At 43.9% G+C, this 72089-nt stretch overlaps 1 protein-coding gene across 5 annotated transcripts; it reads right to left on the bottom strand.

Annotated features, from left to right (window-relative positions):
- Nucleotides 1-14447: 14447 nt before the first annotated feature.
- On the bottom strand, nt 14448-45961 carry MYB (MYB proto-oncogene, transcription factor). Of its 5 annotated transcripts, none has more exons than XM_070557255.1 (16): nt 45799-45961; nt 41446-41563; nt 39321-39392; nt 37786-37878; nt 37315-37535; nt 35388-35622; nt 34018-34086; nt 33486-33590; nt 31944-32198; nt 30656-31018; nt 29015-29157; nt 27605-27719; nt 27388-27513; nt 26427-26537; nt 24661-24768; nt 14448-15729 (listed from the first exon to the last, which is right to left on the bottom strand). In XM_070557255.1, the coding sequence occupies exons 1-16, from the start codon at nt 45819-45821 to the stop codon at nt 15613-15615; spliced, it is 2274 nt and encodes a 757-aa protein (XP_070413356.1). In that variant the 5' UTR covers nt 45822-45961; the 3' UTR covers nt 14448-15612. The 5 variants fall into 5 exon arrangements, with proteins under 5 accessions (XP_070413356.1, XP_070413357.1, XP_008526696.2 ...); XM_070557256.1 differs by lacking the exon at nt 45799-45961 and adding an exon at nt 44392-44798; XM_008528474.2 differs by lacking the exon at nt 45799-45961 and adding an exon at nt 44105-44262.
- Between the last annotated feature and the right edge of the window lie 26128 nt (nt 45962-72089).

The following is a 72089-nucleotide window of genomic DNA, read 5'->3' as shown; positions in this document are numbered from 1 at the left end:
TGATGATTTAAGCTCCACAATTCCCTACCTGGTTTTGTGTGTTTTTGTCAGTTCTCTCACGTGTCCAAATGAAAGAGCCATTTCCTTCAGGACAGTTGGATGAGCTCCTGTCCTCTTGATGCCCTGCATCCCTCGGCAGCCCTGTCCCCACCCCCCACTGTGCATTGTGTCGGAAACTTTAAGTGGCCTAACACCAGGGGCGCATGGAGGCAGCGCCGTGCACAGGACCCACGTGTCTCTTTCAGTCCTGCATCCGTGCTCAGGTGCACCTCACGCTCTTGTCTCTGGGCCCTCTGACATCCGTCTGTCATCAAGGAACCCCTGTGGGCGCGGACCTCAGGCCAGCCTGGAGCTGGGCCCGCTGAGGGTGCCCTTGGGATTTTGGCCTTCACATCCCTTCAACTCACAGCAAACACTCAAGAATGTTCTGGGCTTGTTCTGCATCGGTTTCTTGTCCCTGTAAGCTGGCAGGACAGCAGGGTTTCCACCGTGTCAGGCAGGAGAGGGAGCCAGGAGGGGACTCAGGGCTTCCTCAGACCGGGCAGAGTCCTTGCTGTAAGGTGGCAGGATCTTTTACAGTGGGAGCTATAGGTCTGTTTGGAGAACTTTTTGCGACCTGGGAAGGTTTACCCGCCTCTGACGGTGCTATTTTCTGCTTTATAAAAAGCCATGTAATATTCACATAGCCCTCGATTTTACAAAAGAAAGAAAAGAAAGCCAGCCAAACCCTACATTCGGTAACGGTATTGGTCAGCCTCTGTCTGTTCCTCACACCATCTTTTCTCTGTGACAGGCATGTGTTAACCCTGAGCGTGGCCTCCACCTCTGGGCCGGAGCTGAAACTTGGTTTTGCCTGGTGAGAGTTTTCCTTATGACCAGTTCTCAAGAACAGACTGCTCATGGTCCCTCCCCTCTTTAGACTTCACACCTTCAACCGACATAGTCAAATGTCGCCGTGTAACAAATGACCACAAGCCTAGCAACTTCGAACAATGCCCGCTGATTAGCTTACCATCGCGGGGCCTGGGGTCCAGGAGGGCCCAGCTGGTTCTCCACTCAGGGCCTCACAGGCTGAAGTCAAGGTGTTGGCGGAACTGGGCTCTTACCTGGAAGTTCAGGGGAGGTGTCTGCTTCCAAGCTCATCCAGGCTGTTGGCAGAACTCAATTCCTTGTGGTTGGTTAGAGCTGAGGTCCTCATTTCCTTGCTGGCTGTCGGATGGGGGCAACTCTTAGCTTCTAGAGGCTTCTTTCTGGTACCTAAATGAGGCCCCCCTACATCTTCAAAGCCAGCAGTGGGCGTGAATCCCCTTCACACTATGAATCTGACTCCCTTTCCAGCTACTCTCTGGAGAAAATTCTCTGCTTTCACAGGGCTGACGTGTCTGGGTCAAACCCACCTATCAAATCGCCATTAAGGTCAACTGAGTTGGGAGTTTAATCTCACCAGCGAAATCCTCTCACAGCAGCCCCTAGTTGGCTTTGATTCAATCACAGGGGCCCAGGCCTCCCGGGGGAGGGCATCTTTAGAGTTCTGCCTCCTCTGGCTATGGCCTGCGGGGCTCAGTCCCCTGGGAGGGTGTGGGGCTGGTGTGCAGGCCTCCATGTTGCAGCTGGGCGGAGCCTTTCTCCTGGGGCCGCCTCAGCCTCTGGAGTTGCTCGCTGCTTGCTGTGTGGATGTTGTCCGCTCTGCTGCTTCATCGTCTTGTTCTTCATCGTCTCTGAGTCGGCCTGGGAGCTTAAAGATTCCTCTACTTTCTTGTGGGGCTAAAAAGTTCTTTAAATATGTTTGCTGAAATTTATATAGGATCTAATTATGTGGTAATAGGAGGGCATTTTGGAGTATATAATCCCCTATAAGGATGGATTCCATATTCAGTAAGACGTTATTAATTCAATGACTTTGTGTGTGTGTGCGTGTGTGTGTGTGTGTTTACCAATGGTGCAGCATCGCTACTGAGAATCAGAGTGGACACCAGCCATCAATGTCCAGTGCAGCTAAACAGCAGCTCTGCTGCAATCGAGGGTTCTAGGAGATGCGTAACAGAATGCAACGGGAGATAAAAGTCTCGTGAGGAAGATGAGTTATGTATGTAAAAGACAATGGAGAAATCTATGTGTTGAAAGAGAGATACAAATACAGTGTTTTCTGAGGTCAGAGGAGAGAAAGGTTATGTCCAGTTAGGAAATCCGGAAGATTCCGTGGGAATATGGCTCATGAGGTGAGGCCTGTGGAGGCCGGGCATCCCAGGCCTGTCACAATTTCACTTAGAGAAAAGCCATTTGTCAAGATCCTGCTGGTGTGCCCTCTGTAACAGGCGTGTTAACGTACTGGCAAATCATAAAACATACTTTCATGTCTAATGCAGGAGTAACTCTGTTTTCTGAGTTAGATCTAATTTTGATAATTTAAAGATAAACCGTGACATCATGATGTCAATTTATGACATCAAGAGACTCAGAGACTAGCCAAAGAATGATCAAATGCTATTTTATTCCCTGTCCAAAGTAACATGGTAAAATACTCAGATTTATCACTTTGGTTCTCCTAGCTCACAAAATAGCTCTGTTTCAGCCTCTCTGCTGTTGATGGGCAATCCCAAAACAGAGGATGGTCCCCAGTTGCACATCCACTTTAAAGAGGAAGATGTGCTGACCTGTGGAGTAGCATCTTCCAGACTGAAAGTGATGGATGTGGTGATCACTTTGGTAGACTGTTTGCAAACATGGCCACAACTATCCAGCTCCCTTTGCAAGGTGACATGGACACTCTTCCCATCGGGGTTGGAGCCTATTTCCCCTGCCCTTGACCCTCGGCTGCCCTTGTGACTTGCTTTGACCAAAACAACGCAAATGAGGGGACATCGTACTTGTTCCGAGCGCTGGTCTTCAGAGACCGTCCCCGCCTGCCTGATCTTCTGGAATGCTGCTGAGCCACGTGGGAACCAGCCCAGCACCCCATGCAGCCAAATCCAGAAACAGAGCTGGATTTCAGGTGCTTGAGGAAACCTAGCTGAGAGCAGCAGAAGTGTGGGTTCACCAGAAATAATTAATGCTGTCATTTTAAGATGCTAAGTTTGGGGCTGCTTTGTTGTACTCTCATAGCTCTATTTCTCTTCTGAAGTGAGTTGAAAGGGCAAGTGCCACTCTCGTCTTTAGTAGCAACATTAAATAGTGACCTGCGACAAAGATTTCTCATAGGAACTTTGCAAGCACGATTTATTTCATTTGTTTCAATAATGTGCGAATTATCTTTCTGTGATAGGTACACACAGATTTTGTGTAACTTACTTAAGAAGTATGGTTAAAAGTGACTATTTTATTTCCTTTTTTTTTTCCTTAAGAGTGAAGAAAAATCATTAAATATATGATGAGTTTCAGGTGCTTCAGAAGAAAAAAGGTGAGTTGAATTGAGTTTCCCAGACCTCCAACCTTTCAAAATGGTCCAGTGATGGATGCTATTCGCATAGCATTGGCCAAATTTGGGGGAGGAGTGTCTGAAACATCTGGATAACATAAAAATAATTTTATTCTTTTTAATTCTTATAGTTGATTTATTTCTGTAAGTGACATTTATAAGGCACTTTATCCTTTACAGAGAATTTAATCTTTTATAGAACATCTAAACTTTATAAATTAAAGATGTGGGTATTATTCCTCACCCTCCCCCACCATCCGTTTTACACATGAGAAAACCAAGGCCAAGAGAGATTAAGTGACTTGGCCTAATGGAAAAAGTCTCCATATTTTCCTGCTCCCGTCCAACGCCAAAGCCACGCTCTCTCCATGTGTGAATAGTGGTCAGTGGTTTGGAATGTGGTAGTATGTTTCATTTAAGGTCTTCAAAATGTTAATCACTTCTCTTCTTGCATAACATCTATATCTTTAATTTGGAAAATATCAAATAGGGAAATAATTAACTACAGCAATAAGTCATTTAATTTTTTTTAAAAAAGGGGCCAGCCCGGTGGCATAGTGGTTAAGTTTGCACTCTCTGCTTTGGCGGCCCAGGGTTCACAGGTTTGGATCCTAGGCACAGACACACACACCACTCATCAAGCCATGCTGTGGTGGTGTCCCACACATAAAGTAGAGCAAGATTGTCGCAGATGCTAGCTCAGCAACAATCTTCCTCACCAAAACAAAATGAAAACAAACCTCTACAATGCTACTTGCATGCTCAGCTGTCAAGTCTTTATAATCTGCTGCTAACCTCACTGCTGACATTGTGTTCATCTTTCTCCCCATTTTATTTGCAAGAATTTCAAACACCCAGAAAAGCTGAAAGAATTGTAAAGCAATCACCCATACACTCACTGCCTGGACTCCATCATCAGCATTTTATACTACTTGCTCTCTTGTATCCTCTACCCATCTACCCATTCCTATCCATCTACCAGTCGGTCCTTTTGTATTCACCTTTAATCAGATAATTCAGTGGCCCAGGACAAAACACTGCTAAGAATATTGCTTTGTGAACAAAGGTTTGTCCCCTCAGGTTGGCACAGGATCTGTAAACAAAACCATTGACGATCTGAAAGCCACCTTCCAAGGAAGGATGCCACCAGAAGCGCCAACTGAAGTCAGTTTCAAAATGACTTCTGAGTCTGAATGGAGGCGTCGGCCGCCTGCCAATCCCCAGGGCTGGTGAGAAGGCCCCTCCTGCCTGCTGGCCCGGAGAGGGTTCCTTCGCTGCAGCTCTAAGTCTGAGTTACCTTTGGGGCCTTTTTTCTTGTACTCCTGAGACTTCCCTCTCAGGAGAGACACAAACAAAGCTAAAAGGCATGGAAGGGAATTGTGGAATTACAGGACACAGAAGGACAGGAGACCACCTGGGGAGTCTGCACAGGGGTCTAGTGTCCAGATTAAGGGCAAAGTCCACTGAGCACAAAAAACCAAAAAGCATGGGCAGTACTGGAAAGAAGGGCAAGTTGATCCAGATGATCCAGCTGGACGTTGGAAGGAGGAGTGGTCAGGGTGTTGGGGGCCTGGAAGAGGGACCCTGGAAATACTCCATGGGCTTCTAAAGCAGGATGCCCACAGAGCCCGATGACAGACTCTCTGCCTCTGGAACGTGCTCCTTTGTGCCGCATTCCGCTCACTTAATACAAGTACTGAACCAGAGGGAACAAGTCTTACAAATGGATTTGAAACTTACAGCTTTGGGAGCACTGCAAATTCCAATGTATGTTGACGGTTTTTATAAATTGGGTGGGGTAACCTATCCTCTATCTATCTATCATCTATCTATCCATCATCTATCTATATCTATTTATCCATCATCAATCTATCTATCTATCTCTCCATTATCTATCATCTATCTACCTATCTATCCATTATCTATCTATATATCTCTATATATCATCTATCATAGATAGATCTATCATCTATCTATATCTATCTATCTATCATCTATATATCCACCATCTATCTACTATCTGTCTATCTATCTATCTATCTGTATCTTCCCCATGAGAGCTCTGCTCTTGTATTCCATTTCGCCTGATGATGACAGAATTTGGCAATGTGGAGTTGAAAAGGGGCTCTTCAGGGGGCTGGGAACCACTAGGCAGGGGTTCTATGCTCTAGTACCCATGTGTCTCTTTCTCAGGATTCATATTCACCTGGAAGTTTTGTATTTCTCCCTGAGCATAGGCTCCATGAGGACAGAGGTGGTTTGTCTTGTCATGGCAACGTCCCCAGCATCCAGCACAGAGAAACCACCAGCTTTCCTTCTGCCACAGTTATCCAATTTATCTTTCCAACAAACATTCGTGAAAGACCTACTATGAGGTAGGCACGTAGCCCATGGAAGACAGTAACAGTGCAGTGGTTCTCAAAGTGTGGATCCTGAACCAGCAGCATCAGCATCACCTGGGACCTTGTTAGAAATGCAGATTCTCGGGTGCCATTCCAGACACTCTGGGGGTCGGGCCCAGCCATCTATGAGTTCATAAGCCTCAGGGTTGCCGCAGCGATTCCCCAATCTTTCATCACAGTTGGCCACATCTTTCAACCAGGTGGAAGGAATCCATGACACAGAACTGGGTGCTGCCAAAAGCTCTGAGTAGCTCTGTGTGCTCCAGCCTGACCCCACATTAGACTACCAGGGTGTGTCCCAAACCTGCCGAATACTGGGCTCCTCCTCCAGAGTCTGGTCCTGCGTGTGGCCCGGGCGTTCAGTTTTCAAAAGCTCTCCAGGTGATTCTACCATGTGGCCAAGACTGAGAACCACTGAGGCAGTTGGAAGTCCACAAAGGGAATGAGGAATTGAAACCGAGCTCACTGAGGGAGGCCAGAGTATTAGGTTGAGTCACATGAAGTTGCCACAGTTGCAAGTTAAAATCTGTCAAGTGTTGGCAATTATATTTGGTTTAACCTACTAGTTGCTCTCTGAGACAAAAGCAGTCATGGCACGTGACCAAGAAAAGGGCCCAGGAAATGGAGGAAGCATAAGCTCATTTAGTCTGTATAACTGAAGCAGAATCTATTATCTTCACCACTAAAAATAGAACCACTATTGTGATTTTTGATTATTTTTCCTCAAGGGCTGAGCTCACAAACTTTTTCTACAAAAATAAACAATAGTTTATTTTGTATTTATTTTATTTATATTTTATTTTATTTATATTTATTTTATTTTATTATTTATAAAAATAAATAATAAATATTTTAGACTTTGCAGGCCACATGGTCTCTCTCGCAACTATTCAACTCTGCCATTGCGGTGGGGAACTGGCCATGGACAATAGGTGAATGAAAGGACGTGGCTGTGTTCCAATCAAACTGTATTTGCTGAGCTAGATTTGATGGGGAGCCGTAAGGTGCCAACCTCTGTTCTGTGGTGCAGATTTTCCATAAGAGAGCTAGAGAGCGGCTAGAAGTTGTCTAAGACTTTGCATGATGAAACAGTTGGCTGGTTGACCTAAGTTCTACAAATCAGCTATAAGATACACAGAGAGCGTCCATATGTCAAGTAAGTTGTAAGTGATCCGCAGAGTTTGTTGAGTTCCTTGGAATAGAAGGACTCCCATTTAAGCAGCTATAGTGAGGCTAGGGGACAGAGACAGGAGGAGCCCAAGGTGTGGACACTCCTCTTCCCTGCTTAGACAGTTGGTGTTTAGCAGATGTTCTCGTATTCGTTTGCTAGGGATGGCATAACAAAGTACCACAGAGGGGGTGTCTTAAATAAGAGAACTTTATTTTCTCACAGTTCTGGAGGCTGGAAGTCTGAGATCCAGGTGTTGGTGATTTGGTTTCTTCAAAGACCTCTTTCCTTGACCTGTAGATGGCCATCTCCTGCCTGCGTCCTCACGTGGTCTCTGCATGTGTGTCTATATCTTAATCTCTTATTATAAGGACACCAGTCATATTGGAGTAGGACCTACCCATATGACTTCATTTTACCTTAATTCTCCCTTTAAAGGCCCTATTTCCAGATACAGTCACATTCTCAGGTACTGGAGGTCAGGACTGCAACATAGGAATTTGGGAGAGGATGTAATTCAGCCTATAGCAGTTATCAAATGCGTTACCTTCGTGAGCAATACACACGTCAAACAAACCCTCCAAAAGCCCTGTTGTTTCCCACATGCAGCGTCGTAATGACCTCCCCTCCTCAGAGATGGTTAGAGCTAGGCAGTCTACAGCTGAGCTTATCCAAACTCATTTTACGGCTGAGCAAACAAAGACCCAGAGAGATGAAGTGGGTGATCACAGTCACACAGAGAGGGCGGAGGTGAGACCCCGCGTGGGTACTAATTCACGTTCTTTCATGGATTTTCCAAAGCACCTACTACATGTTCGCATTGGGTTAGACACTGGAGATAAAAGGGGGCCATCTGGACATGCACCGACCCATGAGCCACAGTGAAGCCTGTGGCTCTGATGGGCCTGGGGAAAGTGAACAAAGTTTGTGGGAGGCTGGACACTATTGGGTTAATTACTAATAAGAAGCTAGGGAGGCCTTCCTGAAATTCTGCTAACTTCCAAGCTCTTCCTTTACTCTATGGTATCACCAGTTATAAGGCTCTGCGGATTTAAGAAGAATTTTCAAAGAAAGAAAATCAGACTATGTAAAAGACACAGCCTGATGTCAGAAATGTTAAAACATGAAAAAGGACATATTAGATTTAAAGAAATATGGTTATTGAAATAGCAAGTCTGAAACAGGCCATTTTCTTAGTACTGTTGTGGGTATCCAAGACAATAATGCTCTGCCGGTCATTTTAAAATTGTATATATCAGATTATATAAAGTTTTGAATTCTGTCTTGCATAGAAAGTGCTCCATAAATATTTGTTAAATAGGTGAACGAGTTAGATTCTGGACAAATAATCTCTTAGCTGTTGTTTTCTAGTCTCTTTGACTTGTATATTTATGCTCCTTATTTCCCTTCATTGCCATTTAGTATAATTTCCTGGTGGAGTGGCATTAATTCATGTCTTCAATGCATGAGGTTTAAGCAGAATACAAGTTTCTAATGTCTTTTCATTTTGGCACGTTTGAAATTGGGGAGGGAAATGGATTTGGGATAATTTGAGTAAAGTGAGCAGCTACTATCCAGTGAATTGGCCATTGTTCCAGTGCCTCAGGCTGCACACTGGCCACTGCGGGCACTGACTCAGAGGCTAACCAGGAAAGGGAAGGTGGGAGAGTCTGTCCATTGTCAGATATTTAGGAACATTAAGACTAGGTGGATGGATTTACATTCCTTAGAAAAGTGACTAAATAAAAGAAATCCTAGCTCTGTCCTTAACATCTGCCCCTGAACACAGGCAAGGGTGATGTGTTAACTTATGAGTTCATTTCAGAGGATGTTTTCCAGCAGGAAAACCTCACAACTCTAAGTATTCCAATGTCTTGGGGCGACTGCAGCTTTCTTTGAACTTTATTTGTCTTTGATCTGAGGACCTCCGTGCTTTGTAACTGTATAACAGGATCAAAAACTTCCTCCATTTAAACAGAAATCCCCAAGCACAGAGGTGGAAAATGACTTGAACAAGGGTTTTCGGCAAGTGGATTAGAGACTGGTTTAGAACTAGAACTTCTGGATGAAATTGGTGTTTTTGTTTTGTTTTGCTTATGTGCTAAATTTCTTGAGAGATAAATTCCCTTCTGATAGATTATGTGCAATAAAACCATATTATAAAAGGGATTCAGATATACCATGTGTAAAGTTATGCTTCCCCACATATTGTAAAAACCAAACAAAAGATGGATCTGAAGGCCAAGGTTAGCCTTAATTACCAACATCAGTAACAGAGTGATGCTCTGGATTTAAGAAATTCTACTTAGAGTCATGGGCTCAATATCTTCCTAATATTCTATAGACCAACAGGCATGTTCATGAAGGCACTATGGGCTCTAAAGGAACTGAAAGCTATATTAGAAGTTTTTCCTAAGGTGGCGTTTTTAGTGCCGTCCCTTAGACCACCTGCTTTAGAAACACCCGGAAGTTTGTTGAAACATTTGTAGGTCCACGCCTGACTCATGAATCAGAATCCTTGAGGGTGAGGTTAAGCATTTCTATTCTAAATAAGTTCCCAGTGTGTTTCTGATGCCCCAAAAGTCTGAAAACCACTGGACTCAAAGAGTAAAATAGAATAAACACAGAAGTAAGCTGAAGACATCTTCAAGCACAGATATTGGTGGGGTCCCTTAGTGGGCAAAATTTCAAGCAAATCGAGATTATAAAGTATTTACAAAGTCATTGGAAAATTTGATCAGTGAAAACAACAGGGAAGGTTTTAGGTAAATTGTTGGTTATTGGTTAAAAATATTCTCTTCTTAAAGGAGAAAAGCGTTTTATACAAATGATTCTTCCTGTACTGATTACTTTATATACTATAAAGTGTAAAAACCGCCTTTATGAACTTCAGATCAAAAGGTATTTTTCATTGAGATTTTCTGGGATTACAACATTCTTTTGAAATTTAGAAGCAGTAAGAAATGTACTATATAAAACCCAATGAACAGGGTATAAAATTCCAATTGTGCAGTCATTTGGCTTTGCTAACCTGAGGTTTACTTTTATACTATCCGTGAGAAAGGGATTTGAACAGAATTGTTTGTATCAATTAATCGCTTTATTTCCTTGTCTAAAACCATTCAATGACTGCCCATATCTCTAAGGACGAAGTTCAAACTCTTGAAGAACGTTTCCACAACTTCCCTCTCCAGCCACAGCTCTTCCCCACCCTCCTGCTTTCCCTTTCAGTTTCTCCTCGCCCCAGCCTCTCAGACATCACTCACCACTGCCAGGAGACTTCCCCGCTCTTCCTCTCCCTTCTTCCCGAGCACATAGTGAGCACTTCACACATACTGTGTCGTTACTAACAATAGCATTATACGATGGAGAAAAGTGGACACCTTTAAGGCACGTTCTGGAAGTAGAGTGCTCAGGTCTTTCTGAGGACTTGTGCATAAGGGGGTGATGAGATAAAGGGAGAAATCAAGGTTGGCTTGAGAAATGAAGACATTAATTAGGAAATTACTGCTAATTACTACAAATGAGAAAAATAGAAGCACTGAGTGATTACGAGTTTTATTTTGTTCACACTATTTTAAGATGCTCATGTGGGGAAGATGTTAACACAGAATAGGATACAAGAGTGTGGAATTCCAGAAGGGGGTCAGAGCCAAAGATGGAGACAGTTTTTAAAGCCACAGCAGTAACGACATCCCTTAGGAAGAATAATGAAGAGAGAAGAGTCATTTCGAGGCCAAGGGGAAGAAGAGTACCAGACAGAGGATGCAGCCAGGAAGGAGGGGGACCAGGAGAGTGGAGTCCTGAAGCCAAGAGAGGAAAAGTGGCTCAAGAAAGCAGGAGTGCAGAGGCTGTGAAGGCTGCCAATAGGTGAAGTAAAACGAGGACTAAGACGTGACCACAGGATTTGACAACATGGAGGCCATTGGTGACAATGACATGGTGGAGTAGGGGCAATGAAAGTTCATGTGGTGTGGGTTGCGGGAGGAGGCAACTTGAGGAAGTGGTGATCACAACCATAGAAGATCCCGTAAGCAGTTCTGCAGAGAAGAGACGCAGATAATTGGGGCTGTATGATGGGGATATGGGATAAAGGGGTATTATTAATTACTGCTGGGAGATGTAGACCATGTTAATGTGATAAGGATGACTCAGGAGCGAGGAAGACACTATGATACAGGAGGAAGATACCATCTGCAGGATGAGGCCCTGCAGGATAAGAGGGGACGGCTTGCAGAGGCCAAATGGAAGGGCTGGCCCGTGACTGCAGTTGGCAATGTTCATCCATGCCGGCAGGAGCGGGGCAGGGACTCTGGTGCACGTGCAGCTCGGTGATGGCTTTGGTGTGGGAATACCCCCGTTTTCTCATTGACAGATGAGTCAAAGTCATCAGCTGGGAGTTGGGTGGAGATAAGGTGGAGAGACTGAGATGAAGAGGTGAAATTTTTGTCCGGAGCATGGGAGAAAGAATATGCCAGAGAATATCCTCAGGCAGCAGTATTGCCGGAGCGTCCACTTGCAATTTATCATCACAGATTTAGAGTGAGACAAGTCATTATATTTGGGTGTATTTCTCCAGCAAATTTCAGATGCTTCCGTCACTCTGCTGTCCCCCCAATTCCGGCGTTCACTTTAGCTGGGCTTTCTCTGTCAGTCCCGAAGATCCCAAGTCTGCGGGACACCTGTCTGCCCTCCAAGTCTAGCTCTGGGGCTCTCCCGCGGTCTCTGTTACCCCTGTCATGACCCTACCGTGATTATCCACTTACTCATCTGTATCTCCCACGAGAACATGACCACACAGAAGGCAGAGAGTTTTGATCCATGTTGTTCTGAGTTCTATCCCAACTTCAAAGGCAGCACTGCACACAGGTGCCGAACACGCAGCAGTTGAATAAAATAAATATGGCCCATAAGGCACACAGCAACCTCTCCAATTCCACAGTAGCATCAAGAACGTTTGCATTGAATGTTAATTACAAAGAATTCTTACCTATTACCAAAACACCAACAAATTCCCTAAGACTTGTAGTTCAGCTTCCTCTTGCTGCGGCTCCCAAAGTTACGTCTAATTGTACACAAGTCAACTTCATTTTTAAAAAGAGGTTTGCATTTTAGCTGACTTCCTTTCCTCCACTCTATCCTCTTCAAGTGGTGAAGAAGGAAGGCTTGATTTATCACAGCAATGGTTAGAGGAGAAGAATAAGTACCAAACTTGTGAGTGTTTTCAGTGCAGTGGAACAGCCCTGCACATGGCACTTCATCTACCAACAGATTTCTTCTTTGGATCAGAAACCAACAAGTTTAAGGAAGAAGATGCCCATATTTCCCACATTTGCACAAGAAGGAGAATCATAGATTTAACTACATGTTAGAATGATTAGGAATATTTTGAGAAGATGTCATTTGGATTGGAAGTTAGCTTTAATGCATAGAGTAGATTGAACACACAATCAGGGATGTGGGGATCCGTGTATTCACTTCCCCATTGCTGGGCAATGGATGTGTTTTCCTTTCAATCACGAGTCATTACCGTGGCTTACCTCATCAACAGGCACTACAACATTTTACAAAGATGCAACAACTCATTCACCATCTCACAGAATCTTCGCAACACTCAACACCCAGGAGATGCATTTTATTTCCAATATAAGTGAAGTGGAGCTTAGAAAGACTAAGTCAAACTCATACAAGGTCACAGAGCTGATAAAGGGCGGAGTCTGAATTTAAACCAAGACTGGTCAGGCTCCAAAACTGATTTTCTTTTAATAAAGCAATATGGCAAGACCCTTATTGGAAGCCCCTAATAACGTCTAAGGCCCCTTCCAGGTCTAATATTGTGTAATTTCTGCAGAAACAAAGACGCACCTCCCTGCACATCTTTCTCATCTTGGATCATCAGTGCCATTAGCGGCTGGGAGACCATTCTGAGTCTTCTCAGTGTCTCTCCTTCTCTCTGGATGTGCCCATGTGGACGCAAGCTTCACACACGGGAACTCGAAAGGAGGACCTTCCTCTGAGTAGTTGGCAACACTCTTCCCATGCATTTTACTACTCGAATCTGTGCTGTAGAGAGGAGGATTAACAAAAATGACCAGGACAAATAAACGTTTTTGAGATGCTTGTGAATGGGAGTTATAGGAGTGTGAATATTTGTACATAAAACCTAAATTTACACGGCTTTTCATTAATTTAAGTTTGCAGTTTCTAGTTTATTGGGTTAGGTACTTGTTGGAAAAGTAAATGTTTATTTCAGTTCTGTATAATGCTGAGTTCACTCTTGCCATTCATTTATTTTAATAGTTATAACATGACCCCCAAGCTTCATGCTCATCGCCAATGCACACTCCCGGCCAGATGGACATGTGCCACCCACCCAGCAGGCGTCACTTAATCGTGGAACCCACACGTGACGGCAAACATTTGTATGGTGCGTTATTAACAGAGTTCATTGTAGGAATGAACTCATTTCACAGACGAAGAAAAAACTTGTCCAACTGCAACCGACTAGTAAGCGGCAGCGTCGGCCCCTGGAAAATGCTCTGGCAGTGCATGAACATACAAAGTGTCCCAACACTGGGATGACACATTGTTATCGATCAGAAATACAAAGAATACTGAACAGTCTTAATGACTAGCAATAAGGGGTAACAAATCCTTGGCTCGAGGAACAGCAAGTGTATCATGCACATGAGAATTCCAAGTCTGAGCTGGAAAAGAAGGAGTACAGGAATTATAAGGAGGCCGTGTGGACGGGATATTGCAGCAGAGCCAACAGGACGCTGAGCCGAGAGGTGGAAGCCAGTGGAAGTTCATCTGTAAAACAGGGAGTCCGACCAGATGAGTCAGCTGGGACGCCCTGTCCGGGCACCTAGCCTCCTCTGGCTCTGCCCTAGGAGGCTAATCGGCTGCCTTCCATCCTGATGCAGCCTTGCCCTCTAGCTCCTGGTTGGTTTTGCCAACGAGGACCCTGGCAGAGATGAGAGGGAGGGGAGGGAAAGTTAGGGATTACCCTTGGCTCTCTCCCTGTGGGGTCTCCAAAGGTCACAGCTCCTCTCCAGGCACCTGCTTTCCACGACTCTCCCCCTCCACGTGGCAGCGTCCTTCAGGCCTGCACCCACCAGCATGCACTGCCTCGGTGATCCTCCACCCCTGCCCAAGTCTGTGGGCTCAGCACCCTTCTAAATGAACTCTCCTCGCAGGATCCCAGTTGGGATGCTGCTGGAACCCGGACTGATACATTGTGGAAGATTCCTCCCAGCTGTCATCCTGCACATGATTATTTTGTGAACTACTGCACTTGGTTTGCTTGTTCTTCTTTCTCCACAATAAGGATTCTCGGCTTCTTCACGTGAAGTTCAGATGGTGTGCAAATTATTAACAGAAGAAAGCGCTCTGAGTTTGCTCCATTTTTTTAAAAAGTGTAACCATCATCCATGGTCACAAGTAAGAGAGAAGTCAAAAGTAAGTAAAATAAGGGCACAGCTTTATTTCACTACAAGGCAGTAAGTACACTGTCATATCAAAAGTTTGGTGCCGGCTGTCGTGCACCGAATGTTCTTAAGGCAGCGACCGGCTATTGACCCCAGTCTCGAGCCCCCAGCTGCAGACACAGGTTCTGCGCTGCAGTTCCGAGGACAGACACGTAGAAACCACGGGGGATGCTAATCCAACATAACCCCTAAATTATAGAACAGGCTGAACTCAAAACAAAACACAGGACGTTGACAACATAGATCTCCCAAAAAAAGAAGTGCAACGCATGCTCTTATAAACCAACAATAACAAAAAAAAAAAAACCAACAACAATGAATGCAAAATCTCCCAAACAAGTTTTCCAATGTGTTACAAAAGGAAAAAAGTATATATATATATAAAAAATAAAAAAAGTCTTAAGTACTAGTGCATAGTCAATCACCTAACACCAAGTCCCTCTGCTTCCATCGAAAGCTCTACTGCCCCTGTTACTAGCAGCACGGCTACAGGCTAAGACCATAGCAGCAAAACACAGTTTTCATTTGGCATTTACAAAATTAAATTACTGAATAAAAATATAATTTTTTATAAAACTATTTCATACAGTAATAATTTTTAAAGCAAGCTAACAAAAAAACTCATAAAATGGTTTAGTACAATAAATGTACTTCCAACATTACTAACCATAAATGAGCATCGACAGATCTTGATTCATTATCCCAGAGTATTAAGCCAACCTCTCTAGTAATGCATTGTGTTTAGTGATTGAGAAAAGTGAAATATTGGAGTACCTTTTTATGTGTAAAATTTCAAAAACCTCAGCACAGGAAAAAATACTGGTCTGTTGGATCTTCTGAAATACAGATAAATCATTTTACGTTTAAACAAATCTGCATTAAGATATTAACAACTGACTACAATTCATTACCTAATAATTTAGGTAAGACTGTTATTTATTTTTTTAAAAAAATCCTTTTAGTTGGGTGAAGTCTGATAAGACTTCATCCATCTAAATGCACTTGGTGCTGCTCTTGACTGTTGTACCACAACAAAAATAGGCTCTTCTCCCATTCATGAAAAGTCTCATGTAGAGGATGATAAATCCCAAGTCAACTTGAAGTGTTCTGAAAATCATAATGCTTGTCGCAAACGTCTCACATGACCAGAGTCCGGGTCGAGAAGGCGTTCACGTATTTCCGGGCTGGACCCGAGGCCGTCACCTGCTCTTCCGTCTTCCCACAGGACGCGGCTTCCCAGGCACCACTGCAGGGCTGATGGGGAAAGAAGACGATGTGTGGTCAGCCAAGACACCTGTGTGAGCCCACAAACGGATTCCCAATCCTGGCAGAGCTGCCACAGCTCAGCGGGTTCAGACCTCCAGACGGCAGGAGGCAGACACCAGGGAGCCTTCGTCATCTAAAATCTGAACCCTCTGACCCCCTGGAATCCAGCATCTCAAGTGATATTAAGAATCAGAAACTGTTTATCGCTCAGAGAGAAACCCACTCCAAACAGTATGGTAAGACAGCAACACTTCTTCATCCTCAGGGCCTTTGACTATGTGGCGACTTTGCAAAGCTGGAGACAGGTACCCAAGGGGAGCCCAGGGCAGTGACTCATTAAGCCACCTGGTGAGTGGTTGAGCCCCCTGAGCAAAGAGGCACCTGCAGGTGCTGGAATTGATCGACACCCACTAACCACAGTGCATATATTTTGTATCAATTACATATTGGTTGATTTAGAAACATTTGTGTACTAGGGTAGCTGACTTTTTGAAGTAGTGGAGAGGCTGTGCACCCGGGTCTGTCTGCTGCATAGCCTGGCTCCTGCCTCCCTCGGGGCTGCCTCCCACTGAAATATGCACTATTAGTGCCCTAGTTAGTTCCCAAAAGGATTTAAGATGCTTACGAAATAAATACCAGATAACGAGGTTTAAAAAGTGGACAAGGCAGGATCATAGGGAAATGTGGGAAAAAGAAATAATATGAAGATGCGATGAGATCCGTCCACAAAACACTTGCCAAGAAGTACCAGCCATATGCTAACCTCAGGCTTTGCTCTGAGCTGTCTAGCAGTCAATGCAAAGAGGGAAATAAACACAGGCAGATAGAAGATTTGGTGCCCGAAGCTCAAAACTAAACGAGTGGTTTAGTAAAAGCACAACTATTCCCTGTATGGACACCAAAGAGGGATTTTTTTTTCCCATGGGACAAAAGAGAAAGAGAAAAGAAAGGCCTCTGCTCTCTAGAGCTTCAGTGTCCTTTAGGAGACAAGATGAACCCATGTGGAACAGGTGGAGGAACAAGAGGCTGAGGAAAGTTTCTTGGTACCGTGCCTGGGGGAACGGGGATGGGACACCGAGGACTTGCCAGGGCAGGGCTCCAGAGAAAGGGCAGGAACAGGCAGGATTCAGAGACAGGTGACAAAGGAGGAGTGCAAACCGGTGGACAAATAGCATGAGAGAGTCAGGAAGCTGCAATTTGTGCCTTGCCTGTGGGAGGACTGTACGAGAGAGGGGAGGAGATGCAGTGGATTAAAGGATAACATTGAACAAGCACTTACAATACACCGCCCACGCTCCCAAGGGTCTGACATGTATCATCTCATTTAATTCCCACACAAAATGCCTGGGGCGTAGGTATGACTCACTGTGCCCCTTCTACGGACCAGGCACTTAAGGAAGAGAGAATTTAGGCAACATCTTCCAGGTCACTCAGTTGAGAGAAGAGGAAGCAAGAATGTGAATCCAGGCCCGACTTCCACTAGAGTTCTCATCTGTGGAAAAGTGTGCGGTCAGGTCAGTAGGGCCTTGGGATGCAGAAAGAAGCGTGTAGATGGGGTGTGGACATCATCAGACTCTTTAGCAAAGAAGTATGATAATTCTGAATGAACGTGGAATTTGTACGGTGATGGAGTTTCCTTGCCTAGTGGCCGGGACAAAGTTTCAGGGACATACGGCTTATGGTGCCATGTTTCTAACTTGGAAACTTTCACAGGACACAAACTGGGCTCCCGGTTTCTACTCAGTCTGCTGTGCCATCCCACTGCCAACGTAAAAGGCACCGTCCAAGTTTACACATGTTTGTTCTGAAGCCTCACAGGCTCAACATGTAACTTGAAATACTACATAGGCAGATGGATTATTATGACAGTTTCTTGGAACTGTGCATCACCAAGATGACAGGACAAAGGTGATGGGAGTTCATGGCTGACTTCTGTCACTGAGTCACATTTAATGTTTTCCTAACAAAATCACCAGGCCAGTTATAGCATTCTCTGAAACAGTTCTGAAAACATGATGACTATCTAGGTGCAAGCAAGTGGATCAAAGAAACATAGTTCTCTGGTGTGTATCTGTCCGCACAAATTCCATTTTTCAGTTTAGCTGATTGCTTACAGGTTGTTACTAAAATTTTTCACAGCACTGAAACACCAAATGGATACAAGAAACCCAATTAAAAGAAATAAAGGTTATTGTTGCAATCATTGAGATGGCATTTGAAGACACTGTAGCAAGGTGACAGAATAACTACCATCTGAGAGTGGATGGGCGACTATGGCGGGCACCTGCCATGAGGTGCTCTGCAGCGCTTAAAATCGATGGCGGGCCTGGAACAAAGCATGTGGGTCTTAAAAGCAAGTGACTAACAAGGCAGACGAACAAAATATCTTAGTATACTAATATCTTATGTGTAAATTCAAAATTACATAAAGATACGTGCCAAAAACAAAAATATATACTTTGAAAGAAGATGTACAAACTCATGGAAAAGAAAGAGGAACGAGAGAGAATGGAGACAAAAGGGAGGAGAGCGAAGGAGGTTTCCGTTTCTCTCTGGTTAAGAAGTTTTCAACATAGCTGTGCTTTAGTTAATATAGAATTAATTTCCTAAATGTGTTACTTAAGGATCTTAAAATACTATGTTAAAAGAATCTTAGGCTTGCTTTTACTGCGCCTCCTGGTAAAGTCAGGTTCTGATTCTCGGCCATACAGTACTTGAGTTAATTCAGAATTCTGAAAGTCGGCTCAGGAGAATCTAATGCAATTATCAGCTGAATGTATTTTCAGCTTGAAATTTGACCGTGTTCTTGTTGGGTCTCCCAGATGGCTTATCACTCTATTCATGTTTGGCTTCTTCCCCCAGGATCAGATCTTTAAAACAAGGTCAATATGAAGAAGGTACCATACAGCTTTAATGATTATTTTGAGAAAACTTTTCAAACAATCAGCTTCTCCTAACTCAAAATGGAACCTACCAAGAAACAAATCAAGTTGACTGAAATATCTGAATTGCAGGAAGCAGAGCATCTCAGGGGCACATAAACCCTGAAGCTCAGAGCCCAGGGAGGCAACTTAGACACCTGACTCCCCCAGCGAGGACACCACCAGGACACAGCAGCCACTGCGTACAGGAAGCACTGTGTGCAGGAAGCAGTGTGTGCAGGAAGCACTGTGTTCAAGAAGCAGTGTGTGCAAGAAGCAGTGTGTGCAAGAAGCACTGTGTGCAAGAAGCAGTGTTGGGGAACAGCAGGTGGGTGGGCGGCCGTGGGAGCCACAGCAAGCCCTGCTTACACCCATGAATGAAAACCTGGCCCGACCTAGGGCGTGGGCGGGAAAGCAAAGGAGGAGCAGAAGGTTGAGGACTGAGACAAGAAGAGGAAGACTCAGGCCCAGCAGCCGAGATGGCAGCTGCCTTCGCCTGTGCTATCTCCTGCTCCCTCTTTACCTTGAAACCCTGGGGCCCTCAGCCAACTTTTCAAGCAGACAGAATAGTTTTGACAAAGGAGGATTAAGTCTTTGTGCTGGAAGAACACTTTTTAATACTGTCACATAGATTGTTGTGCATCCTCCTTATTCCCTCTCCTGAAATTTTAGTTTCATTTACACTAAACAATTGATAAGAATTACAGATTGCCGCACACGGATTCTTGTTCAATTCCTGACCGTGGTGCTATTGCAGACGTGTCGCTCTACCCTAATTCATTTCAACATTCATCATCCTGCCGCACATCCTCCTCCTCTTGCCTGTGAGTCACCCTGCAATGTGCCTTTGATTGCCCCCGGGCAGAAATGAACTGTAAACAGACCGTCAGCTTTAACTGGGACATCCTGCTAAGGCACTTAAATAAATAATCCGACTCTTTGTAGAAAATAGAAGAAATAAAACGAGACAAGACCATGTCCACAGGGGGTTGTCTGTCAGAATTAGATGGTCTTCACATTTCCATTGAGAATATGAATGGTTTTTTCATCACGCAGAACAACTACCATTATCATTATATCCACGCAGCAACTTCACACAAGAGCTGCTGGTACCAAAAGCCTTGGTAAGCATGTGCCTACTAAGAAATTTGCATAAATCATTAAAAAATGACTTTGCAAAACCAAAGCAACTTGTGAGATGGTATTATGTTTTCCTTTTGTTTTGTTTTTAAATAATAAGCAGATGTGAATGGTGTCCAAAAGAGAATAAGAATTATCTGATTATTCTCTTTAACCCATTTGAAGAAAATATCTACTCTGGACTAAAATTCTAAAAGTCAGAATTTCTTCCTAAAGGGGCATCTTTTAAAAATGTATCAGTTATAAGAGATGCTATAGAAATTTTTCGTTGTATCCTGAGAGCCAGGGATGAACCTGAGACAGAATGTCGCTAAGGCAAGATGGATGCTTGTCAGACTCTCACAAATGCTCTGCTATGTCTGTACAAAACAATTAAAGGCCCCAGCTTCAGGGTTTCTAACTTTTCACAGAAAAGAGAGCCCTAAAAGTTAGGGAACTACAGGCCCAGACGGCGACTGGAAGGTGCCCATCCACCAGTGCCTGCACTTGCCACCACGCCTACGTTAGCCATCCCCCGTGTGGATGGACTTTTCCCAAATTTGGCATTTGTCCCAGATGTCTCTTCATCTTACAGGTGTATAGACTTTACAAACAGTTTATATCACATAGCCTAGGGTTCACAATTTTTTGGAAGAATAGCTCCTTCCTGAGTCACATATTAGTTCCAGACTATTAAGATTAAGACAGGGGCCAAATGGCTCTAAAGCAATTCTCTCCCTGCTGGCCTGAGGAATATTCGCTATCATAGAGTTTACTAAACCAAACCAAACAAAAAAAATCCGTATCTTGGAACGTCTGGGACAGGGCACTCTGCATCTGAGCTTGACAGGCCTTCCTCACTCATTTAGACTTTCTCAGTCCAACCCAAAGCTGTACATGGCAAACTTGCTTAATTTATAACATATATTGAAAGGAAGTTGCTCAAGTGCTACTGACGGCCATGTGAATTCTTTCCAGGGCAGGTAGGAAAAAGTGACCCGGAGGGAGGACCAAGTACGGACAGAGGTATCCAGGGCAGCAGGTCAGCAACAGCACACAATGGTATGAAGTGCCTGGAAAGATCCATGTCACATGGAGACAGTCTGTTTCCATGTCTGGTGACGTGTCAACACAAGCAGCAGAAAAAATAGAGAAAACCAGTAAATCAGTTGTTTCATCTCCATAACACCAAACAGATCTGACTGCCTTTATTTCAGGAGTCAGCTGAATCAGCTTTTGGTGACCCACTGACACAGTTCTGCAAGAGTGGAAAAGGGAATGAGAAACAGCCTGCCGGAGGAAGTACACTCACAGTGCAAGAAGACCTGGCCGGTGTGGAGGCCTCCTTGCTGGTGTTTCTAAGGAAAGAGAAACACCGCATAGCCTTTGCCTAATAATAGACACCACCAATGTACATTGGCAAGTGTGCTGCCATTTTGAAAGCAATCTTAGATCCATTTGATCCCCATAGCGACCTTGTACAATGAGGAGAGGATATACTCTTCTCCCCAATTTATAGACGAGAGCTTCTTGGTCTGAAAGGTTAATGAATTAAAGACAGGCAATCAGGAAATGGTGGAGTTGAGACTAGAACCCAGGCTCCTGTGGCCTGCATACTAGTTTATTACACTTCTCAGCACGCAAAAAGCATTTGCCTCATTTTTTGAAAAATTCATAAACAATTCATATAAAGATAGGAGCAATCCCAAATACATGGAACTGAAAAAATAAGTTTCGATTGCTTGCAATATTTTAAGGTCCTTTGATGCTGTGCAAATGTGTTTAAACAATAATGGCTTGAGAAATTTACTTAAATTAAACTCACTGCTTCAAAAAACTATGACAAGCCAAGTCAGGAAATTAAAACTGAAGGCTGTCATTCTGTGGTTACAGAAAGAGGAAAGTGAGTGAGCGAAAAGTATATGAACACATCTTTTACACTTGGGTTTTAAATAGGAATAAAAGGAAATTATAATTTAAGAGAAAAATACAGAAGTTCAGAAGGCTTATAACTTAAGTACAGTTTCGGATCTAGTAATAAAATGTCTACGTTAAGAAACGTTTATTAGCATAGTGTATTTCTTGCAAAATGGAAAGCAAATTGAAAGCACATAGAGGAAAACAGGCAGCTCTTTCTCCTTGCTGAGGAATGTGTGTATGTATTTGTGTGTGTGTACGTGTGTGTGTGTGTGTACGTCTGTGTGTGTGTGTGTGTGTGTGTCTGCCTCGGGCTCTCTCTTGGTAACTTCCAAACAGCAGAATCCAGTAGCGTTCTATAGTGAATCTGCCTTTCCTGCCCCAAACTGCATGCTTTCTAGGCTGAATGTTTATTTCCTCATTTGCGATCATTTTATAAGCTTTTAGACTCCATCCTCTACCACAGAGTGGGGAAAAAATGGTACAATGGTCCAACATGAAAATCTCACATATTCTGAGCCACGTAAAAGACACAAATATCAAAAATGTCTGAGAACAGATTTACTCTGAGTCCCTGTTTGCTTTTACAATCTAAAATTAAAGCACCTTGGAAAAAAAAAAAAAGGAAATCCAATAATTATAAGATTATGCAGCTGTCACAAATTCCTTTCAGAAAAAAATCAAGCATAAATAATTTTAAAAACAAATATAACATTATTTGTGCATCATGGCTTATAATAGCCTCTATTTAAGCATTATAGTTTACGTACTAGGGGATATATGGAGAGTTCCGAGTTATTAAAATTCATTGCTTCTCAGTGACAACCCACATAACAAATGGACATACTTAGGACATTAAAGGACATTGCCTTCCCTGTGATGTACAGAGATGGCTTAATCTCAGCATACAGATATTAGAATCTGTAGTGTCATATATGACTCGTTGATATGATAGAAAATACAAATTAATAAAATAGAGCTAATACTTAGTTTTGAGTTCAAAGATAGCTAATATTTCCATTAAATAAAATATAAATATGTTGATAAAGTTCCATACTGATCATTTTTAAAAGGATGCAATATCATTAAACACTTTAAGGTACAAATTGGACAACCTATTTTTCTATAAATACTGACAACTTGCCAACTTTATACAATATATATTTTATATCAGTTCCATGTTCAGCTCCAATGATTTTGGTAAGCACTATTTTGTTAGGTCAAAAGCTTTTAGGATCTGATTTTAGGAAAATAAGCAGGGGTTTTCAACGTATGTAATGATAACTGTTCCCAAATATATTTACATGTTTGCTCTTTGAGATTTAGAATGCCGTTTTTCTATACTATATAAATTCAGGTTAAGTTCCAGGCTAAGTTACAAAATATACATAAAACTTAATCTAGGTTAATGTACTAACAGCACTAGTCACATTCTATGCTCCGGAAACCAAGGGCCCAGTGATTTAGGAGGCGGGAGGGAAAGGACGCAGGAAGCGCTTCCCTTCTGGGGCAGCAGCCGGGGCCAACACGGGAATAGCTGACCTCAGCGCCCTTCCAGCCCACTTTCTGCGCCCCTGTCCGCCTCTGCTGAGCTCCCGCCCTCCCGCCTCTCCGGCCCTCTGGGATACTCTGCATCCTCTCCGCGGGCGGCCTACCCAGGCGTGACTGGCTCAGGCCCGGCTGCAGGGTCCCCACAAGAACTGACCGTCCCCCTCCCACTCTGCAGCCGACAGTCATCTTTCACCAGAGCCGGGGATCAGACAGAGGCCACAAGGGAAGCAACCTGACTGAATTAAGAAACAAATACGCCTCCAGCCCCTCCAGCTGTATCTGCATTACTTAAAAATTCATGCCAAATATCACAAAGACTTAAAAAAGACAAGCTTTAAGATTCTCACAATTTGGCGAGAGATGGCCTCCCGCAGTGATGGGAAAGCCCTTGGAGGGAAGAGCAAGGGCTCAAAGTGCACCGTCCAGTTACCGGGCCTCCACCCCGTCACTAATGCGCCTTCCCAGGGCCTCTGCTGCTCCAGGGCAGAGGCGGTCGCCCTCAGCGTGGCTCAGGGGAGCAGGCGGGAGGGCCCTGCAGAGCGCTGGGAACTGAGCCCTTCAATGTGGGGAGCTGCTTTAAATAATTTAGGGGAGTAAATTTGCATGTCTATTTACATTTGGCTCAGGATTCATTTGGAATTTGTTGTATTTCAGCAACACACACCTACTTAGAGTGACAAGGGAAATCTCCTTTGATACTGAAACCTGACAGCAGATAGTCCACTGCAGCCCAGCAACACTGACCGTTGACTTTCTTATTCTGATGGTCAAATACACTCTAATTGTTTTCTAGCTGACGAATTTCAAACTTCATTTAAAATGTAAACAGCGTCTGAGTTTTGATGGCTCAGGGATGGAGAATAAAAAAGAAAAATTTCGGAACAAAAGGTAAACTATACCAATAAACTTTTAATAAAGTGTTTAAAAGCAGAAAGATAGTGACACATGCATAATCCATGATCTTAGTCTCAGTCACAGTGGGAATGTTTCACTTCGTCACGATTTGGAACCTGCTCTGATAAAAAATATCCAGGTGTCTCATATGAATGCAACAAGGAATTTTAGGAGTTTTTTAGACATCAAGAGTTGTTTAAAAGCATTACTCCTCTATGTCTAAGATTTTTTTTGAAAAAACAAGATGACAGATTTTCAGTGAATGAGGTGGTTTTGTTTTTTGTTTTTTTTGGTGAGGAAGATTGGCCCCGAGCTACCATCTGTGCCAATCTTCCTCTGTTTTGTACATGGGACACCTCCACAGCACGGCTTGATGAGCAGTGTGTAGGTCTGCACCCGGGATCCGAACCCATGAACCTGAGGCCACTGAAGTGGAGGATGCGAACTTAACCACTACACCACTCGGCCAGCCCCAAGTGAATGACTTTTAAAATACCAATGTTGGAATAGTAATTACCTGCAAGGGACTCGCCAGGGACCTGTTTTTAGGGACTGTAAATGCTTTGAGAACATTGTCTTCATCTTCTGAGACTGGCGTCATTAAAACGGAACTCGTAAGAATATTCTAAAGGGAAAGAGAATAATTTGAAATTTAAATGAGGTTGGATAATCTGACACCATTCTGACATTTTAGAGAGTAGATTACTGTGAGGTGATACCCATTAGCAGGAAAAAAAATGCCAGAAATTCTCTTCTCAACGAGCTAAAAGGAGAACTCAGCTGTGTCCTAGCCAGAACCACATGGGGGCAAACACCACTAAAACAAAAGCTTCAGGGTCCACACAGTTCCAGACATGAGAGGGGCACTCAAAAAACATCTGCTAAATGAGTTAACATACAAATGCTTTTCAAAATGAAAGGTTTACTAAGCTCTGGGGAGAGAACTGTTTACTTCCTATACTGGTACAGAAGTATTTTAGAGCTACAAATTAATGGCAGGACAGTAAAATGGTTACGAGTATGGAAATTGGAACTAGACTTTCTGAGTTCTAACCCAGAACCGTCACTTTTTTAGCTATGTAATCATGAGCAAGTGACTAAGTCTCCCTGTGCCTCAGTTTCCCAGTTGGTATCACGGAAATGATACTATGCCCAACTTTGTCGGGTTGCTGTGAGGATTAAAGGAGTGAATGCATCTAAAGCTCTTAGAACAGCACTTCCCAATTAGTATGTACTCACTAAATATTAGCACTTGTTATTAGCTCTGATTCTCCATAAAGGACAACCAGCCACAAATTACAAATTTCAAAAATGGTTGCAACTATGTGCTAAAAAAAAAAGCAAGGAGCTATCAGGCCATGAAAAGGCATGGAGGAAACACAATGCACATTATGAAGTCTGAAAAGGCTGCATCCTGTCTGATTCTGGAAAAGGCAAAGCTAGAGAGACAGTAAAAAGATCAGTGGTTGCCAGGCGTTAGTGGAGAGAGTGGGATGAACAGGCGGAGCACAGAGAATTGTTAGGGCAGCGAGACTATTCTGTATGATATTATAACGCTGGATACATGTCGTAAATTTGTCCCAACCTGTGGAATATACACCACCAAGAGTGAACCCCAATATAAACTGCGGACTTTGGGTGATGATGATGTGTCAAGGTTGGTTTACCAATTGTAACAAATGTACCATGTGATGGGGGATGCTGATAACGGGAGAGGCTATGCATGTGTAGGGGGAGAGGGTAGATGGGAAATTTCTGTACTTTCAGCTCAACTTTGCTGTGAACTCAAAACTGCTCTAAAAAACAATCTGTTAAAAAAAGATGGTGGTCACCAAAGGAATGCAGTATCGGGTATAATAAAGGACACCTACTGTAGACACCATGGTTGGCACTATGCTAGATGTGACATAAAACCAACAGGAGACAACTTAACAAGGAGGAAATACTACATTGAGAAGAAAAATAAATACATGAAAAGAAAATGTAAAAATTAACCTTCTGTTTTCGTGGAACTATGTACACTCATACAGATTTTTTAAGTGGCAAAGACTCTCAAATCATAAGAAAATAAATCATGAAAAAATCTGCCATAGAACAGAATCTATTTCCAATACACAGACAAAATCCACACCTTCTACTCAACATTAATAATCATAAGGAAATAATCACATGAGAGAGAATATTTAGAAGCACGATGCACTGAAGAGTGCTGCAACCACGGGAGCCCCACGCGCCCCTACGGACGTCTGCGAGGCACCAGCACACACACAGGCGTGTACTTACTGGCACGTCTGCCACGGGCAAAGCCTGTGTGAACAGCTGGGTGTTCAGAGTCTCTCCTTCCCAGTGGTTGGAGCAGAAGAAGTTTCCTGCTTTATCAGTTGGAGATTCCACCTAAAAGCAAGCAGGAAGCGCTTTGTTGTTTCTAGAATGAGAGCTTCCCATGAAACACTTACGCTCAAGAGTAAATTTCTGTGAGATGAACAACATGGTAACTATAGTTGATGACACTGGATTGTATAACTGAAATTTGCTGAGAGGAAAACTTAAATGTCCTCACCAAAAAAAAAGGTACCCATATGATATGGGTATGGATGTGTTAATTAACTCAGCGGGGGAGAATCCTTTCACAGTGTATACGTCTATCAAATCCACATGTTGTACCCTTTATATATCTTACAATTTTATTTCTCAATTATATCTCAATAGAACTGAAAAAAAAAAGAGTACATTTCTGGTCAGTCTCTTAAACACTTATCTTTACATGAAAATAAATTCAGGAGGCCACGTATCCAACCTGTCGGAAATGCTTCTTGCCGCCAAGTAAAACTTGGATCCTTGCAAGTTAGATTCTCTTTCTTTTATACTACGAATTAAAGATACTATTATTTTAATTTAAACTTCAGTTCTCCATGACATCTGAAAATTAAATATCTATCTATCAACCATTTATCCCTCTATGTCTGAGCGATAAAAAATAAAGTACAGTAAAAAGCTGCTTTCCTCTCTTTCCTTTACCCTCTCCAGCAGGTTTTCTGTTCACACGTGAAGTAGGGAGAAGTGGGTTGGCTTTCCAAGAGAAAGGTCACAGGCCGGCAGCCCCTCTCCACTGCATCTTGTATGAAAATCTTGTCTGAAAACTGGTGTTGCCACACAGTGCTGACGCTGGACACATCCAGCTGCTCACAAGGAACAAAGGGAGCGGGACCCACAGCTTGGTCCTCCCAGAGGAGCTCGTGTTTACCTCTTGCTTGATCTTCTTCAGTAAAGGTGGGCCGTTTTCTTGAAAGTCAGCAACAATGGCAGATTCGTCAGCTTCCTGCTTGATCACGTCCTGCAGGTCTTCTACCAGATGAGACGGTGTCTGAGGCTGAAGAGAAGAGCGGAAATCGTGGCATCAGAGGACAACTGCTGTCTGTGCTAATAAACCAACCAAGCCCAGGCACTTTGCTAAAACTTACTAGCATCTTCAGGGGACCGTATTTAATTTCTTGAGCTGCGAGCGCATGTTTGAAGGGTGTGGGAGTCCGCGGGGAGCTTTCCAGGACTGACCTTTTGATGGCTGGAGTTCTAAAACTTGAAAAAGAAAGCAAGCGTTGGTTCCATACGAAAGAACATAGGTCCCTTACATTGTTCTACCTATTAAAGTTAGTATTTTTCTACTGAATACAATAAACTCTTTTATGGACGTGGAATTGGATTTGCTGATTAATTATATACGTATTGTTAAGAAAAAGATAATATGTACATCATTTATTTTTAAATATTTCACAATATTATACCCCTAAGACTATCAAAATATTTTTCATCTACTTTGATCATTCTCAAGACACATGCAGTGCCCCATGTCTTTACGGTGACCATGAGCGCTGTGAAGATCTGACGGCACAAATCAATTTTATCTAGTCATTGAAACAGGGTCTGCAATAGAAAACATAACTTAACCTTTTAAAATGTATTTATTGTTGAGCCAGCCCTGATGGCCTAGCAGTTCAAGTTCAGCGTGCTCCACTTCGGTGGCCCAGATTCAGGTCCCGGGCGCGGAACCACACCACTCGTCCGTGAGTAGCTACGCTATGGTGGCAGCTCGCATAGAAGAACAGGAAGAACTTACAACTAGAACATACAACTATGTCCTGGGGCTATGGGGAGAAGGAAAAAAAGAGGAAGACTGGCAACAGATGTTAGCTCAGAGAAAAGCCCAGAAAAAAACCCTGGCCTCTCAAAAAATAAAATAAAATGTACCTAGCGTACTGGGGAATACTAAGATTGCATTTCTTTTAAAGGTTTCTTATAACTCATTGATGTTCTCCGCCATTTGTTGGAACTGGTTAAGTCTTTACTGAAGATGAATGATTGCTTAACCTTTCCTTGGCTTCTAATCATGTAATATCATGTAATACTCCTGAGGGTGTTGGAGTAGATCCTATCTATAGACAAATTTCCCAAAAAAAAAATAAGATTAAAAAAACGTGAACTAAGTAAAGAACCAGACTCATTCTTATTCTGAAGTTTATAATCAGAGAGGAAACGAGGTGGAAAAATTCTTGTTTTCAGTGAAGAAGAAAAGGCCTTATTAACAAACAGAAAAACTGAATGGAAAAGTTATGTGAAAACTACCTCTGTATATACAGGAAATTTTGAAGTGAACTGCGAAAGGTAATTTACTTATCTTCCCACCTCGCACCCCGAGGTAGCTGTGACATGCCCAGGACAGATGTAGTCAACGTGGGAATTGATGAGTATGTACGTGCAAGGGGATCAGGAAAATCACATACATACACATGGAGAAGACAGTCTGGGGACCATATTCCACTAGTTAAATATAAGGAAACAGAATAAATAATTTTATTCTCGAACCAAGGACTTACATAGTATTTTCCTTTTGAGTTTTCACAGTCTGGTCTCTATGAAACGGTGTTGTAACAGTCAATTTGTGACCATTGAGAGGGGTGGAAGATAAAGAAGGCATTTCCACATCTAAATTTTCATGGTTACTGGAAGTGTTTAAGAACTAAATATGGGAAGAAAGAAAGAAAACGTCACTTAGATTAAATGGAGATTCTTTAGTCAGCCCAATTTAAAAATCACACCTTGATAACAAGCACGCATGTTTTACTGACCCACTCTATCAAACAATAAAGAGGTTAATGAGGACGTGGTGTCAGGCAGAGTATCGTTTTGCTTCCATTGAGCACCCAAGAAATAAAATCTCAAGTCAAGGCTTAAAAACTTGTAAAATCCTAAGAAAATATTCTCGATCCATGGCACTTGCCATTAAAGACAACGAGATGCACTCTTTATTAACTTTAAAAATGTCAAAGGGATTTTTGGGAAAGTATTGTTTTTCTTTCATTTTCTCTCTTTAGTGATCTATGAACCATCGTTATAGAAGGTTTACATGATGTGGGAAGTTCTTGAATGATACGCTGTCTCTCTCAGAAGACTAACGTTCTGGGAAAACATTAGGTTTTCCTCAAAAGGTTCCAAGGTGAAGTCAATTTGAGAAACACATATCCTCTCTCCTCCTGGAAATCACAAGGCACACCAGGATATTGAAAGCTCTGAGATGTGCTGCAATAAAGAAACCAATTTATAACTGCATTGGATTCAGTGTCTCCCAAACTCACATACCTATATATTTAGATGTTTTTCTGGAACATCATTAAAGTCTGTCAGAACTAATCTTCTCCAGAACACAGTTTGGAAAATAAAAGCAAAAAACAAGATAATTTTTTGAATGGGTGCATCATTTATTCAGGCTTAAAGCTGTTCTTAAAACAAACTTAACACACATAATTGGAAAAACCTTTTAAAGTGCCAAATTACCTATTAATTTCAATTATTTTAATAATTAAGGAACACATGTCTCTGACAAACATTGTAATTTCCATGTAAAAAACTACATGAAACAAGAATATTCACTGGCAAAAACTGTGCTAATAAAATATTAAGGCACAACTCAAAAGGGCCAAAGCTGAGCAATCGAAATTAAAACATGAGTTATCTTCCTTAAGCATTTGTTCCTCATCCTCTTCCAAAACTGTCCCACTTATAGATGGATTGGAAGCTTTAAAATTTTTAGTTGCCACCCAGATGTCATCTAAACACATTTGGTTCCCTCCCGCCCTGGGTCAGTGAATCACATAACAATAAATGAAAAGAGGCAGACGATGTGAAAGTTGGTGAAGGGCGAGTTGGATGGGAGAAGAGGAAGGGACAGAAATGTTAAGCTCTAGCGTTGGAGGAAATCAAAGCAGATTCCATGCAACTCGCCATCTTCCAAATCACCAAAGAGTAAGAGAGAACAAGGACAAAATCACCAGTTAGCCTACGAGACAGCCCACACTTTGGGAGGCAGTATGACTTAGCAACAGTCAGATGCAACGACGGAACGAAATCAGTGAGGGCGACAGGAATTAGTCATTTGTTCCAAAGGATTAGTTTCTAGATTATTAAGGCTCAGGTGTCTGTTGAAAATTAGTAACAGCTGTGCAGAAATTGTGCTCTACCTGCGAGGGGGAGAAGGGAAGGCTTTTGACAGGGGCACGCTTGGGAGTTGAACTGCTGACGTCAGCAGGTGTGAAGGAGCTAGAGTCTCCAGGGGCCATGGGGCCGGCCTGGCCCCGCTTTGTTTGAAGGATGACCAGCGGAATTGTGCTGTGCCTTGCAGGAGCGGAGGGCGTGAGTGGGTCAAGCGAACCCTCGCTCAAGATGCCTTTGTTCGCCCTGGCGCTAGGCTCCCCTGCAGGTCTAGTCACACTGCCCTCTCTTTGCTGAAGCTGTAGGGCTTTGCCTGTGTGATGTTGGCTAGGAGAAAAATCTGCTTCTTCAAAGAACTCAAAACTGCTGAGATCACACCGTGATGAAGAATCCTGAAACAATGTGGGAGGCGCAGAAGATTGAGACAGTGTGTGCATAATGTGTGCCATCATCTGAAACACAGCACTGAGAAAGAGATGCTGAATGCAGAGAAAACGCTCGGCCCGCCTGTTAAGACTTCTTGAGAAACAGCTTTGGGACCAACAGTTGTTCTGGTACACTGCTCACTGCTCGGCCGGTCTACAAGCCGCTCAAGGCTGGTTCCACGTGTGCGCACCACAGGGACTCCTGGTACTCTCTTATTTGCATAACACCCAAAGCACAAAGGAAACCTTTTCTGGCTGGTACCTTTCAGCAGTGTTCATCCCCTGTCTGATGGGGATGCAATAAAGGCTCTTTAACCAATCGGGAAACAAAGGGAAGGAGCTGTGGGTCTGCTTTTGAGGTGCTGATCTCAGGTCTGTTTCACTCAAGGTGGTTTGTCTCAGTGAACCCATTGGGACCGGGAATCAATAATCAACGTTCCGGTGGAGAGAGCCCCGCCCCACCAATGAGCCGGTTACCACTTCAGATACTTTGAAAGATTGCTTTAAGTTCTGAGTAAACATATCTTAATGTGCTACCCAAAAGCAAAGCACAAAATTCTAGAGAAACACAAAGGAGTAAACAAAGTAAAAAAGAGTTAAAAATAACTCACACCATTCCCCAAACCCAAGCTCTACTGACAGGTCATTAAGTTCACTATTTTAAAAAACATGCATTTTGAAGGAAATGTGTGAAAGCTACTGTTTATCTGGGTAGCCTGTGACATCAGATCTTTGAGAAAACATATACACAAAGACTAACATCATACTTTCACCTTGATATTAATATATGCTAATAACACGATATTTGCTATAGAAAACAGCAATGATTTGAGAAATGGGTTTCCTAATTCCCCCTCAAAAAACATTCACTTGCCTTAGCAATTCTACTTACAGAATCTATAAACTGAAGTGTTTCTGCAAATTCTAAGAGGTTCTTAACATTGTCCAGAATGGTGCCTTGGTGGACGATCATGCACCTCGCTGGAGAGGCACTCTCCTCAGGGAGGGAGCCGGGATCCACGGGCAGAGATGGAGTGGAGTGGCGTTCTTCCAAACAGGAAACAGGTGCACTGTCTCCATGGGGTCTGGTGTGGTCGGCAATGGTGGTGCTGTGCCACCCGGGGTAGCTGCATGTGTGGTTCTGTGTCTGAGGAGGGGGGTGGGGGAGTAAAGAAAGAGCGGGGAGAAGAAAGGGAGAAGGAACTTAGCAATGAAGTTGCACAAGGTATCAGATGCTGTTGGAGGAAAGATAAAAGTGGTTGCGTCATCCAGAACTTGCACCCATGAGACAGTTGTCAAGATGTTTCCTTTCATCAATGCAAGACCCCGCTTTGGAATAGTGTCGTAGTCTGTCATCTACACGATTACCTGAATTGTCATCATTTTGTTAAAACTGCAAAGAGAGGGACCAGGTTTCAAAGGACAACTCTCACGTGGAGTATCTTAAAAATCTACTTTAACAACATAATTTCCAATAGGACCAGAAATGTTGGCTGCAAATGAAGACTTGTCCTATTCTTGTCCTAACCTATAAAAAGGCTGGAGGATTGAAGAGTCAGAGTTGCTTTCATCTGCTTATATTCTCGTTGCTTCTGTCCCTTTCTAATACCACGGATTGCACTGATGCACTGAAGGGCTGCCAACTCAACGTGGTTAGGAAAGCAGAAGAGCAAATTAACAGAAGTCTCCTTTCAGCATGACCATGCAACAGGAGAAATTGCAAAACATTAACTCAAGTTAAAAAGTGGTCGAACTAACATATGCACATAATCATTTTATTATTTAACCAAAAGGAAATTTACTCCTAAGAATACCCAAGTATCATCTCTCTTTTATTCTCTTTCTTGGTCAACTACAAATGTTACAAAGCACAAGCTGCTTTCCCAGTTTGCTGCCCAATTACTAACAAAGATGTCACAATTCAGTAATGGTCCATAGAGCTTTCATGCATGCCAAGAAAAGAGAGCCGCTGCTGTTATTCAGGGAGACATGATATACACCTTTTCCACAGGTATATACTGAACATGCATCAAATCATGTTTGAAATGATCAAGTGTGAAAAAAATGATAGAACAAGAAAAAATCAAATGAGTAGGCACCATACGATACACAGCTTTGTACAAAAAATGCAATTTTTCATTCATTTAATGTGTGTTAGTCTTGGAATTGATTACAGTCCTTCTGGAGAAGAAACATAGATATGACAGTCACAAGTGGATGCTGAGTTTCTGTTGCACACAAAAAGATTACTTCCAATTGAGTCGACATTCTGACACCAACTGCATTTTATGACAAACAACTTCAAGTGCTTAGACGTTGTTAATAGATAGACAGTGTCTTCATTTGTGTCAAGTCTAGGGGAGAAGGGAAGAGATACAGAAGGGCCCTGGGGAGAAGCCGCCATCCCCCATTCCAGCGCATGGCCCCTTCTTACTGGTAGCGCCTGCTGTCCTTTGAGCTCATTCTCAGTCGACATGAGGAGCAACTCTAATTCCTTTATTCGCTTTTCTTTCTCAGGGTCTTCATCATTATAGTGTCTCTAAAATTAAAAGTTAAGAGAGAAAAACAAGCAAAACACCTGATTGGAAGCTGTAAACACGGTGGTTATGGCCTGCAGTCACGAGGGACCACACAGCTCCAAGAGCCTGCTGGGAAACCAGCACCAACCCAATCTGGCCACCTAGAAATCTCTGCGGATGTTATTCCAGACGTAGGGTTGACGTGAAACCTGAGGCTAGAGTGGACACTTACTGATGAGTTGTTTCAACTTATGACATTAGAGAGTCAGAGAATCTGGAGCAAATTCACTCCAGAAGTAAAAACTGGTGGAGTGCCCGCCAGAACCCACCCCTCTCCACTGTCCCCTTTCCGTGTTACTTCAGTTGTTAGGTGAAGGGAAGTGTTTAGTGAAAGCAAGCAAGCTGTGCCTTGACCAGCTTATGAGTTTCTCCACGAAATGATCTTACCTGAATGGCCGCAGCAGCTGGCTGAGGGACATTGACTATATTTACATGTAACGCTACAGGATACGGGACCTAGGACACAAAGCAAAACAAAGGCCGAGTCATTCATGGTCACACATGCTTCAGGGGACTTGGCTTCCTGAGGTTTTGCTCTGGGACTAAGAAAAAAAAAAGACTTCACTGATAAAATTCACTAAGCAATAAAAAAAAAAACCCTCTAATGTGAAACTTCAGCCAAGCCTTTCATAATGGCTGCATAACTAAAGCAACACAGAGAAAGGAATTTCAGTGCTCATCGATCCTGGCAGGAAGTATTCCTTAGAGAAAAACACAATGAAAAATACAATCTAAAATACATCCAGGAATGTATGAAAGAAGTTTTGATGGGAAAAACTGATGGCAGTAGCTGTTTATAAATAAACATATCTTCCTGGGAATAATTACGAAGTTTAGTAAAGAGCATGGAACCTGTGATGTTCATTCACCTGAGACCTTTCTGGAAAGTCTGTAGTCAAATGCACAGAACAGATAGAGAAGAGAAAAAACTATTTATGAATAGGTTTTGCATAGAATTTGCATATGAGCTCTGTGTTCCTGTGTAAGTTTCATCATTTATTATTGTTAAAGTTTCTTAATTTTTTTTCTTTGTTCTTTTACCACCCACTATGCATACTTCTTTCCCTAAATATAACTATCGAGAGATGAAGAAGGAATTACACCAACCCAAAGAAGGATCAAAGGAGAGAGCAGACAGACAGTGGGGTCACAAAACTGCTCCTGACTTAGAGTGAGAAGGAGACACTGACTGAATGAAGAGATTCAGACATTTCTGCTAGATCACTAAGGGAACTGAACTGACCATTGTCTGTCGAAAGTCAGTGTCAAATGGGGTCCTCTTTAACTGTGATAGGTCTCTCACTTTTCACTTTGTAAGAGAAAAATATTAGCCCACAACGGCATCTCCAAGCCCCCATTCTTTTTCAGCAGTACCTTGTTAAGTGAATTTACATTCAAAAGTTAACTTTAAACTAGAGCTGAAGCCTCTCCAAGCCCCCATTCTTTTTCAGCAGTACCTTGTTAAGTGAATTTACATTCAAAAGTTAACTTTAAACTAGAGCTGAAGCCGCAAGTTAGAGTCAAACGATTGGGATTCTGGTCGGCGCTCTCTCTAAGCTATGTAATCCTGGACAGATCACCTAACATTCTCGTTTCCGGATACGTGCCAGGGACGACAATACCTGCCCCCATGTGATCAGTCGTGATCACATTTATGAAAGCTCTCTGAGCAGGATGCAACTGCCAGGTACCATTATTGTCCTCTGGAGCTAAAATAACCATCTCTCTCATTCAACTAAGTCCTCAGGATGGCTTACATTTTGTGCTTCAGAAATGTGGTAATAGGAATAGTCATTGTTAACTGAGGGCTGGCCCGCTGGAGGGAGCTGAGCTGAAGGCGGAGTGTGAGCAAAACCCATCAAATGACTGTTCTTCTGAAAACTCGCGGCCACTGCCGGCTGGCTGGCTTTAGGAGACTCCTGCAGATAGCCTTCCTGCTCAACCTTCCGGCGCATCGTGGAATTCCAGTGGTTCTTGATAGCATTATCAGTTCTGCACAGAAATATATCACATTTTATAAAACATTTTACAAACAAAAATTTCAATTCAGATTAGAGTTAATTGACAGAAAACTGTTTTTAACAGAGAACTTTTCTTTTGGTCCACTAATAGTCTTTTATCTTTTTAATGGTTTCAGTGTTTTCTACCTCCTAAAATCATGCTTCCCCAGCACCTAATTAAAAATCATAGATTTCTCTTAATTACATAATACGGAACACACACACACACACACACACACACACATATATATATATATATAGTTTTCTATAAATTCTGAAATTGTTTAACATTTTCTTTCGCTGATAAAAGAGTATTCTCAATACAACAACCCCTCCTCTCTATTCTGACTGCTCGTGGTACAAGACTCTAACACAACCTGAAGTTCCTGCCATCCAAGAAAGCTGCTCCTTGAAGTAAGGCTTGGCCCGTGCACCACAACAGGCTCTCAGCAGAGTCTGGTCAATGACAAGGATGTTGCTGCCACCTCACTGTCCATTCTTTTTCTCGAATAGCACTAGCCAGAAATTTTGAAAAACTCCCACCTTTTGAAAACTACCCCAAATTGTTCTCTAACAGACAGAGGAGAGAATGGAAAATGGCATCCAGAAGGAAAAGATGCTAACTCCCAGTATACTTTCAAACTGCAGAGCATTTTTACTAAAGTCTTTCGATTCTCAGGAAAACAGTTTCTCAATTCAAAAAAACCGTTTCAAGCCTCCCTTTGACTATTTTGATGGGGGTGGGGGAACGCAGGCTCAAGAAAGAGGAAGTTCGATCGCCCCTTGAATTTTGAGAAGAATCAACAGCATAGCCTCTCAGACCGTAAGGGAGAAAAGGCCTCCTTTTACTAGCCCCTTGAATTCTGTAAGCTGACACTGAATCACGAGGGAGGAAACGCTTCACAACGTCACAAGAGAACGCCACACGAACCATCGGAGCCGTGGGCTTCTTTGAAACGACCCTTTCTCCACTTTTGGGTTATGAAGCTCAAGAATAGAAATATTTTAAATATTTTCTATCTTACATTATTTTTTATGTAAGATTTACAATAAAAAGTATTTTCAAAATTAAAATGTTGTAAACTGTTTAAGTGGGGAAAGTGGGACAAAAGCGAGCTTCCATAGATAGCCCTCATAATGGGGTCACTTTTGTGCCTTGTTCATTAAAAAAGAAAGGATAACCCTGACATTATTTAAAAACCTGGAAGCAGTATAATTCTAGAATGCACTATTTCTTTATTCAAAAGAAAAAAAATCAAGCCAAGTGGTATAATTAAACGAATGTGGAATTAGGAATATGGTAGCTGAGTTCTTTCTGGTCACTTAACCAGCTGTGCAAACTCAGACCAGAGACTGTCTGTCCTCAGATTCCTTCTATGAGCTTAGAATTTTGTGTTTTACTTGATACTTAATTGGCCCTGTGAAGTAGGTTATTACTCACTTTGCAAATGGGGCGATTGAGGAAATGACGCCTTGGCCAAGGCTCACTGTTGGTAGATTCTGGAAGTCCTCAACCAGATAAACTCTAAGATCCCCTCCAGCTCTAAAAGCTACAGATCTGGTTTATCTAATGAAACACTTACGATCAATGGACTGTAATTCACTCACCATACATTTAAAACAGAATGTTCCACACCCACTCCCTCATTCTTCCCAATCAATATATTTTTTGACATGTTATTACCGTCCAGGCAGTAGCTTTGCGATTTCTGCCCATCTGTTCCCCAGTCTCTTGTGTGCCTGGTAAATAATTCTGTCTTCCTCTTCTGTCCAGGAGGTTTTCTTAACTTCTGGATTCAAGTGGTTATGCCACCTCTCCCTACATTGCTTTCCAATTCTCCCCTTTAAGTGCTTGGCAATAACAGACCAACGTTTCGGACCGTATTTCTGAACAAGCTCTATCACCTTCAGATAAACACACAAAAATAACCTGTGTTTTAATGTTACATAATGAGGCAGGATAATCATTCTTCAGTGTTACAAGATCTTAGGAAACTTCTAAAAATCTGCTTTCATTCATTGGAAACATGGGGATAGAGTCCTCTGCTTCCCGTTCACACACGTCACCTGCTTCCTCAAGGTGGGAAACATTCAACAGAGACGTCTGGGGAATATTCTCAACTGTGATTCACACGCCAGTGAAGAAAGAACTTACTCTCTGATCTTCTTCTTTGGTCCAAGGACCCTTGATGAGCTCAGGGTTTAGCACTTTCTGCCATCGATGCTGGCACTGCACATCTGTTCGATTCTATACAAGTAAGATAAAGGATGTGCTATCATGTAGATGTGATGGGAAGGCACGTGAAGGCTGTTGCAATATTGATCACATATAGACGATAAAGAGTGGAAACATTCAAGAACACTGGAGGGCCCACCTATCCCTCATTACACTAGGTCAAAGTTGCATCTAAAATCAGCATCTGTGCCTCCTGAGGGCAACGGCTGTGCCACATGCACTAAAGGACCACCATGTTGCACAGATGGCTGTCAATGTAGCTTCACCTGAAGCACAGTCTACCGCATGTGGAAGGACCCCCAGGGGCTAAGGCTAAGACTACTTGGAGATTCCATATCAAGGTCCGGCATTAAGGGAAACCCACTCTAAATGACTCAAGTTCGCTTCCCATTCAAACTAACAGACGTGCTTCAGTCTGGGGCCACAAGTACCAATACTGCAGAACAAAGATGAATAAAGATAGGCCCTACCTTCCAAGGCTTGTCATCTTAGAAGCAGAAAAAGACAAATACAGAATTAACTAATACAAGGCGGAATTTGATTCCTATACAAGAAGAAACCAAAGCAAAATGATATTGGGGTGGGAAAAGGCACGTCTCCGTGGGAGGAGAAATTATATTTCCATAGGAGAAGCATGGAAAAGCCCTTGATACGGACTCTGAAGGATGGACGGAACATTCTAGGAGTCAGCATCACCAGGGACAAAAGCCCAGAGGAGGGAAAGCAGAAATGAATTCAAGCAAACCTGCTTAGTGAGAGGAAGCAGGAAACAGAACTGGAGCTGTCTGCTGGGGCCCCCCGGAGGGGCCTGGGGGGCCAGTCGAGGCGGTGTAGTCAGTTTGTGAGACTCTGAGCCACTGTTGCTGGTTTTGAAATGATATGGTACAGCTGCAGTTTAGGAAGCTCCATTTGCCAGGGGTGTTTGGCACGGACGGAAAAGTGGGAAGCTACAGGCGGGAGGCCCGTTAGGAGTGAGCAGAGAGGGATGGGGCGAGCCTGTGGACCAGCGAGGAGAAGGAAAACAAAGGGATGCCTGATGTTTAGTCACTGCTTGGGTGTAGGGGATGAGGCTAAAAGGATTCCAAAATTTTGAAGTAGGGTACCAAAAGTGCAGCTATCGAAAGAAACAGGAAATTTAAAGAAGCTGACTTAGGGGGGAATGTCACAAGTTTAGTCATCTGCCCTATAACAAATCATCAGAACGTTAATTTATATTATCCTAATAAATGAAAACATAATCTAAGAAGCAAACATTTAAAAAATGCAAAAATCCTTTAACAAACTACTTAGAAACCCCAACTATAAGTTATGTATAAGTTATGGATGAGGCATTTCTCCCTCTGCGTCTTATATATGAGCAAATACATAACATCTTAATATCCTCTCCTAGAATATCTTATTTCAATCTTTGGGAGGAGATTTCCTTTTACGGAAAGAAAAAATTGCTAACTTACCGGGAGATAATTGGCAATAACTTTCCAGTCATCGGTTCCATTCTGTTCCACCAGCTTCTTTAGTTTTTCATCCTAAGACATTTAAAGGTAATCCTAGGATATCAGTCATTTACTGTATAACTCTAGTCAAGTTAGGATAAAAGGGAACCAACCCACTAATCCAATCCAGGACAAAAAACCTATCAAAGATATGCAAATACAACAGATATTAATGTAATATGCTGGTTTACAGCATAGATTTATTCAGAGTCAGACAAACCAGAGACTGAATCTTGACTCAACTACTGATTAGCTGTATAAGCTTGAGTACACCGTTTGGTTTTTCTGGGCATTAGTCCTGCCATCCACACAACGGAAATGCTGATGTCAACGGGACTATTTGGGGATTATGTGAAGTAATTATGCAAAATATTTAGCATAATGCCTGGCTCCTCAAATGTTTTATATATAGGAACTATTAAAAGTTTTTCTTTGTGGGAAAAAAAATAATGAACTCCAATGTTAGATTCAATAGACATTTAACTATGGCAATAGACAGAATCTCGAGTAAGAAATAGTTCAACCTCTATTCTGACATTTTGTTAGTTCAATCTCTTGCATGTAAAAAATGGAAGACCACTTTTCTCTTTTGCTTTCTCTTTATCCTGTGGAAGATTAGCCCTGAGCTAACATCTGTGCCAATCTTCCTCTATTTTGTATGTGGGTCACTGCCACAGTGTGGCTAGTGAGTAAAGTAGGTCCACACCCGGGATCTGAACCAGGGAACCCAGGCCACCAAAGCGGAGCACATGGAACTCGAACCACTACACCACAGGGCCAGGCCCAGAAGATTTTCTTAAGTAAACTCAAAGATATCTGTGATGTAAGAAAATAATTTAGTTTTTGTATCAATATATTCACAATTTAAATGAGGCCAACCTTATTAGAACCCAGCAGACACTCAACCTGGGGGGAACGTTTCAGTTCGCAAGGGTCTTTCTAAACCCGTTTTCTCAAGCAAAAGAGAACACTCACGTCTCTGCAAAGGTCACTTTCACACAGTGGGGTCCCCGGGAGGAAGCAGACATAGGAATTAGGAAATCAGCGCTAACCACGGAGCTTCTGTATCTCTTAGGATCACCCATGGGCATAGTCTCCAGAGCTAAGATTTGCCTTTCCTACAGGCCTCACTGGAAATCCTGCCTGCCCTTTATGGGGGCTGTGCTTTAAGTCAAGGACAGTGGAACAAAACTGAAGAAGAGTCAATGCCATTTATCCTAACATAAAATCCTCACCAATCTGTTGCAAAATTTTTTGAGAACTTTAAAGAAAAAGCAACTTTTGCCATACATTAATAATTTTGCTCCTTAAGTATTTTGCCATTCTTATAAAAGGTGAAACTCACAATAAGTTAGAGAGAAAGGGAGGTCAGAGGCAGACACGCCTCCATCCCGTCCTGAATGCTTTCAGAACAGATGCTCACGCGTGCGGCTCTGCGGACTAGCATATATTCCACATCGAGAATGTTAATGAACCCACTCTAACAAGGAGAGTTCTGTGAGGGTGTTGTTTCATTCTTTTGTTTGTTTAGGTTTTGGAAATGGCATTTCATTCCTGTGTTCAGGTAATACCTGTTAACATCTCACTTTCTGTCAAGCAATTCGGGGATCAGGGGACACCAAAATGAACAGCCGTGTAGCCCTGCCCTCAGCAGACTTGTCGTCCACTGGGGGAGGCATATATGTGACAGCAACAATCAGTAAGAACACGTATCCAATGAGTGCAGGACGCATCCATGCTGTCGGGGGAGCGGGGGATGGCTTCACAGCAGAGGCGATGTCTTCGCAGGGAATGAAGAAGTGGTAAGGAGTTGTGGGGTAAAAGGACAAGCACAGAACAGGCAGAGCGAAACACAGACGAGACATGAAGCGAGGAGGGGACACTCACAGAACTACAGAGTCTGGAAATGGACGGCCAAGTGCATGGGGAGGGCTCAGTGGTCAGCGTCTGGTGCAGACAGGCCAGGGGAAGAGTTCAAAGAGCCCAAGAATGAGCCTGAGGACCCGCAGCTGAGGCGGAATTTTGTTTTTTCACGAATTGAGACACTCTCTGTTTTTTTCCGTGTTTTGATTCCATAATGAGTTACCTCTTCCCGCGTCCACCTTGTTTTCCCCAAGTGGCGCTTTCCTGACTTGGGGAGCAGCCCGTCATAGTCATGGTCACACATCTCAAGGTCTTCATCATCCTCGTCACTACTGTATATGCTGCAGAAATAACAAATGGGCAGAGGTGGACTGAAACAAGAAGGTTTAAACTATTGGATTACAAAACACAAAAACTCAACAACCTTCTCAAAGGTTACTAAGATAAAACTTTGAAAACTTGCACAACAAGATTGTTTTCTGCATTCTGTGGCTCCAATGTTGTCGACCGGCTCTGCTGTTATTGGTATCCAGAGAGACGGCTAAGGGCCTGGCACCGTCTTATTGCTCTGCGTGTTTAAACCTGCTATTACTGTTAGACTAGGGACAAGTTACACACTGGGCAGCTTTCCAACCAATGAAGCTTTAAGTTTAAAACTTAACGTGGAGGGCAGTAAAAGGAACGAGAGCCCACGTCCTTTCTGTAAGTACACACTCAAAGTCTTTGGCACATGTCACATTGTTCAAACACACTTCCCAAATATAATAAACAACTCAATTATGCTATTCCAGTGGGACTGGTGTTTCATTAAGAGAAAAAAATTCAAGAAGTAATACACCCCACAATATAATTATAGTCATTCTTTAAAGATTAGAAGATTAAGAGAATCTAAGAGGAAAAGATTTAAAAACCTGAGGAAGGATAGACCACCGAGTGATCAAAGGGCTTTGTAAATAACGCGAATATCCAGCAGCTCAAAACTCCAGGCCAGGTTGACCCCACTTGCGGCCACATCTACAAGACGCAGTTTCCTAAGTAACTGTGAATAATCAGGCCACTTGACAGCCAGAGTCTTACTGACTCTTTTGCTTTTTCTCCCTCTGACTGAATGCGATTTGAAATACCTTAAAATGCACCTACTTCAAAACTGAGGGATTCCCCCAGATGCGTTTAAAAAGAACCCATTACTGTTTTCAAAAGAGCTTTTTCGTTTACCTGGCTGACCAAAACTATGAATTATGATGACTCGTGAAGTCACTCTGCACTTAATGTTTATTAATAATATTCTGAGTAGATGAGAGTAATTTTACAGCCACAGATTACTTTTAGTTATAATTTTACTTACAAAACTAAGATATAAGGAAAAATTATACTTTCTTAGAAATTTCACTAAAATTTATCAGTGTAATATTGAGAAATCCATCAAACTGAGAATAAAAAGAATGCTATAAAGCAATATCATGATGTAAATTATTATTTTAAAAAAGAAAATTTACAGTCATATAGGGTTTTGTCTTCCCAACGTAATTTTCAAGCATATATGACCCACCCTGTGGAGTCAGGCAAAGTGTTCGCCAAAAATCCTTAATTTGAGGTTCTTAAAATTTAAAACTATTATTTTGGGCAATAATCTGAAGGTCCAGGCTGCATGCTGACAAGCAGGATGTGATCCAGACTTAGAGTGCCCCCACACAACAAAGGCCACTAAACTCTCCTCATAATCTATACCATTTCTTTCATTCAGCGTCTATCCTTGTAAACAAGAGCCTAATCCTATTTCACACTGTAACAAGAGGCTCTGAACAACTTCTGACTGATCATAATCACAACAGTTTCCCTTTAATGAACAACACAAGCATCAAAGGTGAAAAAACGTAGAGGCCCAGGGCTGTAGATCAGCGTCTTCTGAAAAGTTCAGAGGGAATTCATTGGAAAGGCCCCCAAAGAAGCGGCTCCTTGTGAAATATCAGGGATACCAAGAAAACCGGATTCATCTGAAAGGAGAGTCATAGATTCAACTCCACTTAACTTTCAGGCTTGCTGGCCCTGGAGATCCCATTTTCAGAACTGAGGACTACATTTTCCAAACCAGTCACTGGGCACCCCTCTCTCAGAACAGCTCAGCACCCAGGAACACGCAACACACGCCGCCGCCGATAGGGGGCAGCCGACGGCAGGTGAGAGAACGGACATCCCGCAGGACAAGGCTCCGGAGGCAAGGTGCCGCCTGTCCTGCCTCCACCTAGCTGCGTGACTTGGACAAATCACTTCCTCTCTCTCAGGCCCTAGGTTCCTGGCCTATACGTGGGGGCTTGGATCCTATTTCGAAGGTACTTTCCAATGCTAACAAACGACGATTCCACGTCTTCCGTGCCTCTCAAAAATTAAGCACAGACGCAGAGATGTGCAAAACCAAAGTCTAGGGGAAAACGTGGTGTGTGGCTCCTGCAGGTCCTGCAGAGGCCCCGGGGGGAGAGACTGGGGCTGCTCACTCACTCACTCACTCACCGGGGCTCGCCTTTGAGCTTTGCATGCGATTTCCTTGCTCTAAGTTGTCCCTGTCGCCTAAGTAGCATGATTAATTTCTACTAGGGACCTGAAATAACTTTTCCTTTATCTGCTCTGACAAGATCTCAGACCCAACAGTCAGAGGACTTTCAAAGGCTGATTTTAGGCTGATGCACTCGACTCCCCACCTGCTAGACCTGGTGTGGTTACAGGAGTACAACTATGAATATGACCTTCTGTCAAGGAAACAAACCGTGCAAAGAAACGAAAAAGAAGAGGGGTGTTGGGGGTTGGGAAAAGGGAGGGGATGGGAGGAAGTGCCTTGTGGCCGCTACTGTGATTCTAGAAAAGGGGTTCAGACTCATTTCGCTGACCTGGTTAATAATCCCTGCCGGGTTGACGCTGGCCCTGCAAGAAACGGCTCCGAGCCCGCAGGCGGGTTTCTCTTCCCCCTGAGCAGGTTCAAGGCTCCCGCGCCTCCGGGCCGCCTCCCTCTCCGCTACCTGGAGCCGCCGGGAACCTGCGCGGCCCCGCCCCGCGCGGACAGCCGGGATCGCGGGCGCGGAGCCTCCCCGCGCCTCCTCCCGGGAGCCTTCCCGGCTCCCTCCCCGCTCCTCCCAGGGTCTGCTCTCCAAAGAACGGGGAATCCTCGGCTGCCTACCGTGAAGTCCCAAAGGCGAAGGGGAAACCTCTTAAGGGGCAGCACCCCGACTCACGCGGCCGGGTCCTGGGCGCGGCGTGGGGAGCCAGGGGTCCCCCAAGTCGCCTCCCTTTCCTCCGGCGCCCAGCCCGGCCAGGGGGCCGAGGGTGCCCTTGCAGGGCCCACCCCCACGCGCTCTGCCACTTCCCAGCGCTGCGCGGGGACCCACGAGCGCCGGTTCAAAAACAAACAAGTACCAGAAAATCAAACAACCGGAGGAAAGAGGCTGGATCGGCTTTGCCTCCAGGGACTTTTTCCCAGAACCTCTTCGCGGGGGTCCATCCCGTCCCCCCTCCTCCGCCCAGGCGCCCTAAGGCGGCGGGAGCTGGGCGCGGGGAGGCGCGGCGCCCTCGGCCGCGTCCACGTGTGCGCGCCGCGCCCGGACCTCGGGCCCAGCGGAAGAGCGGCGGGGACTGCGTCCCGGTTGCGCGGCAGCGGCCCTGGGTGCTGCCCGCCTCCGTCCCTTCCGTTGGTGGCAACCGTGCCGGCCGCCGAGCTCCCCGCACCCGGGCGCTCTCGGGGAGCCCCGGCGGTCCAGCCCGGGCAGTCCGGAGACGGGTGGAAGCCCGAGCGCCAGCAACTGACAGTTGGGAGGAACAGTCCCCTCCTCCTCCGCTCCCTCTTCCCCTCCGTCCGGCCGAAAAGCGAGGGGACTTCACCCGTCATCCCGGCAAGCCTCCCCCCCGGCGCGGTGACATGTGCGGCGCGGGCGCGCGTGGGTGCGTGTGCAGTGTTTGCATTAGAAATAAAAACCTCCCAGAGAATAATGGTCAGAACCTTCAAAACCAGGCTTAAAGCAGTCTGCAAACGTAGAGACCCTTTTCCTCCCTTGCAACCTTCTTTCCAGTCTCCTGTCAGCTGACACTCTTCTTCGCCTCCATAAAGAATGAATGAAATTTAAATGAACTACCTGCAGCTACTAAACCATCCGGCATTTCCCCCACATCTGCCATATGCTCTGCACTTCCAAGTCCAAACACATCGCAATGCATCCAGCAATGACGCTGCGACTCCCTGGCCGACACCCGCGGCAGCGCGCCAGGGACCCAGTGGGCTCCCCGGGGCTGGTGGGCACCGCTCTGCCCCCGGTTGGAACCTGCTGCTGCTTCTGCCCTAGGGAGAAACGGCGCCCTGTGCAACTTGCAAAGCGAGCCTCCGGGCGTGCTTCCCGACGTCCTGAGACTTTCCCCGCAGAGACCCTTCCAGTCATCCGTGGCTCAGCGGTTGCTGCCGCCGGGGCAGGGGCTCCAGGTGCTCGCAGGATCTGACAGCCCCGCAGAAGACCCGGGAACGAATTCCCACCTGCTCTCCGGGCGCCCGGCGCCCCGCGCGCCCCCGCCCGCGCCCGCCCGCCGGGCCCCCAGTTACCTGTGCCGGGGTCTCCGGGCCATGGCGCGGCGGGCGCGGGGCTGCGCCGGGGGCCGCGGGAACCGCACGGGGCTGCCGCCTCCCGCTGCCCGCCGCCTGCCTGCGTCCCTCCCCGGCTGCGCGCGGCGCTCCGCACCGCCGGGGCCAAGTTTCTCGGGAGAAAGAGGAGGAGGAGGAGGAGGAGGAGGTCGCGGAGGAGGAGGAGAAGGAGGAGGAGGAAACAGGTTGATATTAAAGTGTAAACTCTGTAAACAGAGATGCCATCAAACAAAGAGCTTTGGACACTCCCCCTCCCGCCAAATCTGGCGCCCCTGCAGTGCGCACGCGCCCTGCCCGCCGCCTCCGCGGTCGCCCGGGCTGCCGCCCGCCGGGCCGCCGCTCCCTCGGGCTCTCGCGCCTCCGCGCTCGGCCTGGCGCGCTGCGGCCGCGGGGCGCGGGCGGACGGGCGGACGGGCGGACGGACGGGCGGGGAGCGGGCCGGGGGCGCGGGGCCGCGGCGGCGCCCTGCCCTGCGCAAACCGCGCTCCCGGCCCGCCCGCTGCTGCCGCCCCCCCCTCCCCCCCAGCCCCTGCCCGGCGTGCTCCCGGGACCGGACTCGCCGTCGCGGGGGTGGCGCGGGGCGGGGAACTCCCACGCCCGGGATTGGGGTTTCGGCCCGGTTGAAAACTCAGCTCTCCGGGACTGGGGGCACTGGGAGGGGCTGCCGGGGATGGGAGCGTGGATTTTCATCGGACGTCCGGCTAGGTCTTTTTAAAATAAAGACCATCTCTCATTTGACTTGTTAGCGACAAAGGACACTTAAACACGAGTGGGGCTGGAGCTATTACCGCTCACGTCTGGGGCACCCGGCCGAGCTTTCGCTCCCCTCCCAGACCCGGAGCCCACGCGCCACCTTCGCCTTGTCACATGCCCTTCACTCTCACCCGGCCCGGCCCGTGCCCGCGCGCCCCCCGCGCGCCCCTGCCCCGCGCGCCACGCAGTGCGCCAAGGAGGGCCGCACCTGCAGCATCCGCGGGGCTCCGGCTGCCCGCCCCCCGCGGGACTCAGGAAACCCTGCGTTCGCTTGCGTGGTTTTAAAAGTTAAACCGTTTGGGAAAACGGCGGTCGATGTCCGTGCTTAGTGTCCTTTGAGAACTCTTTTTACGAGATAAAAATCATCGAAGACTTTCGTGTTCACTTAACTAGGGGCTCCTGCAGAAATCAAGGGAGAAGATAAGTGCTGAATTTATAAGGATCGATGATTGGGGGATTTTAGGGGAGTTTTAGTTTTACTTCCGTTTATAGCCTTGTACCATTGGGGATTTTTTTTTTCATTCTCTGTACACACTAATTTATTTTTCCTTTAATCTTATAGGAGTTTGAGACTTCTGCTGACTGGGTTTGTGGGTGTCCCATGTGCCCCGGCAGTTCAAACTTAGCTCAGAAAGCATTTTTCTTACTAAAAAAGCATTTTCTTACTGAAATGAGTCATAATTTTATTAAATGGTGAAGCATGCTTGGTTTCAAGACTTTATCTGGTGTTTTAAACTTTGTTTCTTAAAAATTGTAATATAGTTTAAACTTTTATCGAAAAATGTCAGTTGCTAGTAAGGTTTTAATATTCCTTTCTTGGTGAGAAAAAAAAAGGACACAGAAACAAAATTATTGTGAGATGTTTTGGTTCACAGTTGTGAAAGACAAGTCACTTGCAAGTTCATATATCTTTTAAGCCAATGTTTATTTCTAGATTCTATAATAAAGTTTCTTGCTCCACATCAAAAATAAACACATTCAAAAAAACATCGAGAAACCACCCCTCAATGAACTGCGTCTGTCTTTGGGGTGACTGTAGGAATCTGACTGGCGTGGGTCCGACGCTCAGCCTCGCTGGCACCATGAGGTCTGAACGCCTCCCAAGGGGAGGGCAGAGCCTGCTTCCTGGGATTCTCACCAGGTGGGACTGCTCTGTGGTTCTTAAACTCCCTTTAAGCAGGAAGATACCAAATTCAATGCTATTTCCTTTGTGCATCATTTCCTATATGTTGTTTTGAGAATTTACACTATTTTCATTCTCCAGACATTCTGGGGTATAGGTTTACGTTTTTTTCTTCATATGTGTGACAAAAATATGTCTAGGGACGAGTATTGTCCAATAAAGAGTATCCTTGCAAGGATTCTTACTAGGCTGATTTGGGATATATTGCCACCTGATAAGGATATGGAAGGATGGAATCAAAGGGAATTTTCATAAATTCTTCTATGGAGGGAAATATATTTTCAAAGACTTTGCAGAATGTTTACTGTAACTGTATTTATATATTACCTCCCTCCACTTATAATTACCAATGCATTTTTAGATGACGATATTATATATGTCCTCACTCAGTTGTTTTAGCTGTGCCAGGGCTGGGATAAGCCTCCGCTCAGATATGGCCTTTAATTTACAGTGCACTGGGCAAGGGTCAGCAAATGCTTCTGTAAAGGGCTAGATGTCAGTGTGTGAGACTTTGTGGGCTGTGTTGCATATTCTTCTTTTCTTTTTCTTTTCTTTTTCTTACAACCCTTCAAAAATGTGAAAACTGTTTTAAGCTCGAAGGCCATTATCCAGCCTGCAGGCCAGAGTTGGCCAACAGTACAACTGTGAGCCTCAGTCTTCAGTGTATATCAGAATCACTGCATGTAACCATGAAAAATGCACAGTCCCAGGCAGACCCCTTAGGGACTCTCCTTCCGTAGCTCTAGGTAGGGCCAAGAGTCTGCATTTTTAACAAATATCCAAGTGGTTTTCATGGAAGCGGTCTCCAGACCAGTGGTTGACGATCTCCGTATTAGAGAGGGCAGGCTGGTTAGTATATGTGCACCTGTGCCAGCTGTCTCTCGCCGCTTTGCCATACTTCATTTTCTATCATCTCTCCTGGGCCGAGGATCCAGGCTCTAAATAACCCCAAATAAGTCCAAAGGAGAGTTGGTGCCAGTGACCACAGGGTTGGGGCAGCCTATTCCTTCTTCCCTCGCTACTAAAATTCAGCCTCCCATCTGAAACTTGAAAGAAAAGGAATCACTTGCTGGTCACCATTATGATTCTTCTCCTCAAGAAAGCAAGCACTTAAAACATTTTATTTTCCCCTAAACACTGGGGAAGGGCTGACAGAAGAAGTTACATATTCCAGCTTTTCTGCTTCTGACTGCTGAGAAATCCAGGGCATGTGGTGGGTCTTTGATACCTGTGATCAGTGTCCCAGAGATGAACGAGGAGCATCAATGGTGGTGACAGACCAGGCTTCAGGGACTGCGTGTGTCTCACCGGCCAGCCCATCTTTCCCCACCCCCTCAACCCAATTTGGTTCAGAGCATGAAGAGAGAACTAATTACAATAAACACCAAATGGTTAAAGTGTAGACAATTCTTGATCATTTCAGTTAATGAATGACAGCTATAATATGTATAATTGAAATCCGTAGATTTGAGATAAGCCATGTTGGCACACGGCAGACCTTTCAGTAATAACAATGGAGAAGGTGCTACCGAGTGCATGATGTTCCATAGACCCTCCATAGGAAATAGTAGCCAAATAAATTTTTATCTTTAAATGATTCCTGGGTTTGGTTTTGTTTTTTTTTTTAAAGATTGGCACCTCAGCTAACAACTGTTGCCAATCTTTTTTTTTTTTCTGCTTTATCTCCCCAAACCTCCCCAGTACATAGTTGTATATCTTAGTTGCAGGTCCTACTAGTTGTGGGATGTGGGATGCCTCCTCAACGTGGCCTGATGAGCGGTGCCATGTCCGTGCCCAGGATCCGAACCCTGGGCCGCCACAGCGGAGCGCGCGAACTTAACCACTCGGCCACGGAGCTGGCCCCCTGGGTTTGGTATTTCCTGTTCATTTCCACCCTCCAGATTCTTATAAACTTATGTTATATAATTATATATATTATATATTAGGTTATATATATGTAATATATATATCTATATAGAATATATATTATATTCTCTAAACTTATATATTCCTATGACAACCAACCTACATATTTTCCTCCCCGCTTAAACAAAAATGTTGAGTCTTGAATAAAAGGAGTGAGTTTTCCCATGATAGTGGAAGGACATTCCAGAGGAAAGGAAAAGTGAGAACAAAAGCACACGATCAGAACCACAAGGCATGTTCCACGCGCAGGGAACAAGGAGGACTTGGAAAGCCAGCTCAGAGTGCGTGTGTATTGAATGGAAGAAGGATCCTGTCGGAGCTGTGCATTTGGAAGAGAAATCTAGCAGTATGGTCAGAGAGATTGGAGTGGGAGGAGGGGAGGGAAAGAGGTCAGCTAATTGGTCTGGACTAGGACAGTAACCCTAACTGGAATGGAAAGGCGGGGGCAGATCAGAAGAACATCGCATAGGCAGAACCTTCGAGACTTGGCAACCGATTGGATGGATGTTGGAGGCACCATTAATAGAAATAGGGAAGTCAAGAGGGGAAGAGAAGTGTGCGCTCAGGAGATTCAAAGAGGAAAGTGAGTTTAGATTTCAGTATGTTAAGTTTGTGGTTTCTTATGGAAGAGATCCGGGTAGAGTTGTTGAGCAGGTGGTGAAGCGTGTGGGATCCAAGCCTGCCGAAGAGGTTGAGCTAGGACAGCCGTGTGCTGGGGCCAGTTGTTAGACACAGACATTAATACAAATTAAATGATATAAACTCACAATTAAATACATTTTAAAAGGTAATAAATATTCAAAATGCATCACTTCCTGATTATTTTCCTACACTTTACTGTTATGTATGGTCTTGAGTTTATCTCTGTTATATCTGCAGTGATGGAAATACTATGTAATATGTGCTAGGTATCTTTCCAATTTTGTATTTGGTGAAGTCGCGTGGGTAGCTTGAGATTGGCTATGACTGAAGTATCTACACCACAAAAAGTGACAAGTGCTACAAATAAGGGCTCCCTGCAACCCCAGAACATTTACCAGGGCAACACTGGATCAATGCTATATTTAAGAGTTATGTGCATGAAGGCAATAATTGTGCCCTGTCGTGGATTTGCTAACATGCACGTGTATAGAGAGGTGACCAGGGAAGGTCTTTGGAGAATATTTGAGAGGTTACAAGACAAAATTGAGACTGAGCGTAGGGGCCGGGTGGAGAGACCTGTTGGGGAGCAATGAAAGTTTTCTAGGTATATACAAATAGATGTTTTCATCTTTTCTTCTTCTTTTTTTTTGAGGAAGATTAGCCCTGAGCTAACTACTGCCAATCCTCCTCTTTTTGCTGAGGAAGACTGGCCCTGAGCTAACATTCATGCCCATCTTCCTCTACTTTATACATGGGACCCCTACCACAGCATGGCGTGCCAAACAGTGCCATGTCCACACTGGGGATCCGAACCGGCGAACCCCAGGCCACCGAGAATCGGAACGTGCAAACTTAACCGCTGCGCCACCAGGCCGGCCCCTGTCTTTTATTCTTTTGATAGAATTCTGTATTTTGTCAACTGATTTTGAAAGGCCCTCATTTGCTTCAAGAAAAAGTATTTATTGGGCAGTGACTTTCCAACATTTTTGACTGTGACTCACCATAAGAAACCCATTTTACATCTCATCTCAACACACACACACACATTTACACACACACACATTCACACACACACAGACATTCACACAGAGCTGAAAGTAATGTTTCACAAAACAGTACTCACCCCATACTACCAACCTTGAAGTCTGATGTTTTCTATTTTATTCTACTCTAAACACTTCCTGGTCAGGAGCCCTGCACTGTTGGGGGGGCCCTGCTTATGGGTGATGGACCACAGTTGGAAAAACACTGCTGAGGGACCGAAGGCCTTACCTTGTTCTTCTTTAGAAAATATGCTTCTTGGGATTGTTAACTTTTCCTCAAATGACAGTCCTATCTTTTCGAAGCTTCGGGAGAAAGTCCTGCAAACCAGTTTACAGGATTCGTTTTTCTCCCATCTCCTCTCACAACTGTTCTCCAGTTCCCGCTCCCACTCTACACTCCCCGACACGATATCGGTGTAAAACTGCAGCTTTCAAAGTCATCAACAAAAGAGCAAGCTTTTATTAATAGCATATCTAACAGAAACAACAACAGTAACGCTTAGGGTCTCATTGGCCTGACAACAGGGCGTCCCAGCCGAGCTCATGAGAGATACGGGCAGAACACAGCTTCTCTGGGCCTCGTGTTCCAAACCTGCCACAGGGGAGGGTACAGTAGACAGCTCCAAGGTGCTTCCAGTCTGTAATATTCAGTTTTCCTCCAAAATATCTAGATCTCCCATTTCACCTCTACGTCCCCAACGATGTTGCCACTGTTCCTTTCTATTGATGAAGACACGGAGACCGTTTCCTCAGGGTCAGCCACTGTGCTCGGTGTGGCCTTGCAGAAGGAAAGGCCCGGGCTTTCTGCTAGGGGATTCTTGCAGCTCCCAGACCCCTTTTCATGCCCAGTGTCACCACCTTCTTCTACAATGTCATCACTTCACCATGAACTACCATAACAGCCTCCTAACTGATTTCCACTCTGTGATCCCTTTCTCCCCTGTGCATCTTCCCTCAGTGCTGGCTCGGTCTCACTGTAACCACTTTTGGCAGTTTAGTTGTATGTTAAAAAAAAAAAAAACCATAACTGGCTCCTTAATGTTGAAAAGATAAGATCTATACTCCTTAACTTGGCATCTTGAGCTTGCTCTGTCCTCTGTGCCTACACAACCTTCCCCACAAGGGTGGTGCTATTTAATAATTGGTGGCACATGCACCCACCAGTCAGATGGGCCCAGCTGTAGACAACCTGTATAGTTGGACGGGGTACACTGGCTGAATGTCATCTGCTTTTCAACACAACCTACCTTCCAACCTTATCTCCTCCCGCGCTCTCTTCACTCCATTTCCTCCCAAAAACCATTGGCAATCTCAGGGCCTTTGCTTACACCATGCCTCCTGCCTGCAATGCCTTCCTTCCTCTTCTCTGCTTACAGAAGTGTCCCCATCCTTCAGGCCCTGCTGAAGCCCAGCCTTCCTTCTGAAGTCCTCTTGGGCTTCCCTGATCCGCAATCCTCACTCCCACCTTGAGTTGGGTTAATGCCTAGCTTCCCTGCCTTTTATTAAGCATATGACCTGTATTACCCTCCTTTGCTGTTTATTTATGTATGTATCTATCTATCTCTTTATTTTTTATGATGTACCTTATCTCTTGAGTCTTGATTATAAACTCGAGGAGTGGAACAGTCTCTTATACCTTTGTGTCCCTGTTCCTGGCGCAGGATCTTGAGCACAAGTAGATATGTAAAGGTTTGTGTTGCTGATGACAATTGATGAGGAGTTAGTTGGAGCTGGTGTGTGTGTGTGTGTGTGTTTAAATAGACTCAGTAATTGCCTTTCATTTGGGTTTTAGAGTTAACAACAGGCTTTCTCATATATTACCTCGTTTAATCCTCATAGCAGTTCTGGTCTTCGGCCTATGGTTTTCTCCCCCTCGGTATTATTTTCCCCATTTTCCAGTAGGAGTAAGTGAGGTTGAGAGAGGTGAAGTGATTTGCCCAAGTCACACAGATAATAAACTGAAGAGCTAGGATTGTTTACTCCCAGTTTTTTATTCCAAATCCTGAGTTCTTTCCACTACTCTATGGTCGCCTCCAACTTTCAGCTCCCACACATTTATGTTCTTGTAATTCTTCTCAAATTGTGAATCCCTCTCATGAATTCAGTTCTGTCCTAAGATAAAGGCTGATAACCTCACAAATTATATCAATGCCATTGTTTTAATCTCCTAATATTTTCATAGATTGCTGTCCTTTTGCCAACTTGACTCTGGAGCTATTTTCTTCCAAAGCATGTTTTTGCGCATGTTGTTTTTCTGAATCTTATTTCTTCTGCTTCTACTCTATCATTGCATATTAGTCTCCATTTATTTACTTTAATATATCCTCATATAATATCGAATTCTGTTCCTGTACCTCAAGGAGCCAACCATTTTGAAACTGGTCATAACATCAATGAGTGAATGAGTGCTTAGTTCCAGCAAATGTGACAAGTTGTCTTAGTCTTTGTGAATTCTTTCTTTCCTTCCTTCTCCCCTTCCTCCCTCTTTCTCTCTCTCTCTTCCTTTCTTTCTACCCCCAGTCTAAGACGATACAGTTCTGAACTCCAGCAGAACGAGCAGAAGGGAAGAGCTTTAATGGCATTATCACTATTCTTGGGCCCTTCACATAAAGGGAACGACATCATTTAAAATGTCAACCCTTTTAGGATACAGTATGTCATAACTTGACTCTTTCCATTGAAAGTTATTGCTAGAAATATAAGATGTTTGTAGAAGCGTAAAACCCATACTACAAAGTTAGGACATCTGTAGAAATTACTTATTCTGATTACTTTTCAGTGTTGGTAGTGGTTCTAAGGAAACAAAGGAAAAAATAGCCAATTGGCTCATGAAAAATAGTTCCAGGAATTATCTTAATTTGGTTTAAATATTCGTGCTAAAGCAAAATATTTTACTTTACGTAAAGAAGACAGCCCTAAGAAACTATATCAAAGTCTTCATAATCCTTTTTATTAAAATTTGAAAAAGTTCCAAAGTGCTGGCTCTGCTCGGAGCTTGGAGGGGCTCACCTGATCTCGGCGTCATTTAGAAGCCGATAGACAGCGCTTTTGCCACTGGAAGGCAATATTTAGTTTGAAAAATATCCGGTACACCAAAGTTCCCCTACAAAAGTTCTAGTTTATATTCTAGTCTAAATTACATATAGTTTCTTTTCTGAAAGCCCTTTTAGTCTTTATTCTTTTTTTAAATTACTGGGAGTTAATGACCTCCTCATGGAACATTTAAAGAGTTAAACATGTGCAAAATGCTTTCAGAAATAAGATACCTTTTATCTTCAGACTGTTACAATTTTTCTTAATTAAAAATTTTGTGTATATATGGATAGATGAAGTAGGTGTTACTAACGTTTAAAACCATGAAAAAAATCTCACTGCAGTGCACTTAAAGCTACCTTTCAGTATGTGAACACCAGAATTTTCATCATGATAATGTTGATTTAAATCTCAAAAGCGTTTCATAGTAAATAGGTTTCTTTGAAAAGGTAACATGGGAACAGATTTTATTAATGCAAAACCTGAGACCATTCCTGCGGCGTGGTGTGGCATGGTGTGGCTTCATTGGTTCCTTTCGAAGACTGTCAACAGGTTTTGCATAGAATGACTCATTCAAAAGAACATGCCAAGCAAAGTTTTGAAATTAGAATCAGTGGGTTGTTGATGCTGTCTCTCGGTGAGTGGCATCGCCACACTTCCAGTTAGTCAGGCCAGGAACTGGGAGCGCCTCTCAGCCCTCGCTGCCCCAACATTCAGTCAAGCTCAAATTCCTGCTGAGTTCATGTCTTTAACATTTATCCAACAGTTTTCCTCCTTTTTATCCTTCCTGCACACCACCTCAGTTTAGACACGAATCAACTCCCTGATGCTGGGCTAGCCTCCTTAAAAGCCATTCTCCTCCCACTTGTCAGAAAAATTCGTAAACGCAGACCTGGCCATAATGCTCCTTTGCTTAAAATCCTGCTTGTGGGTTAAGTTTGCACTCTGCTTCAGCACTGCCCGGGAGTTTGCCAGTTTGGATCCTGGGCGAGGACATAACTCACCACTTATCAAGCCATGCTGTCTAAAGTAGAGGAAGATGGGCACAGATGTTAGCTCAGGGCTAATCTTCCTCAAAAAAAAAAAAAAAAAAAAATCCCACTTGTAGCAGTGGCTCTGGACCAGAACATCAGGGTCATCTGGAAACCGTTTTCAGACTGCCCATGCCTCCTCGCTACCTCTGCCAATCTCCTCTTCACCCTAAAACACAACCGACCTACAGGTCAGTGATCAAAGTCCTCCGCATTGCGTCTGAGACTCTTCATAGCCTCATCTCACACCGATGCCCTCCTCACAGCCTGCTGCTCGCAGGTCAGCACACGCCCTGAGGTTCTGTACCCAGTGACCTTGTTCCTTCTCATCCTCTGCTTGCTGTTCTCCTCCCACCCTTCTTTGGTGACTAATTCCTGCTTGTCACTCCAGCCTCAGTTTCGAGGTCTTCTGCTCTGGAAGTCTTCCTCCGCACACTGTGAGTGTCTCCACCCCCCTGGCAGAGTATTTACATTGTGTCCGCATCTCTTTTGCCCTCTGGAACAGTGGGTCTCACATTTTCATGGCATAAGAATTGCCCGTCCACACACAGATTCCTAGGTAACTGCGTCCAGGGAGTCTAATTCGTTAGACCTAGCTGTGATCCCAGAATCTGCATTTTTAAGAGACAGAATCAGGTGATGCTGATGTGATGTTGGCGGACCGCACCTTGAGGAGCACTGCACTTGAGTAGATGCCTTTCGGAGGCCAGCATTTTGGTTTTGAGGTTTTATTTTGGGTTCCATTAACCTTTGTGTAACAAGTCGTTTTCACTCCGTGGATATTCCATAGATGTTTGAGGCACTGAATTAGACTGAACGTAGCTTTTAGTTCAAGAGTTACGTCAATGTCAGGATTTTTCAGGCCTTTGCCTGCGTCTCCACTCCTCCTTCACCAGAAAGCACATTCTTGCCTTCTGCCTGGCTGCCTCAGAGAAAGTAGCTCCTCTGAAAGATCTTAGAAATGAAGACTTTGAGACTCAGACCGGTCAAAAATGAAAATTTATCAGTAAAATGAGAAGTGATGTTATCTGTGATTTTCTCCAGTTACGCAGATAATTGGGTTTCCTGTAGAATACTGCTGCCAAATAAAATTTAAAGCCAGCTCCATATCTATTTTAAAATTTTTTTGTGGCCTTGTTTAAAAAAACGTAAAAAGAAACTGACAACCCTAATTGTAATAATATATTTTATTTAACCTGCTATATCCAAAATATTATCATTCCAATGGACAATCAAAATTGAAAATTGTTAAGAAGATATTTTGCCTTCTTTTTCTGGTACTAAGTCTTCAAAATATGGTGTGTATATTATATTTACAGCACGTCTCAACTCAAATGCTAAATTTTCATCAGAAATATTTGATCCATTATTAGAATTCATAAAATGTACAGTTGAAAAAGTAAATTTACATACCCAAGGTGTTTCAAATATTCTTAAAAGTTTTCTGGTAACTGAAGCAGAGTCAGGTTTTAAATTCAATGTTAAGTTAATTACAAATAACTAAAATTTAAAATTCAGTTCCTTAGTCACATAAGCCGCAGTTCGGTTATTTAATGGCTGCTACCCTAGACACTGTGGCTACAGAATGTAGAGTGGCTCCAGGTCAGATACTTTTTAATAAGCTATCTCCACGCTATTCGTACTCACTCTCATCATTTTCTTCAGGATCACATTTGCAGAATTCCTGAACGCTGAAAATAGGGAAATTTTTCCCAATATGTTCCTTTTAGAATAAACATTGTGATTTTGAATAAACGTTAGGATTTTACTTGAATAGTTAATATTTTATCTTAAATGAATGCACAGGCTGACTGGGTCAGTGATGGGACAGAATAACATGAGAGCAGAAGTACATATCGGGTGTGGGGTCAGAGACCCCGAGTTGCCCTAGCATTCCCAAATAAACTGTGTAACTATGGGCAAAATGCTTAATATTTAAGGCTATATCTTCATCTATAGAATAGAGATGGTACCTCTTTTATACGTGACCCCACAGAATCAAAGTGAGGATCAAGTGGAGAATGTATGACAAAGTATTTCATAAACTGTGGATAATTTGCTAGAAGAACACAGATATGGTTTACGACTGTTAAATTGAAACTCTAGGTTAATAGCTACCATTTATTAAGCATTTGCTACATGGAAGGCATTTTGTGGGTTAACTCTGGTTTTCAAAACATCCTTGCCAGGTAGGTGATATGATCTTCGTTTGACTGAGAAGGAAACAGTACAGTTGAGAGTTTAAGTCCATGTGCAAAGTTACGTGACCTTTAAAGTTCAGAGCCAGCACTCGGACCCAGGACTTTGGGATGCCCGAGCCTGTGGGCTTTTCTGAGACTTTACCACCCTTCCCTCCACTCCACCCCCCAAAAAGATGTTTCCTACATTTCTTTTCCAATTATCACTTTTGGAAATAATGATTGAGCTGAGAATATAACTCATTTTGAGAAGAGTGGTGGAATTCCAGGCCTATACAAGGGTTAACCCATTGCAACAAAGAGAATGAAGAGTAACTCCATAGACATTTTTGAACAAGGACTTACTCCAGATAATTTCCCAGAGAAAGAGTACGTGGCCTTCTGAGGTTGGTAGTTATTGGCATTTCTGCTTCTGAGTCATGCCCGGAGCCATAGGAATTAGTTGGCAATAGTTAGGCATACACTCATTAAGGAAAACAACTGGGCTTTAGACCTATTGCGATCAGGTTTCATATAAGTCTAAGAACTTTTCTTTTATGGAATGCATGACTGGATGTTCAGAGAAGAAAGGGAAACAACCACACACGTTCAACCATCAGAGGCCACCAGGGCGGAAGTCAGCTACTTCCAAAATCAAGAAGGCAAGGCTTTTGTGATATTTACATATTTAGATACCCTCTTGATCCCCAATTCATAAGAAAAAGGATGTAAGGCTGTTCCAGCAATGTGGCTTTGGTCTAGTAGGAAAGAGTTGCACTTGTCTTTTATTTTCTCTTCTGAGACTCAGAAGATAATCTTCAAGATTCACAGTGAGCATAGAGTCGTGTTGGCCACATTCACGTAAATAGAGCATCTTATCACGTCTTTGGAGGCCCACAAGCAGCCAATCAGGGCTGGCTCCATGATGGCCACCATGGATGGGGACATCTCCTCAATCTTCTCCTCAGAAGAGAGTGTCTCCGCTGCCCCGGCCACTGGCCCCATCTCCTGGGTGCCGGGCCGGCCAGGCCCCCCCTTGGCATGTTCCCCAGGCAGCCGAGTGAGCAGCACCGCTGGGGGGCCTTGAGCACCTGCCTCGGGATCAGCAGGAACTGGGTCAGCAGCAGAGCAGCAGAGCAGGGCCAGCAAGTCCTTCAGCATTGGCAACGAAGATGGACGTGACAAGTCCCTGCCCTGAGGGAGCATGTATTGGTTACCCTAGTAACCAGCATGTAGTAGTTACCCTATAAGGTGCAGAAAGTTCTGTGGGAGAGAGCCTAGGTTATCCATAACCACAAACCAACCAGAGAGGGCGTTAGTGAGGATCGCCCTGCATAACCCAGTCTCATGTGCGTTCAGCAGCCTGGCCTGTCCAAAGATGCTCTCCCTGTCCAGCAGACACTTAGTAACCAGAACTGTCTCTTTGGATTAAGTGACCGTATTGATCCCTTTGTAACTATTGCCTCTTAGTGTGCATTCATTTTTGAGGTGGGGGTTTGGTTGAGAACACACTCCTATTAGACACTGGTGTGAAAAACCTCATTTGATGGCGGAGAGATCCTAGTGAGTGTATCCCACTCGGTGGACTTGGGAGGAAGCCTGGAATGAACCTGGCTTTTCGGTTTTGCCGAGGCCTCACTCTGCCTGTGATAAACACAGTCCCCATAATGTGCACGTTATATGCAGCATGTTGTAAAATGCTTTTAAAAACATTTTCTTCAAAGACATATGCTTTTTGTGGATATTATGGAAGTCTTTAAAATTACATATTAGATTCTCGTTTTCCTTAAGGTAAATAGTCATGCCAACACCACTTGAACTCCCGTGTGAGAGCAGCTGCTGACCTAAATGAGGTGAATTAATCCATTGATGGTATCAGGAACCCATTTGTGGTCCAATATCCTGGGATGAACTCCATGGCCAGGCATGTGATCCTAAAGTCTTATTTACTCTGGCTGACCAAGAGATGAGCTCCTGCAATTAATGCCAGAAGGAGTAAAACTCCAGGTCAACACGAAAAATGCAGTTTTCGCCTTGCTTTTCCGTCTCCATATAGATCTAAGAGAACCTTGATTTTGAAGTTGGCGTTGACGGTTTAACTGAGGATTTCCAACGAGATCGTGGCTTGGCTGACACCAAAGTGAAGGAGAAGCAGCGGACATTTCCAGGAGACTCAGATCCCTTCTCTGACGCTGGGGCAGCATCTCCTGCTCTCATGCTCTGTTTAGTGAGTTACAACTGTGGGGATGATGTTCCCAGGGATCCAGAAAACCAGAAAGATCTCTCCTATTTTCTTTTTTCCCTTCACAATCCCTCCCAGCCTTCCCTGGGGTTGATTTGGAAAGGAAACTGCCTTCAGAGCCATGCTTCACCTTGAGAAGACCAGACTGCTCTGAAGGTAGGTGATTCCGGCAGTAAAGACAGAAACTGACCATCTGGAGCCTGCTGAGGGACCTGCTGAGGGACCTGCCGAGGGACCTGCCGAGGGACCTGCCGAGGGACCTGCCGAGGGTCCTGCCGAGGGTCCAGCCGAGGGACCTGCCGAGGGTCCTGCCGAGGGTCCTGCCGAGGGTCCGGCTGAGGGACCTGCCGAGGGTCCGGCTGAGGGTCCTGCTGAGGGTCCTGCCGAGGGTCCGGCCGAGGGACCTGCCGAGGGTCCTGCCGAGGGACCTGCCGAGGGACCTGCCGAGGGTCCTGCCGAGGGTCCTGCCGAGGGTCCGGCCGAGGGACCTGCCGAGGGTCCGGCCGAGGGTCCGGCTGAGGGTCCGGCTGAGGGACCTGCTGAGGGTCCGGCTGAGGGACCTGCCGAGGGTCCGGCTGAGGGTCCGGCCTCCGTGGGGAGCTGGAAATGATGACACTGCGGGATCAGAAAGACAATGCTACCTTAGTAATACGTTGGAAATGTTTTCTATATATAAAACATACTGAGTCTATATGAAAATTCATTGAAGGCGGGGGGAGAGGACAGATGGACTAGCACTATGCGTAATGTTTGTGTTCTAAAATCTTGTCTAATTTACTGGCCAGTGTTTAAAGATTGCCAGTCTTCTGTATTACACATTCTTATCAGCCACGATTTTCTATCATTAAAGGTTTTTGGTTGATTTTTTCACCTTACTCCATAGCTCCTAAGAGAGAACACTCACAATCCAATAAATATTAAAAATTCAAAGTACGTTCTAGGGGTGCCCAACCTGGGTCTGTGAGTAGACTGTAGAGGACACTTTACGTTGCATGTAAATTATAATGAATATATTCATTTCATTTTTTAAGGGGAGAATTTCCATAGTAGTCATCAGATTCACGAAGTCATTGGTGAACCCAAAAAGTGGGGTATATTATTATGTGTCATTTTGTAAAATGAGTTTAATTCTGCCTCAGGGGTTGAAGTTGAAAGAAGGCAGAAATCGTAACCTAAATCTAGTTTTTAAATATCTGTTTAGTCCATAAATGTGAATTTGATGGAACCGTAGTCAACTATGCTATCTGCCACATGCAAAATTAGAGACAAATGGAAGCATTACATTTTATAATTGTTGAGAATAAAATCATGTGCTTTCTTCCAAAACTTAGAAATTTCTACTTCAAAGAATTAGAACTTTAAAATGTAGACGTTGATTTCCAAAAAAGATGAAAACTTGTGTAAGATTTTGATATAAGAACAAAGTTAACCTTTTCCTCTCCCCAGAAATAAACATTAAACCGAAGAGAATCAGAATTCTAGTCATAAGCTTTTATTTTTTGCACTTGAAGAACTGAAAGCTTTCTCTGTTTGTTATTTTCTGAGGGAGGGGGTTTCCTGGGTGTCTTTCTGAGGCTCTGGGGATCCCCTCGTCTTTTCAGTCCTAGCTCCCTCTGCATTTATAGCAAGCACCCTTTGAACCAATGAAGGCTCCTGTGGCCATCGTCTGCCATCCCCTGGCAGAGCTCTGTGCGTTTTTTCTCGACTGAATCAGGGCCCTGTTCCCTGGGATCTGGCTTGAAGTGCTTCCCAATGCTGGCTGCAGGGCCTACCTCATGGAGAGGCGGGAGCTGTCTGACTCGAACGGCTGAGAGGCTGGATTCTGAGCCTCACAAATCATGCTCACAATGTCTGCAATGCTATCTTTAGAAACACGGTACTTTGAGATTTTCACTCTTCTGATGCTTGTGTCCTTAAAATATAGTCCTACCTGGGAATCCTACTATTATGACCTAATATTTTGGCTAGGGGCATCAGGACAGCTATTTATACATAAACACTGAGAAAAGACGTTGGTTGATAGGCACATGAGCATCCAGGAGGAAACAGCTGGGGGCTGGTCCAGCGTGGGAGGCTGGCATATCCTCCTGGTCGGGTCTTGCTGTGTTTCTTCCAGGAGAAGAGCTGAGGGCTCGGGCACTGCCCATTCCCACTGCAATTCCAGGAATGACCACTAGGGAACTGGGCCTGCGTGTCAGTTTGTGTTCCACCCAAGTTGGTAATAAAGGAAGTCTAAAACCTGTATCAGTTTTTCAAACCATCGTGGGTGTGAAAGAGAAATTTATCTTTTATGCCTGGGATCTTGAACTTTAAAAGTCACAAGTGGTGTTTTAAAAGAATTATTAGTTCAGAGCACTGTATTGTAGTTCAATAAAGAATTTTATGGCTTCATTACACAGACTAATGACACCTTCAGACATATTTACAGTAATTTTCCCAGCTGATATAGCTTAATTAATGATATAAGGACATAATTACATGTTTCGGTGATCTTTCACATATTTACAGGAACTGCTGTATCTAGCTTAATTAGAGTAATTATGTAAATAGCCGATAATGCACAACAAATTACAGAAAAAATCTCTGAGTCTGGTATGCTCAGACTCCAAGCAAGCTGATAAAAGGAAAGCGTTTACATCGAGGGATTAAAGTCAAGACTGTGTGGCCTCCAAATTTTGTTGTTCCTAAACCAGGCAGAACATAACTGTTGGAGGTTTGACAGTTAACTTTTCTTGCTTTTGTAGCTCTGTTGCAGACCTCATGTCCGTTGTTGTTCTATGAAATTGCTCATTCTGCTTTGCTTCTGGCTCGAGTTTCACGATGAGTTTTCTGTCACGTTGGGTAGTTGCATTGCACTCGCTGAGAATTGGAGAGAGCGCTTAGGGAAAAGGTTGACAAACCTCACACCTCTCTTTCATTTCCTTTCTTGTCCTTTCTTTAACTGATATCTTCTGTTTCCATCACACTCACGCACAGAGATGTGTCTGTGGACCTGGCTTCCAGTGCTCCTTCTGTAGTTGAACCCATCTCTGTAGAGTCTATAATAGATTTTCTACTGTGGGGTTCTAACTCCGGTTTACCCACAGCTCAGTTCCTTTTGATGTTGCCTTCGCTGTTGAAGTGATCATCCTTTAGTCCAGAGGAGGAAGCAAGAGCCTCCTTTTAAACTGAAATAATGCTCCTCCTTAATCAGCTGGTGTGTTTCTGTTGATTGACGTCAGGCACGCCCTCTCCCCTTCCTTATTGCTGGATCCATGTCGTTGTGCTTCTCTATAAGAAGACCTAAGGCAATTCAACCAAGCAAGAAGAAATAGCAATCCGAAGTGCAGTGTAGGGTCAAATTTGAATGATAATTTGCTCAAATGAGTGACTCTCGCAGGCTTTGCACATTCATCCTCTGCCTGGCTTTCAGCCTTTCACCTGCCCCGCCTTGTCTTCAGCTCTCCTACTACATGAAGCCTCTCCCTCAGGCAGCCCGTCTCTGAACTGTCTGTGAACACATTCCAGACCCTATGCGTTCATTTCCTTTTCATAGTCTCCTTTTCTACTGGATTCTACCCATTTTTGAGGCCCTTCTCAAGCTCAACTCCTGTATAAAGCCTTTCATTACTAGTCTCAATGATTTTCTCTTCCAGGACGTAGCCCAAACCATATAAATTCTGTACTGCCATGTATTGTGCATCCACCTCTTCTCTCCAGCTGGGGATGGAAGGCTCCTGGGGCAAGGAGGACCGTGTCTGATACTTCTTCATTCCCCACCAGTGCCTATCTTGGTGTTGGTTACGTAGCAAGCATTCAGTAATTCTCATTCCTGGATCCAAGTGTATTGAGTCAGGACCTCCAAACATGGCTGTGCCAGCTGTGTATGCACCATCCAGTGTCAACTCTTGCCTTGCTTGTTACCATTACAAGATGTCAGTCCCTTTCTTCTCGATGCTGCTTGCTGCAGTCCGTGATGTCTTCAGCTTCACCCTTGCCATTCGTCTCACTCTGTCGAAATTGCAGTTAGTCAGTTCGCCTCCACAATAAGGTCCAGTATCTCTGGGAAGGAATTCACAGGCGAGGAGGGGACACAGACAGAGAAATACAGAATTGCTAAATCTTTTGATGGATGTCATGATAAAAGGATGCACGAATTACAGAAGTGGTAAATGGGAGGAAGTAACATTTAAGTTGTAGAATTAACAAGACTCGTTGGATGTTGAGTTGAGAAAGGGGTCGATGAGGGAGTGTGAGGTGACTCCAAGGTTTCTGGCCCTGGAGACCTCATAAATCATGGTGCATCTTGTGGGAGAGGTAATTCTGGAGAAGAGAGTTTGGAGAGAAAATAAGAGGTTGGGATGTGTGGCTTCTGAGATGCCTATGAGAGATGGGAGAAACCCAGTGAAGTATAGTTTTCACGGGCTTAGTACTGAGAATGGAAAATGAGGCGCATCAGTGTCATCAGTATATGGGCAGTGGTTGTGTGAGGTGTTTGAGCTCCCAGAGAGAACATCCAGGATGAGAAGGGGAAGGGGCCAAGAAGAGAGTTCCTAGGGTGGGGGAGGGAAAGCTAGCCAAGAGCAGAGGGTGGGCAGAAAAGACTCACAAACTGGAGGTAGCTAGGCCACATTAAGATAACCGAGGAGCCCATTCCAAGATGCAGCTTTAATAAATCTATAAGACTCATTCCTAACAAGCACAACCAAATGTCAATATAAGCAGGACATTTTCTTTACCTGTGAAGTGAATAGGCAAACATTTCCTTTCTAAACTTTTTTTCACATTATTTATATGTATAGCTAGTCCCTTACCGGGTTGTTATCTGTTCAATAGAAAAATTGTTAGGATTAAATAATGAAGCAGATGGCCCTCAAATGAACACGGAGGGTAGGCTGAGGTGTAAGAACCGACAGTAAGGTGAGATCATCAGGGCACATTGGTAGGCAGGGAGGAGGCAGAATTGCTCATCTTTGTTCACAGCCCTGCCCCCAGGACTAGTTTCCTGCCACAGTGAGCTGTGCTTGGCACCCCTGACCCTGAAGCCCCTTGCAGCAAACCATCACAACCCGTCCACTTCCATTTCTATGTTGTTTTTCTCTGCTCTGCTTGCTCAAAGTCTGTTTTAGATGTTTATCCCATGTTGCTTTAGAGTTTCTTACAAGCAGCTTTAAACACCTTTTATATACATCTGATTCTGAAATTTTATCTCCAGTATGGATCTGTCTCTTGAACTCTAGACTCATGTAGCTAAGTGCCTGGTCCTCACCTCCAGACTCTTCCATGTCTTTCCTTTCTCGGTAAATGACAACTCCATTCTTCCAGTTATAAACCTTGGAGTTTTTCCTTGATTTCTCTCTTCATAAGCCATCAAGAAATCTTGTTGGCTCTACCTTTAAAAAATGGTGTGACCACATGTCAGTACCTCCATTGCTATCACTCTGCTCCTAGCCACCATGATCTCTCCCCTACAACATTCAACGGGTCTAACCGGCTGCCTTCAGTCTACTGTCAGCACAGCAGCCAGATCCTTTGGAAAGATGTGTCAGGCCATGTCACTCTTCTGCTCAAAACCTGATGGTTTCCCAGTTTAGAGTAAAACCCTAAGTCCCTATAATGACATATGTTTGATTCCTTCCCTCTTGCCCCCATACTGACTTTGTACCGCCTACTGTCCTATTGTTCTGCTCGGGTGCCCCAATCACTGTGACCTCTTAGCTGATCCTGGAACATATTAGATACCCTCCCACTCAGGGGCTTGCCATTTTTTCTGTCTGGATATTCTTCCCTCATCCACATGACTTGCTCCCTCTCTTCCTTTAGGTCTTCATTCCAATTTCCCTTCTCCGTGAGACCCTCCTGCGTACTCTGTCTAATATTTCTGCTCCGATCTCTGCATTCCCAATGCCCCTTCCTGTGAATGTTTCTCTTTAGCACTTAATCGCTTTCTGATGTACGATACATTCGGACTTATCTTTATAATTGTCTCTTCCTCCACTAGAATATAAGCTCCAGAAGGCAAGAAGTCTTGCTTCCTCACAGCTGTACCCCTTTTCCTGGTGTACATTGGGTACACGGTAACCATTTAGTGAATGAATGAGGGAATAAAAAGGACACAGTTACTTCTGCACAGCCTGTCAGTAAACTCTCTCTCCCGCCTCCAGATCATTTAAACAGCTTCAAAAACCTTTCCTTTCTTCCCAACAGTTCCTGGATTGAGTGAAGAACTCATGCATTCTGTCTAGTTTACAGAGGCTGGATATGGAATAACCACAACCATCGTCTTCTCTTTTTTCCTATCGTCATCATCACATCAGCATCTTTGTTGTCATCATCATTTATGGACCATGTTTTTATGTTCCAGGGACTAGACCAAGTTTGACATACATTATTCCATTTAATCTTTACAGCAACACTATAATTTAGGTATTATCCTCCTTTTTGAGATGAGGGAACTAAGTGTTAAAGAGGTTAAGAAACTTGCCAGAAGTCAGGCAGATAGTAAGTGGCAGACTGCTACCATCCTTAATTGCCCTGGATCTATGTTAGGATAATTGACTTACACATGTAAAAAGGAGGCCTTTGCAAACGGTTTGGACCACATGTTAACAGGCAATGTAATGAGCCAAATATAGAACAAAGCTATAAAAACAAAACAAAGCATTCTTTTAAGAACACATGCTCAGTTAGGTTGAATTATGATGGTACTGCTCTTCTCGGGAGGTCATCTCTTTCGGTGGAAAATGATAGACAAGATCTCATGCTGACTAATTTATTGAAAAAGAGATAATGAACTTCATATTCATCTTCAAAGCCAAAGGTTAATTTTTCCTATGGGAAAGAACAGAAATAGAAGAAAATAAGACTATAGCTAATGCCATTCTGTCTTAAATATCCTGGTGAAATTTTAGTCAGTTTCCCAAAGGAAGCACCTTAGCTCCCCAGGATCAAGAAAACGGATTCAAGAAACCAGTTTTTTATATATTTATGGACTGTGAAGTCTATACATTTTGCCCTTCATGCAAGTAAAATAAAACATTTAATTTAAAAAACTGGTGACAGGAAAGGATTTGACCATGATAATAGATGTTTTAGAATGATAACATGGAGACATACTTTCTGCCTCCCAGAATAAGACATTTCAGTTCTTCTTCTTAATATTTCTTGCCCCTTATTTGCTTATAGAGCAAAGGTTTACGGGGCATGGGATTGAGAACGAATGTTCTGATGCCAGGGAGCGTCTAACGGCATCAACTGAAGTCAGAGATATTGAACACTGTGTTTAGAGAGGCTGTTATTTCATCATGAGTTTTGTAACTTCATAGAAGATACTTGAGGAAATTAGTATCTTATACTTGATGTGTATGTTTTATTTCTTCAACAGGATTTTGTAAGACAGAGAACACTTTTTTAAAAATTAAAAGCATACCACTAACTTGATGTTATATCAGAAAAATATGAAGTTCCTTGAAGTCACTTGAAATAACACTCCCACAGAAACTTGTCACCTTACAGACACTACACTTCCTTTCTTTCATTTAAACAGTCGGCAACTTATCTTTCTAGTCAATTAGTACACGCTTCTTTCTTCTTCCTTTTTAAGCAGCTAATGGAAAAGAAGTAGGAGTAGGTTCATAGTGGGCAATAGAAAGGATAAATTTAAACGCATGCAAGCACACTTCGTCAGAGTACTTCAGTTAGAAGCTAAAGGAAGTGCTGTAGAACCGTACAAGAGAGCATGTGTACCTCCTAGAGTCTTCAAGAAGACTCTGTTACACAAACCAGACTATTGCTCATGAGCACGGGGTATTAACTTTGCTGTTAGGACGTGTACAAACAATTTTTACTTTTCATGTGCCTCATTCAGTAAACCGCTGTTCAAATGTTTCCTCACATTTTTATTGCTTACTGGAGTTAATTTAAGTTACAAGCAAAGAAATCTAAAGGCCATGCAGTGGTAATTGCTGCTTTGGAAAAGTCTGGCTGACCTCTGGTCTACCTACCAGTGGATCCCTTATGATGTGAATGAATTCAGTATTTTCCTCCTCTTCCCCTTCATTCTTCAGGGAATGGTTCAGAAAAATGGAAGTTACTTTCTTCTTGTTTTTGTTTTTCTTCCACGACACCTATTTGGGAGTTTGAACCTCTTACCTCTGTAATGCAGAAAAATAGGTTTATAAACAATTCCGGAAATCGTCCTTCGTCCGTTGTAACAACACAGGATTCCATTTGAAAGCGTTTTCAGTTAGAGACTATAAGTACGCATACTTTTGCACCTCTGTGTTCCCTTCGCAGTCTTCCGCAAGCACGCTTCGGATCGCGGCTCGCCCATCCGTACGCTCAGGCACACACACTCACGTGTCCTGCCTTCTGAATTTGTTCTTCACTTTCTTGCTACCCTACTTTTTTGCCCCACTTTCAACCCTTGTTAACACAACCGACGCCTGACTCAGAAAAAGGTCACTCGTCCCTCAGTGTTATGGGAATTAGTTCACTCTGTTCTGTGTCACCTCATGCGTCTCTGGGATGCGCACTGATTCGTCGGTGCCTATGCTAAAGGTGGGCAGTGAGGAAGTGAGTAGAGCCAGGTTGTTGTACTCGAGGGGACGGTGGTCAGGGAGTTGATGCTTATAGTGAACCCCAATATATTGTGAGCAGTCCTGTGACAACAATGTGTGTAAGGGATCAAATGAAGGACTTCACAGCAGAGGAGATATTGCATAGGGGACTGGTAGAAATGGACCAGAGAGAAACACAGAAGAACATTCCCAGAGAGGAACTAGTGTTCCTGAGGGAATAAAGGAATATTATGGAAGCATAAAGTGCGTGGCCCTACAGGGACCAGGCAGATAAGGAAAATGAAAGACTAGGCTAGGAATGATGCTATGGAAAGGATCGTGGAGAAGCAGAGACTGTGTGCCACATCTAAGGCAGAAAGCCATCCCTTTGCTTCAACTGGTTGCTGCCCCGCAGGAACATGGGCCCAATGTTGGCGAATCTTCCATTTTTTGCAAGAAGATAAAGTCCTATGCAATGTCCAAACGAAAATCTTCTTAAACACTGAAGGCCCAAACAAAACATGTCTGTAGGATAGATGGGTCCACAGATCTCCAGCTGGCATTCTTGGCCAGTATCACACTCCAGAAATGGTTAGTTCTGGGTAGCAAGAGCAGGGGGTTTGTTCTGGGGGGTGGGGGAGATGATAGAGAGTGGTAAAAGATAAAAATGGAGAGACAGCTGGAGACAGTTTATAAAAGACCTTCTATTCCTTATCTTGGCAGGTTGGGATTCATCCTAGAGATAGCAGATAGCAGTAACACAATTTTATGTAGAAAACTGTCATGATAATTGGATTTATTATAATTTCCTGAAAATATTCATAAATTTAAATTTTTGTAAATTTAAAACAAATTCTGAGTATAGATTTGCATGCTCTGTTCGCAGAGGTAGTGTGCCTAGGAGTAGAGCCAGTACTTGTTTGTAGTTACAATCGGGATTAATCAAGTACTCAGGAATTAAATGAACCATAGGACAACTCCATTACCACCACATGTGTTTGCGGATGCAATTGTGTCAGTTGGGCACTTGGCTGGAATTTTCTGCACTGTTAAAAAGGGTTGTCAGCGGCTTCCCATTCTGAGCATTAAACAGGAATCAGTCTCACTAAAAATAACTTGACATGCACAGGTAGAATAAACAAATCAGAACCCATCCTTAGACCTTTACCTATTTGTATGCAGAGCCGGGCCAAGGTTGGGGTGACCTCACGCCAGCAGGATGTGGTTAAGCTGCAAGCCGCTGCTTACCTGGCCTCATGGCCGCGGCTACTGGCATTGCTTTAGCCACAGCTCAAGCAGCTATCCTAGGCCAGCCCACTACTCCCTTCTCTCTGCTCAGTGAGGCCTGGTAACGAATGCGCTTGAGGGAAAAACATCTCAATTTTCGGTCAGAGCTTCAGGGCAGGGTCAGTACATTGTCACAGCTGCACACAATGCCAGACTGCAGGCCTAAATAAAAGCTTGTTTGTAAATTAAAGTACGTTTGTAGGCGTACTGGGACTCTGCCGATGTCGGGTGGCGTGCATGGAGCAATCACTGTTAGTGCGGTTGAATGCTCCCAGCATCCAGTCCTGGGCTGGGTTATAAGCATTGTGGGAAAGATGTGTTCTCTTGAGCCCCCCACTACAGCTGTAAGTAGGGTCTCTGGCTTCACACGGGTCCAGAGTGAGTCTGGGGTCAAAAGTGGAAACTAATGACTAAAGTTGGGCTCTGAGCTCTTAGTCATGACAGATCCTAGAACTAGCACACAACTACCCCTGACAGTGAAAATGGAACTTCAAACCCCTATCAGCCCAGAGGTAATAAAGAGAACAAAGTCACTTAAGGGCCGAATTCAGGATTGGGAGTGACGCGATGAATTTCATTTGAAGATCTTTGTCAAGTCACTTTTTCTCTGCCTCTCATTCGGTCCAGCTGTAAAACGGAAATAATCTCTTCTTTCCTACTTGATGGAAATGAGTATCCCTTGAATGGGTATTGTGATTTGCAGCAGAAAAGTTCTTCAAAGAACATATTATTATTTTTATTCATTAAAAGTTACGCTTGTACGAAAAAGAAAAGACAATCCCCTCACACTGAGTTTCAATTATGAAAACTACTTCCCACAGGCAGACTAGCCTCGCAGAACCTAGCCTTTAGCTAGACGCTAATTCTCACTAATTTCTAACGAGTGGTATATTGAGTGTGTGTCTGAAGTATAATATAAACGGTGAAAGTGAAAGTGAAAACAATTTTAAGAATAGATGATGCAATGGAAAATTCCTGGCCTTTTTGGATCTTCCAAACGGTGCACGTTGACAGTCAGGGGAAAGACATACCAGGTTTCCTCACAGATGTTGTCCATATAAAACCCAATCTTCCATTCTCACTTTCATTGAAAAAGGGGAAAAAAGAGATCCATGATTAGGGGAACTTTGGGACTCAACTTTTATGGTCTGCCAACTTCCCTATTCAAACTTTCACTACTTTCGTTATCAGTATCAAAGACTGTGTACTCAGGAATCGCTTTTGCTCATTTCCATTCCTAGCTTATTAATTTTTTTGGTAATTCTTTTAAATAACTTTTTAATTATTCTAGGAAAGACTGAATTCTTGTTTTTCTCATCATGTTTTTGTCTTCCTACCCACCCCCTAGCTCAGGCTCATTTACAAGGAACCCTTGGGTCCTTCCATTTAGCAGCATGTTGGTTCTTTGATCTCCCTTTCTGAGAGACGTGGGCCATCTACTGTTGGCTTTTGGTATGGCTTTTGAAACTAGAAAATTCTGGTGGCAGAGCTTAGGTAAGTTTATAAAATAAACAACAATTACAAGCCGTCGTGTAAATTTACAAATTAGACCTATTAGCAAAAAGAATTTAAAAGCATCGGAGTATTTGTCTGTCAACCTTTGCTATACAAGGAGCATCTTTTCCACCCGTGTGGCCGGGGTGGCAGTAGAGAAGGTAGCTGAGGGGCTTAGGAAGCAGAAAATCCACTAAGGCCCAGGACCCACCCCTACGAAATTCTAATTTAATTGATCCGGGGCCCAAGTATCAGTATTTTCTTCAAAACTTCCCAGATGATTTGACTATGTCAGAGTTGAAAACTACTGCTATGATTTGCTGCTGCTCATTTCTGGGCACCGGGTTTTTATCCGTAAGCAAAGCAGCTGCTTTGTCAGGCTTCTTACAAGGAAGAAGCTCCCTCATGGAATGTGTTTCTGAAAGGTTCCCCGAAAGAAATTGTCATGAATTGACACGGCCCAATGATCTGATCCCACGAATGGCCAGTCAGAACTTTCAAATGAAAACATCTTTTCTAACTTTTTGTGTTTTTTGATGACATGTGTAGAGTGACTGAGATAGAAAGGATTTTTTCAAAATTCTGCTCCCTCTCTCATTGAAAGTGTCAACTTGAGCTAGCTACTTCACTTTTCAACTCTAAAATGAGGATAGTAGTAGTCTGTGGATCACAGGGTTTGTAAGAATTAAATCAATGATGCTGGGCCGACGCTGGCACCTGGCACGTGGGAAGTTCTTGGTACAATTACTGGGCGGGGGAATTGCACTGAGTCGTAACTGTAGCGAGTGATGTATCTTGGTCTCTAACAGCATCTTTTTAATTTTTGCTTAACTCTGGCTTTAGCCCCTCATGGATTCTTTACAGAAAGTTATATTGAACTGCGTATAGGCAACTCTCAACTTTT

This window comes from Equus przewalskii, chromosome 9 (genome assembly GCF_037783145.1).
Source record: "Equus przewalskii isolate Varuska chromosome 9, EquPr2, whole genome shotgun sequence".
Lineage (NCBI taxonomy): Eukaryota > Metazoa > Chordata > Mammalia > Perissodactyla > Equidae > Equus > Equus przewalskii.
The sequence above is the reverse complement of the archived record's forward strand: the minus strand, read 5'-3'. Positions and strand labels throughout refer to the sequence as shown.

Bases quoted from the DNA above. Each gene is read 5' to 3' on its own strand.
- MYB (XM_070557255.1), bottom strand. From the start codon at position 45,821: ATGGCCCGGAGACCCCGGCACAG. The intron at 34,087-35,387 runs GTAAGCCATCCT...TTTGTGTCCTAG, and splicing joins ACATTTCTGAAGCACAAAAT to GTCCCGTATCCTGTAGCGTT. The intron at 27,514-27,604 runs GTAAGTTTTAGC...TCTTCTCTTCAG, and splicing joins ACGGTCCCCTGAAGATGCTA to CCTCAGACACCGTCTCATCT.